Genomic DNA, 72,089 nt, shown 5'->3' with positions numbered 1-72,089 from the left:
CAGCCAGGCTTGCTTGAATCCAGTGGCAAAGTGAGCAAGGGACTCACGTCTGAGCATACCCTGCCAACTTATGGCGAACAAAGCGGTACAGAAGGGGGTGGTGATGGACGGAGCATCAGAACCAATCAAACACTCACACCCAGTCAACAGATCTGGGTTTAATCCATCACCGTTCTTTAGCCCACTCTGCCACCCCAGTTCAGACATGGCCATATGCAAATCAGTCTGACCCTGTGCCTCATGGGAACAGTCCAGCCCGAACTGCCAAGCCATGTCTTCCCTGGACCGGAAACAAGCTTCCTAGGACCGGTTTCTGGCATTTCAGCCGTCTTCAGCCAGGCTTGCTTGAATCCAGTGGCAAAGTGAGCAAGGGACTCACGTCTGAGCATACCCTGCCAACTTATGGCGAACAAAGCGGTACAGAAGGGGGTGGTGATGGACGGAGCATCAGAACCAATCAAACACTCACACCCAGTCAACAGATCTGGGTTTAATCCATCACCGTTCTTTAGCCCACTCTGCCACCCCAGTTCAGACATGGCCATATGCAAATCAGTCTGACCCTGTGCCTCATGGGAACAGTCCAGCCCGAACTGCCAAGCCATGTCTTCCCTGGACCGGAAACAAGCTTCCTAGGACCGGTTTCTGGCATTTCAGCCGTCTTCAGCCAGGCTTGCTTGAATCCAGTGGCAAAGTGAGCAAGGGACTCACGTCTGAGCATACCCTGCCAACTTATGGCGAACAAAGCGGTACAGAAGGGGGTGGTGATGGATGGAGCATCAGAACCAATCAAACACTCACACCCAGTCAACAGATCTGGGTTTAATCCATCACCGTTCTTTAGCCCACTCTGCCACCCCAGTTCAGACATGGCCATATGCAAATCAGTCTGACCCTGTGCCTCATGGGAACAGTCCAGCCCGAACTGCCAAGCCATGTCTTCCCTGGACCGGAAACAAGCTTCCTAGGACCGGTTTCTGGCATTTCAGCCGTCTTCAGCCAGGCTTGCTTGAATCCAGTGGCAAAGTGAGCAAGGGACTCACGCCTGAGCATACCCTGCCAACTTATGGCGAACAAAGCGGTACAGAAGGGGGTGGTGATGGACGGAGCATCAGAACCAATCAAACACTCACACCCAGTCAACAGATCTGGGTTTAATCCATCACCGTTCTTTAGCCCACTCTGCCACCCCAGTTCAGACATGGCCATATGCAAATCAGTCTGACCCTGTGCCTCATGGGAACAGTCCAGCCCGAACTGCCAAGCCATGTTTTCCCTGGACCGGAAACAAGCTTCCTAGGACCGGTTTCTGGCATTTCAGCCGTCTTCAGCCAGGCTTGCTTGAATCCAGTGGCAAAGTGAGCAAGGGACTCACGTCTGAGCATACCCTGCCAACTTATGGCGAACAAAGCGGTACAGAAGGGGGTGGTGATGGACGGAGCATCAGAACCAATCAAACACTCACACCCAGTCAACAGATCTGGGTTTAATCCATCACCGTTCTTTAGCCCACTCTGCCACCCCAGTTCAGACATGGCCATATGCAAATCAGTCTGACCCTGTGCCTCATGGGAACAGTCCAGCCCGAACTGCCAAGCCATGTCTTCCCTGGACCGGAAACAAGCTTCCTAGGACCGGTTTCTGGCATTTCAGCCCTTTTTCCCAAATCGATTTTATCCACACTCAGTGTGGGAGGGTATGCTCAGACGTGAGTCCCTTGCTCATTGCACCATCAGGATTCAGGCAAGCCGGGCCGATGAAGGCTGTGATGCCAGAAACCGGTCCCCGGAAGCTTGTTTCCTTCCCAGTATAAGAATTGGCTTGGTAGTTTGGTTTGCCCTGTTTCCATCATGCACTGGGACAGGTACAGACTAATTTGCATGTAGCCAGGTTCTGAGCTGGGATGGTGCAGTGAGCTAAAAAACGGTGATGGATTAAAACCATGATCTCTTGACTTGGTAAGAGTATTCTGCTTCATTCAGAAACTCTGTCCATCACCACCCCCTTTTTCCCAAATCGATTTTATCCACACTCAGTGTGGGAGGGTATGCTCAGACGTGAGTCCCTTGCTCATTGCACCATCAGGATTCAGGCAAGCCGGGCCGATGAAGGCTGTGATGCCAGAAACCGGTCCCCGGAAGCTTGTTTCCTTCCCAGTATAAGAATTGGCTTGGTAGTTTGGTTTGCCCTGTTCCCATCATGCACTGGGACAGGTACAGACTAATTTGCATGTAGCCAGGTTCTGAGCTGGGATGGTGCAGTGAGCTAAAAAACGGTGATGGATTAAAACCATGATCTCTTGACTTGGTAAGAGTATTCTGCTTCATTCAGAAACTCTGTCCATCTCCACCCCCTTTTTCCCAAATCGATTTTATCCACACTCAGTGTGGGAGGGTATGCTCAGACGTGAGTCCCTTGCTCATTGCACCATCAGGATTCAGGCAAGCCGGGCCGATGAAGGCTGTGATGCCAAAAACCGGTCCCCGGAAGCTTGTTTCCTTCCCAGTATAAGAATTGGCTTGGTAGTTTGGTTTGCCCTGTTCCCATCATGCACTGGGACAGGTACAGACTAATTTGCATGTAGCCAGGTTCTGAGCTGGGATGGTGCAGTGAGCTAAAAAACGGTGATGGATTAAAACCATGATCTCTTGACTTGGTAAGAGTATTCTGCTTCATTCAGAAACTCTGTCCATCACCACCCCCTTTTTCCCAAATCGATTTTATCCACACTCAGTGTGGGAGGGTATGCTCAGACGTGAGTCCCTTGCTCATTGCACCATCAGGATTCAGGCAAGCCGGGCCGATGAAGGCTGTGATGCCAGAAACCGGTCCCCGGAAGCTTGTTTCCTTCCCAGTATAAGAATTGGCTTGGTAGTTTGGTTTGCCCTGTTCCCATCATGCACTGGGACAGGTACAGACTAATTTGCATGTAGCCAGGTTCTGAGCTGGGATGGTGCAGTGAGCTAAAAAACGGTGATGGATTAAAACCATGATCTCTTGACTTGGTAAGAGTATTCTGCTTCATTCAGAAACTCTGTCCATCACCACCCCCTTTTTCCCAAATCGATTTTATCCACACTCAGTGTGGGAGGGTATGCTCAGACGTGAGTCCCTTGCTCATTGCACCATCAGGATTCAGGCAAGCCGGGCCGATGAAGGCTGTGATGCCAGAAACCGGTCCCCGGAAGCTTGTTTCCTTCCCAGTATAAGAATTGGCTTGGTAGTTTGGTTTGCCCTGTTCCCATCATGCACTGGGACAGGTACAGACTAATTTGCATGTAGCCAGGTTCTGAGCTTGGATGGTGCAGTGAGCTAAAAAACGGTGATGGATTAAAACCATGATCTCTTGACTTGGTAAGAGTATTCTGCTTCATTCAGAAACTCTGTCCATCACCACCCCCTTTTTCCCAAATCGATTTTATCCACACTCAGTGTGGGAGGGTATGCTCAGACGTGAGTCCCTTGCTCATTGCACCATCAGGATTCAGGCAAGCCGGGCCGATGAAGGCTGTGATGCCAGAAACCGGTCCCCGGAAGCTTGTTTCCTTCCCAGTATAAGAATTGGCTTGGTAGTTTGGTTTGCCCTGTTCCCATCATGCACTGGGACAGGTACAGACTAATTTGCATGTAGCCAGGTTCTGAGCTGGGATGGTGCAGTGAGCTAAAAAACGGTGATGGATTAAAACCATGATCTCTTGACTTGGTAAGAGTATTCTGCTTCATTCAGAAACTCTGTCCATCACCACCCCCTTTTTCCCAAATCGATTTTATCCACACTCAGTGTGGGAGGGTATGCTCAGACGTGAGTCCCTTGCTCATTGCACCATCAGGATTCAGGCAAGCCGGGCCGATGAAGGCTGTGATGCCAGAAACCGGTCCCCGGAAGCTTGTTTCCTTCCCAGTATAAGAATTGGCTTGGTAGTTTGGTTTGCCCTGTTCCCATCATGCACTGGGACAGGTACAGACTAATTTGCATGTAGCCAGGTTCTGAGCTGGGATGGTGCAGTGAGCTAAAAAACGGTGATGGATTAAAACCATGATCTCTTGACTTGGTAAGAGTATTCTGCTTCATTCAGAAACTCTGTCCATCACCACCCCCTTTTTCCCAAATCGATTTTATCCACACTCAGTGTGGGAGGGTATGCTCAGACGTGAGTCCCTTGCTCATTGCACCATCAGGATTCAGGCAAGCCGGGCCGATGAAGGCTGTGATGCCAGAAACCGGTCCCCGGAAGCTTGTTTCCTTCCCAGTATAAGAATTGGCTTGGTAGTTTGGTTTGCCCTGTTCCCATCATGCACTGGGACAGGTACAGACTAATTTGCATGTAGCCAGGTTCTGAGCTGGGATGGTGCAGTGAGCTAAAAAACGGTGATGGATTAAAACCATGATCTCTTGACTTGGTAAGAGTATTCTGCTTCATTCAGAAACTCTGTCCATCACCACCCCCTTTTTCCCAAATCGATTTTATCCACACTCAGTGTGGGAGGGTATGCTCAGACGTGAGTCCCTTGCTCATTGCACCATCAGGATTCAGGCAAGCCGGGCCGATGAAGGCTGTGATGCCAGAAACCGGTCCCCGGAAGCTTGTTTCCTTCCCAGTATAAGAATTGGCTTGGTAGTTTGGTTTGCCCTGTTCCCATCATGCACTGGGACAGGTACAGACTAATTTGCATGTAGCCAGGTTCTGAGCTGGGATGGTGCAGTGAGCTAAAAAACGGTGATGGATTAAAACCATGATCTCTTGACTTGGTAAGAGTATTCTGCTTCATTCAGAAACTCTGTCCATCACCACCCCCTTTTTCCCAAATCGATTTTATCCACACTCAGTGTGGGAGGGTATGCTCAGACGTGAGTCCCTTGCTCATTGCACCATCAGGATTCAGGCAAGCCGGGCCGATGAAGGCTGTGATGCCAGAAACCGGTCCCCGGAAGCTTGTTTCCTTCCCAGTATAAGAATTGGCTTGGTAGTTTGGTTTGCCCTGTTCCCATCATGCACTGGGACAGGTACAGACTAATTTGCATGTAGCCAGGTTCTGAGCTGGGATGGTGCAGTGAGCTAAAAAACGGTGATGGATTAAAACCATGATCTCTTGACTTGGTAAGAGTATTCTGCTTCATTCAGAAACTCTGTCCATCACCACCCCCTTTTTCCCAAATCGATTTTATCCACACTCAGTGTGGGAGGGTATGCTCAGACATGAGTCCCTTGCTCATTGCACCATCAGGATTCAGGCAAGCCGGGCCGATGAAGGCTGTGATGCCAGAAACCGGTCCCCGGAAGCTTGTTTCCTTCCCAGTATAAGAATTGGCTTGGTAGTTTGGTTTGCCCTGTTCCCATCATGCACTGGGACAGGTACAGACTAATTTGCATGTAGCCAGGTTCTGAGCTGGGATGGTGCAGTGAGCTAAAAAACGGTGATGGATTAAAACCATGATCTCTTGACTTGGTAAGAGTATTCTGCTTCATTCAGAAACTCTGTCCATCACCACCCCCTTTTTCCCAAATCGCGACAGGAAACGGCACAAAACGCAACGTGGTCACACCTCAATTTTGCAGGGAAAAATGACCCTTTTTTGGCAAAATGTCTAGCTGTAGTTTTTGAACCCTAGCTCTGCAGGCACCTTGGGAAACTGAGCAAACCTATACATTTTTGAAAACTAGACACCCAGGGAAATCCAGGATGGGGTGATTTGACTGCCTCCCACCAGGGTCTGTTACCCAGAATCCATTGCAAACCTAAAAAATTGTCCAAAAAAACACATTTTCCCCACATTTCTGTGGTGGAAAGTTCCGGAATCTGCGTGGATCCACAAATTTCCACCCACCCCGCATTCCCCAAAGTCTTACGAGAAAAACGGTACATCACTTGTGTGGATCAGCCTAGTGCCCGCCACAGGAAACGGCGCAAAACGCAACGTGGTCACACCTCAATTTCGCAGTGAAAAATGACCCTTTTTTGGCAAAATGTCTAGCTGTAGTTTTTTATCCCTGGCTCTGCGAGCCCCGTGGGAAACCTAGCAAACCTATACATTTTTGAAAACTAGACACCCATGGGAATCCACGATGGGGTGACTTGACTGCCTCCCACCAGGGTCCGTTACCCAGAATCCCTTGCAAACCTAAAAAATTGTCAAAAAAAACACATTTTTCCCACATTTCCGTGGTGGAAAGGGCCGGAATCTGCGTGGATCCACAAATTTCCACCCTTCCCGCGTTCCCCAAAGTCTTACAAGAAAAACTGTACCTCACTAGTGTGGGAGTCCCAAGTGCCTGTCGCGGGTACTTGGGCCTCCCACACAAGTGAGGCACCATTTTTACCGGGAGATCCAGGGGAACGCTGGGCGGTGGGAAATTTGAGTGAGCCCGGTGATGCCACAACTTTCCCACACAAAAATGTTTGAAAAAAGTGATTTTTTCAGCTAAAATTGAGGTTTGCAGGGGATTCTGGGGAAGGAAACGTTGGGGGATCCACGCAAGCCATACCTCCCTGGAAGCCCCCGGGTGTCTAGTTTTCAGAAATGTATGGGTTTGGTAGGTTTCCCTAGATGGCCGCCGAGCACAGGCCAAAAAGACAGTTGACCCCGTTGCAAAACCAGGTCGTTTTGACATAATTAGTTGTTTGTTTCTACAGCGTGAGAATTTCGGCACAATATTGCAAGGAAAATGTGACAGACATTTTGAGGTTTGCAGGACATTGTGGATAAAATAACTTTTTGGAATTCACAAGAGAGACATCACCATGAACTCCTGTGGGTTTATGACAATATCTACAGTTGGTGGGTTATTCTTACATGGAACATACACCTTGGCAGAGAAACTAAAAAGTAGGCCTGTGCTAAATTTCCGTTCCGCTCATGGAAATTGCGATAATTTGACATTTTCCCGTTCCGCGGAGAGCGCGAAAATTTCAAAATTTCCGCATTCCGCAGCTTAGCGATAATTTGTTTCTTGCTCGCGCTGTAAAATAATACATTCTCGCGCGTGCACGATCGCCTTACCTGAATCCACGCATTCGCCGACAAGTTTTCCCGATCCGGTCGCGTTCTCCACAAGATGTTCGATTGTTGGTAGCCATTTGCGCTGTCTCGCGACAGTTCGCGCCCGCAGTAATGTCATTGGTCGCGCAATCACGTCTTTCTTCTCGCGATCATGCACCGCGAGAAGAGTGAAAACAAGATGGCCGCGCCCGCGAGCAACTGCATGGGTAAGTTGGCGAACCGCGACCATGCAGAAAATACAGCGAACGGGCGGGAAAAAACTTCCGCATCTTCGCGATATTTCTGCGTGTTTGCGGAGATTTGTAACATTTTTGCGATAATTTGCAAAAGTCATTTTCGCAAATTCCACCCACCCCTACTAAAAAGACAAAGATTCCTGGACAGCCATCTATTCCTCAAATGCACACACATACTGGTTGGATTTGGCACGAGGGCGAGTGATGGTTCAGTATATTAAATTTTATTAACAAGAGATTTCACAAAAATGAAATGCACTGTCAATAATTAAATGGAGAAAAAACTGAACCAATGACTCGCAGCTCGTGAGCTGTAAAGCCACGGCAAGGCACCAACCGCTTTACAGGCCATTCACACACCTTTCATACGTGATACACACAAGACCATTCGCACCACCAGGCACAAAAACAACACATTACAAAATTCACAAAAAGGGACAAGGTACACCCTGCTTCAGAAAGGCATATATTACTGCACAGCCATCTAATCCTCAAGCACACACACATACTGGTTGGATTTGGCACGAGGGTGAGTGATGGTTCAGTATATACAATTGTATTAGCAAGTGATTTCACAAAAATGAAATGCACTGTTAATAATTGAAAGGGCGAGAAACTGAACCATTGACTCACAGCTCGTGAGCTGTAAAGCCACGACAAGGCACCAACCTCTTTACAGGCCATTCATACACCTTTCATACATGTGAGACATACAAAACCATTCACAACGCCAGCCGCAGGCCCATCACATAACAAAACTCACACCAGCACACAGCCCCATTCAAGGGCCCATCACTTTCACATGCCCACATTCCTGACACAGCAACTACACAAGCTGATGGATTGCATGGAGTTGCACTCAGCTAGCAGTGTGTGTAGTGACCAGCAGCAAGTCACTACTCACACACAGCCAGCCGAGTGCCAGTCCACGCACACCGCTAGCCGTGCACCAGTCCACGCACACCGCTAGCCAAACACCAGTCCACGCACACCGCTAGCCAAGCACCAGTCCAGGCACACCGCCAGCCAATCGCCAGTCCGGGCACACCGCCAGCCAATCGCCAATCCACGCACACCGCCAGCCAAGCGCCAGTCCACGCACACCGCCAACCAAGTGCCAGTCCACACACACCGCCAACACATTTAGGATTTTTTTAGACAAAAAAAAACCACAAACAAATCGCAAATAGATACAAATCTACAAACACAAAATAAGAAACTAAATACATTGCACTAACGCCAACCTTGAAACAGAATCAAATTTTTCAAAGAATACAGACCAGGCAGTTCACTTTACCACTCATGAATGCTCCCAAAAATTCTTTTGCGTGTGGTACGCTCTAAAAAAAGCAGAGACACACAGCCCAGGTTTAGAAGGACAGTCGGGGCAGTACATACGAATCTCCTTCCGCGTACCTCTTCGCCAACAGACTCTGCATCTCCTAGTGGGAAGATCTTTTGACGGTGTGGGAGGGATGAAATCAGGAAAGTGGCGATCTTTCAATCGAACCACATCCTGCACCACTCCAAATCTAGGAACACTTGCCTGTTCCACAACAACAAGGCTAGCTATCACAGAGTGCTGAAACTGAAGAAATGTTGACTTTGACACAGGAGAACACTCCTTGAACACAATAAAAGTATCGAAATTTGCTAATTCGAAGAAATGGATGGCCAACTTCTTATACCAAACATAAGCCTTCTGAATAACAGAGTAAGGTTCCAACCTCTGATCTACTCTGTCCACACCACCCAGGTGCTTATTGTAGTCTAGAATGCACACAGGTTTGCGCACTTCAGCAACCTGACCCCAAACAGCCACAGGTGAAGTACTGTCATCATGGATGGTAGTCAGCATGTACACATCCCTCCTGTCCACAAATTTTACAGCTAGTAGTTTATCACTATGCAAGGAACTGCACTGCCCCCTCTGAAGTTTTTTGAAAACAAGCTCTTTCGGATAACCTTTATGGTTAGAGCGGATTGCGCCACATGCAAAAGTGTCCACTTAATACAATTCCTTAAATATTTGCACAGCAGTATAGAAGCTATCAAGGTACAAATGGTGGCCTCTGTTAAACAGTCTTCTAGCAAGATCCCACACAATTTTCTCTGAAACTCCAAAAGTGGACGGACAACCTGGGGGGTCAATAGTAGAATCTCTACCAGTGTACACACGAAAATTAAAAACATATCCTATCCTACTCTCAGACAACATATACAGCGTAATTCCATAGCGTGACCTCTTGCTAGGGATGTACTGCCTAAAAACCAAACGGCCCTTGAACAAGACCAAAGACTCATCAATAGATATTTCTTTCCCTGGAGTATAGATCTCAGAAAATCGATCTACAAAGTGATCAAGAACGGGCCGAATCTTAAAAAGACGGTCACAGTCAGGGTGATCTCGTGGCAACGCCTTAGAATTATCAACAAAATGCAGCATACGTAGCAAAAGTAAATACCGATTACGAGTCATCACTGCAGGAAATATGGCAGTTGCCAACAAGGAGCTAGTAGACCAATATGAAGCCAAGGTTGGCTTCCTTACCACACCCATCTATAAAGTAAAACCTAAAAACTTCTTAATCTCTTCCAGATATGTGGGAGTCCACCGGGTAGCTCTAGACTGGGGCCTAAGTTTGTCACTGTTGTCCCTCAAAAACTGTTCAGCATACAAATTCGTCTGCTCAACAATCTCACCCAAAAATACATCATCCATAAACAACTGAAAAAACTGTATAGGCAAAAAGTGTTCACAATCCACTGTACACCCTGCATCACCGCTAAAGGCAGGCAACACCGGCTGCACCATGTTTGGATCAACCCAAAGTCCAGCACTTCCAGTAGGAAGCCTAGCAGCCTCAGACTACAATCCAGATGCCTCTTGCACCATCGGCACAGTAGTTTCCTCCTCTAAGACAGGCACTTCATCCGCACTGAGAGTTGCTTCATCCACACCAAGAGTACCTTCATCTGCACTGAGAGTACCTTCATCATCCAATGATTCTATGTTGAGAGAAAACTCACTGCCAGAATCTTCCCCTCCCTCCTCTCCCTCAGACGCACTGTCAGTCTCATAATCATGCTCAGAGGAAGATTCAAGAAGCATACCAACCACCTGTTGAGCAGTCATTTTACGGCTAGCCATAATGCTTACTAATAAAGGTAACTTGTCAAACAAGACAACAACAAACACTTTGTAAAATAAGTAATAAACAAAAAGCACCTTTATCAAAAACATATATATACTCAAAAACAATACCACTCACTTGCCAGAGGCAGCCAAACTACTCACCACCACCTACTCTGTACAGACACAATATGGATCAACAATAGCCCACTAAAAAAGAAAGAGAAAAGAAATTACACATAAGACTATGCAAAACACATCGCAAAGAATTTCATGCTCAGACCACTAACTAAATATGGCGCCATTATGACATCACTTAAAAAAAAAAATTCATTCAAACATTACAATATTACTCATTTGGAGTAAATACAACAAACCGGAAACAGGAATCAAAAGCTTTAGACTAGAATAAAAAGGAGAAAAAAAAATTAATGTCACATATGCATATAATGCTCTAGACCATCACGTACTGCGCAAAATTTATTGCTTGAATCTCCCACTTTCAAGAAGGAAAAGATCGATGCTTCCTTTCCAGGAGTCAACCCTTCCACAAGACAAAACTCCATATCTCTCTAGGAAGAACATTAATCACCAAAGTTATCATGACATTTTTATTGTTTCTGAAAATTGCTGAAGGCCAGGAAGGAGGAAGCAAGTTTTTTTCAAACCATAATATACATGCAAACACTACGCACCCACCCAAAATAGGTACCCAGTGAGGTCACACAGTTCGCATCACCCTAATCTGCTCAAGGTTCATGTGACCTCAGTGACAGAGTCACAGCGACTGGATCACTGTTGCTCTAGAGTGTGCTGCTTTGTAGGCCTGCCCGCAAGACTGGAGATGGATTGTGGTGGACAGGCCTTCAAGGTTAACCCACAATAGACACCACTAGGGTACACCTGCTTGTGCTAAAACATCAAGCCTTCTAAGGTCTAGTGGGGCCTTCTACGGTCTAGCATGGGAATGTGCTCCCTCAGTAGAGTGGTCTGGTGGACTGGTCATGAAGGTGGCCATAGTGCCACATCCTCTCCCCCACTGAACACCATACTTCCCCACTGAGAGAAACTTGCACTACCTTCAGCTACAACCTAATTGTGCCCGCTATAATCACTTGGGTGTGGCTCAACACAAATTATGCTCTTTATAAGAGTAATATGCTGCTTAAAAAAAAAGTAAAAGCAACCACTCATAAGGAATGCAAGATTAAGTAAAGCATGTGAAATGTAAGCAGAAACAACATGGTTACCTTAACGATCTCTCACTAACTATTCAGAAATCAGCGAGGGGTTTCACCTGAAAAGTTATGGACATGACTAGAGGGCCCTGAAGGGAACCGTTTCAATGTCCATTGCTTATATCCTTACAAAAAAGTAAGAAGTATGGTATAAAAAGACCACATTCATAAACACAGCCATGGTACACATTGTGTTTTCCAATCCACCCATCAACCACCTGGGAACAACAATGCTGTTCAAAGAAAGACGAGAAACGAAAGTAGCGCTTCACTAGCAAACTCTAACGTGATGCTGATGTATTTGGATGTAAATAAAAAACAATCTGGCCACTTTTCAACCCCCCTGTCTTGCTTTATTAAGTGATGTATTTATTTACCTTTTATTTCTCTCCATCCTGCTGCACTTTGGCTTTTATATAAGGTGCACAGTCAAAGAGTGCACACGAATGTGTAATGTAAATACGGTGCTATGTAAAGCGCTCCAATACCTTCGGGTCGAGTTCGCGCTATATAAATAGACAACCAAAAATACATTCACAGCTATTGCATTCCGAGTCCCCGGGCTTAGTTACTGAGACTGTCCAAGGTATTCGAAGCAGTGAATTGTTCATTGGGGCTGCGGCAGATATGTGATCATATCTCCGGCAGTGAAGGGTTTAAAGTAAAAGTTCCTGGCCCATTCACAAACGCAGACATAAAGAATAGGCAGGTATTTAGTTCTGAGAAAAGTGTACCTTTAGTCCCCTCTTTTAATGGCTGAACAGCTATGGCTGCAGCTCCCAGCATGCAAACCAGAAACACTGAATGAAGGAGGTACTCAAGCATGGACCCGGAGCCTTGAGTGTTCATTGAGGTAGCAATGTTTACTCCTGATTCTCTCCACTAGATTTGAGGCAAAGGACTGGGCCACAGGCCTCGACGCTCTGCGCTCAGAGTTTCGTATTTCCTTGCTGTCTTCCTGTGACCTTCGTGGCAGCGGACTCCGGCAGTGGGGTGGCGAACGTGATTGTTGCCTTAAATGGATTTGAAACCAACAAGGACGGATATTAAGGTCCATGTTTTAATCAAGATGTAAATTCCCTTCTTAAAACTAAACTATGGCACATTTGGAGCCCACTTATGTGACTTTAACTTCACAAAGATAACTTAATTTAGACGTGTCACAAACAATTTGTCATCATTATCTACAGTATCATCGAGATTGCACAGAAAAACTTTTTCTGCCTGGTCTTGTTAAATAATAAATGCTTTCTTTGCAGGCTAAGAATACGTTCCTATCTCATCTTTCTGTATTTACCGTGCATTAATCGTCCATAGAAAATATTACTTAACCCAGTGTTTATAACTCAAATACCCCTCCCCAGCCCCAAAACTCACCTCTTTCTTCTCCGTGGCGCAGGAAGCAAATGGCGCCCTGCGCCACGGAGAACAAAGGGGAAACCTCCATGACGTCAGCGCAGCTCGCGCACACCGTCATTGATGACGCGGGGTGGGGGGCGGGGGGAGGCAGGGGAAGGTCTTCCCCTGCCTTCCCAGTAAAAAAAACAGAGATCGACCACTCACGGGGGGAGCGCCAGCGCTTCCCCAGTGGTTGGGTGTTATGATGAGCTGGACTCGTCATGGGCACAGCATGACTGTGCTCCATGACGAGTCCAGCTCGTCATGGGCACAGAAGGGGTTAAGTGTAGACAGTGCTTTGGTGCACATTGGAAGTACTGTGTTTAAAGAGGGTATGGCATATGTTGCTTTGTCGCGAGTCAGAAGTTTATCTGGTTTGTTTTGATTGATTTTGATGAGTCAAAGACTACTGCAGATGCAAACTGTGTAAAAGAGTATAATAGGTTAAGCAGAGCGTATGCTCCCCATTTAGGGCAATATCCTGTGTTTGAAAAGTGTGTGGTAGGTCAAAAAAGAAGATATGAGAATATCTGTAGTGAGTTATATAGAAGGAAAAAAATCATAATAATGTTGAGATTGCAAGCAAAAAGAAAAAGGATACTGTAGAAGAGATTGTTGGTTATCAGTTTGAAAATACTTCTGGTATCAACTGCTATGCAAATGTAGTGGTCAATGTTACTTTTTTTCTTGAAAGATTGCAACAGCAAATTGAGGAGGATCAGGAAAAAAGATTTTGTTCCTTGTTGCATTCTGTTTATGAAAGATTGAGAACAGATAAAACTAAAATGCAGAGCGTTTATGATATTTGTGATCTTTTGGATATATGTTCTGGTTGTACACAATTTACGCAGAATATCCAGCAAGATGCTCAGGAATTTCTAATGTATATGCTTACCGTATTGGAAAATGAAGGCACAGAAATTGAAAATCTTTTTGGCCTTCGTTATAAATGGGAACATCAATGTAATAATTGTATTTTCACATGTAGCACTGACATAGACACTGAAAGATTTATATATTTGACATTATCAGACTGTAAATCAATGTCTTTCAACAAACTAGTTGAAGCAACAAATCAGAACATGGAGTGTAGTCAATGCAACTCAGAAATGTTATCAACATTATTTATACAAAGATATGAACAGTATATAATATTAATGATGCAACATTGTACAGCTGATGGAAGAAAATTGTAAACTTTAATAAAAAATGTTGTAGCAGGTAAACTATCAATATCAGGAAGAACTTTTGTAGCAGTAGCAATAATTTTCCATGATGGTCCTTCTACAACATCTGCACATTACACTGCGTATTGAAAATGTGATAATGAATGGACATATTGTAATGATGCCTCGCGAATTACCAAATTTTTAGGAACATAATTCAGCGTATTAGGAATATGTTAAAATGTCTTTTTGATTACTATTGGACAATTTCAGTTTAAAGGATTTCAGCAATACCATTTGGCCCTGAGGAAAGGTATAGGTTTGAATTATGGACTTTTAGTTGCACAATCTCACAGCATATATTTTTTAAAACCTCATTTACAGTGTACAGAAATTATAAAAAGAATTCTTTATTTAATCATTATTTATGTACTTTCAGATTCAAGTAAAAAAATTTGCTTAGAAGGAACCATTTTAAATATATGTGTGATTTGAATGAAATGGTTTGTTATTGACGATGTATGAATAATAGTTCATTGTATTATTTGATTTCTTTCATATTCAAGTCAGAAATTTCTCTTAGAAGAAAGCATTTTTCATATGGGTGATTTGTATTATATGGTTTGTTCTTTAGGATGTCGTTTTTGTGGAATATTCAAAAACAGTTGGATATATGATAAATATGTTAGAGTTTTTTTTTAATCAATCTAATTGATTGGTTTTTTTTTGCCCGCTGTTATGTGATGAGTATGATTGAAATCCCTGTTTGTAGTGAAGTTCAGTTTATTCTGAGAACAGCAAAAAAGTCAAAAAAAATAATTTAACAAAATGTTTAAATTATGTTGTATTGTAAAAAATATATTATTACATATTATAACTGTATTGTTTCTTCTCTTTCACAGATACTAATTCTAACATTTGAAATGTTCTGAAATTTAAATAATAAACAACAACTGAAAAAAAGTGTTGCATTTTTTTTTCAATTAATGTGAAGGTAAGTTTAACTTAGTATTAATATGCACAATGGGCCGTGTTTCCACACTGGTGAAGAAAGGGGAGATGGATGGAGTAGATATGCGTGGAAAGATGCTCAGTGTGCGTTTTAAGTTACAGGATAAAGTTAGCATGAATACTGAGTGTCCCTGTGGACAAGTAACCCACCAGATATATGCAGAAAGTGCCAAAGACATGCATTGGAGAGAGGTATAAAATGGGACCCTCGCGACTCAGGAGCCCACCCACGGTGGCACGCAGGAGACCCAGGCACCTTGCGGGTCCTAACTACGGACTGCAACTGTTCCCTCATTAGGCCCACACATAGACAATGATCAATGCTCCCGCCTCCACCCCCTCCCCCGACCCTTCACCGCGCCTGCGAAACCCCAACACTAAGACACGCTATGGCACAGCTCTCCGACGCAAGATTCATACTGTTTATAATCCAAGATATGGTGCACTCCCCAGTTTACATACCCCCAGTTTGTTAATAGTTACCAGGTGGCTGCAATTCTATGACCTATATGATACACCACAAAGGGGATATAGATACACTTAGTAGCCCCCGCATGGCGCGGCGTCCATAGTGCACACTAGTGGGCTAGGCCCAGGCACAGGCCCCGGAAGCCTGTTTATAACTCAGAGATAGAGCGGGGATCAACACACCCTAGGCCTGCGAGTTCCGCTGACCACATAAGAAGCATCTGTGCGCTCCTGCTCACGGGCCCACATCTACTGCATTTCGAAATGTGATAATGTATGCAATGTTTTTATTACAAATGCCAATAAAAAAGAGTTTTCAAAAAAAATCACTATGTATGACGTAGACTCACTGCTGATCCTCCCTCCATCCGAGCACATTCACATGTGTGCGCTTCACAATAGCAACACTTTCAATAATACCGCACACCATTGACATGCGTGCTGGCCTGGCGTATGCAAGCCTAGCCCACTTAGTGTACATATAAATAGGATAACGATGACGCCGCATATCCCAGTTCTTCCACACTGCCTCAGGTGATATGGCCGCATCCGTCTCTCATATCACAATGTGCAATAAAAAAAGGGATCCATGAGGTGTACACCATCCTGGCAATCAAAACTCAATTTGAATTGTGAACTCTGCTGGCCGTTGTGTTTGGATACACAACAATGACAGCAGGTGAGCAGTGGGGCCTGGGTGCACAGGGGCTGCAATTGAGCACAGTGTGGCAGGAGGGCTTGGGTGCATCAGCCTGGGTGGGCAGGTGCGAACAAGCGATGTTGCCGTGCGTAATGGATGACCTCATTCGGTCACATCTCTGTCTCATTTTAAGGACCTGCTGGACCATACTGCAGGCCTGAGCCAGCGGGCAGTGCTGCCCTACAGACACGTGGCGTTGGCTTTTGGGGCACTGTAGTGAGCTGATTACTAAGTGTACATGCACACAGGCTTGCGCCACTGCATTACACACGCACATTATGCTTCTAGCATGCGCTCTGTTCCTTTGTATGTGAACGTTGGCATAACATATTATTATTTAACCTTGTGTATTCTTGTGCACTCCAACTCCTCTTTGAACCACGATTACCACTAACAGTTGGCAGATCGTACATCAAGAAGGAAGGATGCACTGAACTGGTATTCTCCATTAAGCTTGAATTAAACCTTAATTTAACTCACGGCGTTTCCAGCATTATATTATTTCATCCTTTTCAGACACTGAGTTAGTTGCACCAAAATGGGCAGAACGGGTGCTCAGCCTGTGATGATGCCCTGGGCATTCTGCCACCTACCATCATGCTATCAAGACACAGTCCCCGACCGGAGACCTGCTGTGCCACCCTGAGAGAGGCACCTCGTAGCTCGAACCGGCACGTTGTTGGACACACCGGTAGTGGCATGTGAGCAGTGTAGCCTCAGTGTGCAGGAGCTGCAATTGAGCACAGTGCGGGGGAAGGGGCTGGGGTGCAGCAGCCTGGGTGCACAGGTGCAGGCAAGCGATGTTGCCGTAGATAATAATGTAATCTCTGGCCTCATTCATATCTCTGTTTCATTTTAAGGACTTGCTGGACCACACTCTTTCTCGTGGACCCCAGTGACCCAGACACACGGGTGACGGGAGGTGAACAGTGAGGGCTGGGTGCAGTAGGCCGAAGCTCTGTCTCCTCCTCCCTCTGTTCTTTTGACTCTCCCTCCCCTTCTCCCTTCCACCCACTTGCTCTCTGTCCCATTCTCACTTTCTTACTTTCATTCTGACTACCTTTCTTTTTCTCTTGGACATTGCACACATACTTATGTTTCTTTTTTGTCTTGCAGGTTTTGTACGCTGCTTCCGGAGGAGTCCCACCCACTTATTTCATGTTATACTTTTGTTTGTTCGAATAAAGTTGCGTTTCCATTTATTTATGTTGTTTTAATAAAGGTAATTTTTTTTACCAATAAATAAGTGAGTGAATGGGTCTTCTTCTTCTGACAATACTTGTCTGTAGTTTATTGTGAAAATCGGCAGTTGATAGAAGGTTATGAGGGAAAACATTTGTAATTTTGTGGTGCACCTACCAAATATAAACCAACAGACTATTACATAAATGATGCCTGGGTAATTCTACAACTGCAAGGGTTCTATGAGTGTATCTCTTTATAACACCATGAGTACTGCCCGTGTGATTACAGAACCAATAAGGCACAGCCTAGGGCCACCGAGGCTTCAGGGACTGGCGAGGCCCATCCTGATTTTTAAGTAAAGGCCCGGAGGGTGGCAATCCCCGGACTTGAGTTGGCTTAAAAGCCCCCCGAACAATTAGTAAACAATACCCGGGGAGATGGCGATCCCCTAGGCTGCGAAACTCCTCTGTGCCCTCCCGCGCCTAATTTACATGTGAGATTAAGGTTCCCAGTGCTGCAGAGACCCTGCATTATTATAATAGAATTGGCCCTGGAACATTACCCACCAGGGGGCTCATTTAAATGAATGGGTGAGACGCCGCTTTATTTTTTTTTCTCAGTTTCTACCATCCTGATCCGCTTTATTGAAGCGATACAAGGTTTTCCTCCTCTTGCTTCAACGAGGCAAATAAGGATTTGGAAGCCATGCACCCGCCCTGTAATAGCAAACATAAATGTCCAGCGGATGCACACCCCGGGACATTGTATGAGCTGCGCCTGGGAGGTGGCGCTCCATAGGGCCATGATGCAATGGTTACTGCATAACTACAGAATTAGTATAAATGCATACTAACACTACTTGCACACGTTTAGTACAGCGACCAGAGTGTAGTGAAGAGGCAGAGAGGAAGCCCAAAATCAAAAAATATAATTCCTACCAGAGGTCGGATGACATAGTTCGATGAGCTGACGACCCTGGGATGAGCAGAAACAGCTTCACGAAGAAAACAGGTCTTCAGCAGAACGCAAAGAAGTTCCAAATATTGGTGAGTGCTGCCTTCTTTTTACCTTCTCCCGCTCGTCGCCAAATTTATGTAGTGAAGAGGCAGACAGCAGTGGATCCGATAAGTAGATTTATTGCAGGAAAAGAAGACAGCTTAAACAGCCACCAACAGGAGCAGACAGCAAGGCAACCGAATTCTCCAGCACTGTGCACAAACTCCCCAAGATTCCCCTCATGACAGCCCTACATTCTAACATTACATACTTACATTCTAGTAGCATTACATACTACCATTCTACTATGACTTACATAGGAACTACTCAGAGCACATGACTTTACAGCAATGAGCTCTTGGTTTCATCCATGAGTCTTGAGACCAGTAAGGGTGAGTAGTTCGCTTCCCACTCCCTGTATTGTATAAATGCAAATGAACACTACTTCCGCAGGTGTGCTACAGTGCCCAGAGCACATCACTTTACAGCAATGAGCTCATAGTTTAATCCACGAGTCTTCAGACCTGTAGGGGTGAGTAGTTTGCTTCCCACTCCCTGTATAGTATAAATGCATACTAACACTACTTACACAGTTATACTCCAGCAGCCAGTATGCTACAGCGCCCAGAGCCCATCACTTTACAGCAATGATCTCGGTTTGATCCCCGTGTCTTCACACCGGTAGGCATGAGTACTTCGCTTCTCACTTCTGGTATAGTATACACGCACGGTAGAGGTCAGTAGTTCGCTTCCCACTCCCTGTATGGTATAAACGCCTACTAACACTTCTTGCACAGGTATGCTACAAAGACCAGAGCACATCACTTTACAGCAATGAGCTCACGGTTTAGGCTCTCGGTTCCATACCCGAGTGTAGCAGCATCTCATCTCAGCACCATGTCACTCTGAGCAACACCGCACTTTCAGACCGGTAGGAGTGGCTACTTCGCTTGACACTCCCCCACAGAGGTTACAGTGCTCCTATCATCCTGTTTCCTTCTCTTTTCACCCTTTTTTCCCCTTCCTCATTTCAACGGAATCACAAAATGGCTGCCAACACTTCCTAGTTGCAACAGCTCGCAGCCAATAAGCAGCAAGCTCGTGCTCGTAACGCCTCAATCAGATGGCAGAATTCCCAAATATCGATTTCTGCAAATTTCAATATTTCTCCAAAACTACTAAATGGATTTACACCAAATAAACAAAGGGTGCTTTTTAGACCAAGACCCTTCTCCCTGCCAAATTTGGGGTAATTCCATTCACCCGTTCGACCTGTAGCTTCCTTTGGCAATTAACAAGGAGAAAACACATTTTGAGACCCCTCTTTTTTCTCGGCCCCCCCATGACGTATCACCCCCAAACTTTCAACATAGCAGCTGACATGAACAGAGAATTAGTTTGGAAAATTTCATGAAGAGTCATCAAACGACACCAAAGTTATAAGCAAAACAATAAATGCTCTTTCTATGGAAACTTGGTCCTAACTATAACTACCTACTGGCGACCAGCAGTAGGTAAAGTATATATATATATATATATATATATATATATATACATATAGAGAGAGAGAGAGAGAGAGAGAGAGAGAGAGAGAGAGAGAGAGAGAGAGAGAGAGAGAGAGAGAGAGAGAGAGAGAGAGAGAGAGAGAGAGAGAGAGAGAGAGAGAGAGAGAGATAGAGAGATAGAGAGATAGAGAGATAGATAGATAGATAGATAGATAGATAGATAGATAGATAGATAGATAGATAGATAGATAGATAGATAGATAGATAGATAGATGGATGGATGGATGGATGGATGGATGGATGGATGGATGGATGGATGGATGGATGGATGGATGGATGGATGGATGGATGGATGGATGGATGGATGGATGGATGGATGGATGGATGGATGGATGGATGGATAGATAGATATAAATGTGGGTTACATGCTCAGATTTCACTCATTCAAAACCAGTGAAGTTTGGCAGTTATAGTTAACTGAGTGAACTATAACTTATGCCCCCACAATGCACTGTTTATGACCTCACATATAACATCACTCATGACATGGTCAGTGAAATCTATAACTATAACATATGCCCCCGCAATGCACTGTTTATGACCTCACATATAACATCACTTATGACATGGTCAGTGACATCACTCATAACATCACTGATGACATCTCAAACCACAAAAAAACTCAGGGCCAATATTATTTATAAAGGGAAGGGATGCCGCATGCCCCCTCCCAAGCCTCCAAGATGCCTTAGGGCCCCTATTCCCTGGGATAATAATTTTTTATGGGGGTGGGGGCCGTGCAGCCCCTCTCCGTGAACCATACTGGCAATAGGGACCCCATACCCATGAATTGGCTCAATAATGGTGTCCCGGAGTCCTGAACCCACAGAACACTGTATATTTCCCTGCCCATGAGGACAGGCAGAGAAAATGTAAAGGTACCTGATGGGAGCACAAAGCAAATAAAGTGGGCTTCCGGGAGGTGGTGGTCCCTGGGGCAGTGTGGGGGGGTCAGGAGACCCCCCCACACTTTCTCTTACTATTTGAAGCCCCGGTGAGGTGGCGATCCTTGGGCTTGGGGGGCCCATTAGGCCTCCCAATAACTGAATGCCCAGGGGATGTGGCGGTCCCCCATGCATTTTATTAAAAGCCCCAGGAAAGTGGTAGACCCCAGGGCTGCGGGACCCCTGCAGGTCCCGTGACCTAAATCAGGATTTCCCCGGGACCTGGCCCACCCGGGGGCTTTAAAAAAATAAAGCACGGGAGACCGCGCTTCGTTTAGAAAAAAAATTGCCCAGATTTGTGCATCTGGCGCAACGCCGGCCGAAAATTTTAAATAAAAATGCTGACCAGGCTTATGGGGTCAGGGTGTTTTTACCCTGCCCCCTTTTCTTTTTACAATCCTTTTTCTCACCTTTTTTCGCCTGACTCGGTACAAAGTCACAAGATGGCTGCCAACACTTCCTGGTTTGAAGTGTTGGCAGCCAATCAGAGGCAAGCTGGTGCTCGGGAGGGCTCAGCCAATCAGATCTCACATTTCTCAAATATTGATATATGTAAATCTTTAAGTATCACAAAATCTACTCAACAGATTTACACCATTTAAAGAAAAACATGCTTTCTGGTCCAAGAGCTATCTCTCTGCCAAATTTGGTGTAACTTAGTTCAGCAGTTCAGGCTGTAGCCGTGTCTAAAGTTTCCTATGGAAATTAACATGGAGAAAAGATGTTTTGGGACCCCTTTTTTCTCATCTCACGCTTGAGAAATCACCCTGAAACTTTTAAGACTCCAGCTGACTTTAGAGGGCCAAAAGATTTGAAACTTTTGTGAAGATTCGTCAAACAGCGCCAAAGTTATTGACAAATCAAAAAACACTTTTCCTATGGAATCTAGATGCTAACTATAACTACCTACTGGCTACCGCTAGAAGTTTTTAATTATATTTATATTATATATTTAAAATATATATGAAGATATTATTACAGAAAATATTACAAATTCAATTCCAATACAATAAAAAATTGATTATTATTAAACTAATGAAATAAACAGAACAAAACTTTTACAAAAAATATTATGAAGATTTAAAAACACATAAAAATATAAACAAATACTATAAAATTAGAATTATAAACAAATATTTTAATTTTTTTTAACCAATATTAGTAATGTATTGAAGTTCAGAGGGGTCAAATATGTTATGACCACTCCAAACAAGCCAACAGTGTGCGCAACAGTAGGGAAAGAGTTGGACTTTGGAGGGGAAAGATTTACTTTTACAAGTCCAGTCAAAGCAACAGTAGGTAAATTACTTCACTTTGAACACAATGCCTACTAAGATAACCCTAATAACTTAGAAACAATATAAAATTATAAATATGAACATTGTTAATAACATGAGATATTTATACAAATTATAAAACAATTATCAAATTTACAAAATTAAAAAAAATGTAATTATTAAATTTCAAGGACAAAATAATGCTCATTAAATTATTACTTAATTATCATTCAAACTTATACCCCTAAAAACCTGGCAACCTACACCTTAAATATAAATAAAATAGATAATTCTAACAAAAACTAAGTAATTGATAAAAAGTTACATAATTTATTAGCAATTCGTAGTTCATTGTTAATAGTTATTACTTAATTTACTTCCTATCCTATAACCTTGTAACCCCCACCTAAAATATAACTAAAATATATATTTATGAATTAATTACAATTGTATTTATACATTAATAATTATTAATTTTTCATTATCATTTAATTATCTCCCCACCATATACTCCTACATACCTAGCAACCAACAAATGAAATATACCAAAAAAAATCAATATTACATAATGTGCATAGTTAATATTGAATTCTATATTTAATAATGCATTAATTGCTAATTAATTATTACTTCATTAAGTTCCTACTCTATACCCCTACAAACTCTTTTTGATGAATTATTTTCTGATTAATTCACCCCATAACAATCCGCACTGAAAAATATAAATATTGTAATTTACTATCACATACCATACATAAATCACATACTTACTTAAAATTATTAATTAATAATTATGTATTACTTAATTAACTGCCCACCCTATCCCACTACAAACCCAAAAACCAACCACAACACTTTAAATGAGCTTTTATCAATCACATTTAAGAATTTCAAATCACTTAACATTCTAATATTTAAAACAATTAATAACAATTATACAAACAATATCAACTAATATATTTAATATGTAAACTAAAACACAATATATTCATTAACAAACAATATTCTTTACAACTATAATATTGATATTCTTAACAATTATATTACTTGTCTGAAAAAATGATATTCTTGATAACTATATTTCAGCATCACAATTTTTTCCCCAATGTTTCTGTCTCCTAATATTTACAACTCAATATTTTGTCTGAATACATTGAGAATCCATGCCTATTAGTGAAAGAAAAAATCTCTTGCTTCTGAGGTCTAACTTTGAAATGATGCATGTATGCGGATTGGTAAAAGGCACAAATATGGCAATCATTAGTTAACTTCTGTTCTGCAAACAGCTTTCTTTCACGCCACATGATGCTGTTTTTCCCCGTCTCTGAAGGAAGGAGGTCAGCAGATCTGCTTCTCTCATTCCATCAATCAAGGACCTTTTTTGACAGTGGCACACACAACATTGGTTTTCCCAGAAGGTGATGTCTCTCAATTTCTGCACTTTATCCCCCCTAGGCTTTACCATTATCATGGAGAATATAAAAGGACTTATAGTTCTTATTTTCGTAGTGTCACTGCCACAATCACTAATATATATTTCGCTGGTGGATTTCATGTAATGCAACAAGACTGACAGGTTGATGTTATTTTATGTTATGTTAAAGACACTTATAAAGCACAAGTTACAAAAGGTTGTCTCAAGTGTGTCCTGTTCTAATCACAAAGACCTGAAGGAATCCTCCTTGTATTTTTGACATAAAGTAGAAACCTGGAATGCACATTTTGCACTCCCTTTTTATATGTTTTATTACGAAGTTTATGTAGCTCCTAGTGATAAGTGGCTATATTATACAAAGTTTCTCAGGAGTGCAACAGGTGTGTGTGTCTGTTTTATTTTACCCCTGGAGCACATACTTATTACTGAAGGGGCTGCCAAGGCTTGCACATCCCTACCTGTAATATAGATACTGCCAGCGCACATGTAGTGCCGGTGCAATCCTTGGGGAGGGAGTGTCACCTCATTTGCATGGGGATGTGGCCCTTTGTAAATGAATGATAAGTTTGCCTTTGATCCTGAGGCATTTTATAGGCATGGGTTTAGAGGCACAGAGGCCATCATGAGGCTCATTGATAGTATGCCAAAAAGAGGACGGTCACAGTTCCTCTGCCCCTGGAGGTCACGCCTCTGGAGGTGAAAAGGTGGTGGTGACATGGACCCACCAGAGACACACCTTGCACCTACCTACAAGGAGATCTCTGCCCCCTTTCAAAAGCAGAGATGGTGCCTTCTGCAATGTGTATATTGTATTAGGGCATCCTGACCAGGTCGGTATGGTGTAGATCATGGTAGTGCACCATTTTCATAATAAAGCCCCAGATTTTAGACTATTAGAATAATTGATTTGCACAAAATTTTCACTTCTACACAAGAATGCTTGGAGTACACATTGATACCTCATGTCTCTCACTGCACCCAAATTTAACCCGTGAGCTGAAATTTTAACTTTACTGAGAAAAATCTATGCTTTTTGAATTTCTTCCTCAATGCTTCTATATTCATGTTTTCTTCTCGTTTCAATTTTCACACGCACCCCTCGACACCCCCCCCCCAACAAACCTCTCTTCACTTTTTGATTTTCAATCTCTCTGAACTTGATTTTCACCACCCCTAAAACACTGCATGGTCACCTGCAGCAAACAGATTGGCACAACAAAGTGGCCCTATTATCATGCAGCACTCACCACCACGATGGAATTCCTCACACACAGTTCTGCCATATACAATGATCTTTAACTGTGCTTACGTGATACACTTAGGCCCATTCACAGCTCTGCGAGTGCACCTCAGTATTGACCAAAAGTCTCCTCTGCTATTACAGAACAAGTGTGTACACAGCTGTTGCATTACAGCTAATCTAGACCCATAGTGCATCTCTCATTGTTTTTTATAAACACACAATAGCATGGTAAAATGAGATGCGTTTTGGACTGCAGCTGTTTTTCTTCCCCCTCTTCGCAAAAAAGAGATAGTAACAAAATTACATAGGATCCACATTTGTGGATAAAGACAGTAAGGACAACTCTTTTTCCACATGTGGAAGGCCTGGCAGTCATTATTAGTCATTACAATTCCATCTCTGTTGTGAATAAATGACGCCTGGTCCATGTAGGTTGGCTTTTTTAAGATGGATGTTATCATCTAGAGCCCCACCAGGAACAGCTTTCTTGCTCCTCAGCCCATCCTCCAACTGACTCTCTCACTCACCAACATTTTACAGCATTCTCACACACCAACATTCCACCACCACAGTCGTCACACTGACTGAGCAGCAGATATAACACATCTCCTTTCTTTACACAAAATACCATTGAAACCCTTGAATGCATGTTTACAATGTAACAGTAAGAGCTAATGTGAATGTATGAAAATAATAGGTGGAAAACATTTCACGTACAACATGTCATAACACACTAAATGTAAATGTGCATACAAAGACAGATGGTACAACACTGGATGCAAATTTGCACAACATACCATAAGGGAATACTTGCAAAGAAAAAACAGATAGATAGTCATAAGAATACACTCACATACATCATCTCCCTTTCTAACCAAACAAAACACACACTCCACCACACCACAAAACCACAATTCAAACCCAGATACCACAAAACATGCTAGCTGGCCAGGCTAACATGAAAGTAGTACGTAGGTCATCGACCAAAGGGCACGGTAGGGAACTATCCAAACAACTGCAAAAATAAATGTAGTAAGTGTGGAACACCACTTCACACCAACCATATGGCATAACACTGCCCTTCACCAGAACCTGCATTAAGGGAGGTAAGTGTTGAACACCACTCCACCCTAACCGTATGGCATTTACACTGCCCTTTACCCAAACCCGCAGTGAGGGTGGAATCTGCAAACACAAGTAAAATTGCTTCATTAACACTTCAAAATTTGGCTTCCTCTCTGCCCTTCACCCTTAACCTGTAGGAAGGGTGCAGAAAAAAAAAACTTCAAATTTGACACTCCAAACACTCCTACCAGGCCCTTCACCCAAGCCTGTAGTAAGGGTGGAATAAATTTCTAATAACACATCACCTTCAAACCCAAATAATCACAAACATGACATCAAAGTGGGTGATATTAATGCATCATCCCATGAACTTCACAGGAGGTGGTATTACTGCACCATCTGAAAAACACCACAGTGGGTAGTATTACTGCACCATCCCACAACCACATGAAGGTGGTAGACAACAACACAACTGCAACAGTGGGTGGTATTACTGCACGATCCCACAAACCCAAAATAGAGGTAGAGCTCAATGGCTTCTACTGTTGACGTCATTTCAAGCAAAATCCCAGTAACACATAAGATCAACTCCTGGTAACACTAGTCTCCAGTAACTCACAAAATCAGCTCTAGAACTCAACCCTTGATGCACTCAACATACTCTCCATATAAACAGTGTCTCCAGACACCTATACACTGTATACACCTATTTAAAATAATAAAAGAAACACATCTACTTGCGCAACATCAGCCCTAAAACAGAGTACAGTCGCACAACCACTTTTTACAACCCTGAACAGGAAGGTGAGGCGCAAAATCAGAATGGCAATCCGAACAGCCTGCAGCAGAGCGGGTACTCCTCCAAATGAAAGCAGCAAATGACAGCAGCAGGAATGTGGCTTCGCCCACATACCCCCAAGTCAAGTCACTGCCTTACTGAAATTAAAAATCCAATGTAATTGGAAAACATGCTTGAAGGATTTGCCACTTTGACAGTGTCACTTTCAAATGTTTCATTGTAAATGCAAACATCAATGCAGAGGAATAAATTAACTCATGTTTTTTTTCAGAAGGAAAAACTATTTGATCCCTCTTGCTGAGCATAAATTCCGTACACTTATTTTATTTGACTCTAATACCAACACCAGCAGTAGTAGTCAAGAAGTATATTTATTTATTAAATAACACACTACACAGATCATGTACACAAGTGAATACATATATATACAATTCCTTCCTACCCGTTCCTGTGTTACAGATGCTAAACAATAAACAAACAATGCAATTCAAATAGCAATCCAAAAGGAGGGAAGATAATCCAATACACACTCAAGGGGATACTTCAACCCTCTACTTAAAAAGGAGCGTGTAGCAATTTCTTATGCATATCAGTTGTAATCTGTCAGACTACTCAAAATGTTGGGGTCGATGCGTTTCAGTCCATTCTTTTGGGCCTCATCAGGACAAGGGCAAAAGGAATGCAACACCTACAACATAATGTATACAAATAAATATCATCTCTATTATAGCTACAAAATGTATTTTACACAAAGTTATGCTATATGACAGTTAATCACCTCTCTTGGACAATCATTGTATGGTGTAGGACAGCGAAAAGGACAACCAAAATGAAATAGTACAGTAGAAAAAATAAATAAAAAGTGCGTGAGAAAGGTCACGATTCGATAGACTCCCGAAGTACTGCGTCTCAACCATCATTTTAAATAACTACCAAGAACAGTAAATAGATTTACATCACCAGTGTCTTGTCAAAGCAACATATGTGCACTAATAATGGGCATGATAGGCAAAAGGCGGAATTCTGCCATTTAAAATAAGAAGTAGAAGAATGTGAGAAGCCACCCAATGAAGGACTTCTCATCGTCTTAATAAACTAGAACCCAAGAATCTAAGTAAGCCAATCAATCAATCAGGGAATTGTAAGCACGCTACTCACCGTGAGGGTCTCAAGGCGCTGAGGAGGGGTTTGCAGATCTGTTAAGCTGAAGAACAAGGTCTTGAGGGTCTTCCTGAAGGTGTTCAGGGAAGGGACGCGACTGATGTCTGCCGGTAGCTCATTCCAGGTCTTGGCTGCAATGTGAGAAAAGGATCTTCCCCCTGCTCTGGCTTGTGGATGCGTGGGGTTTCGGCCAGTGCGAGGTTGAAAGATCAGAGGTTTCTTTTGGGTATGTGGAAGTTGATTCTGTCATTTGGGTATTTGGGTCCGTTGTTGTGTAGGCATTGGTAGGCGTGAGTGAGGATTTTGAACGTGACTCTGTTTTCCACGAGGAGCCAGTGGAGACTCTGTAGGTGTTGGCTGCTGTGTTCGTGTTTCTGATGATGAGGATGAGTCTGGCGGCGGTGTTCTGTATTGTCTGGAGTTTGCGGAGTAGGGACTTGTTGATTCCAGCGTAGAGTGCATTTCCATAGTCCAGTCTGCTTGTGATGAATGCATGGGTGACTGTCTTCCTTGACTCAGGGGTGATCCACATGAAGGTCTTGCAGAGGATGCGGAGGATGTTGAAGCAGCTGGAGGTGATGGCGTTAACCTGTCGGTTCATGGTGAGTGATGAGTTGAGTACGATGCCGAGGTTCTTGGTGTGGTCTGAGGGGGTAGGTGGGCTTCCGAGGACAGTCAGCCACCAGGTGCTGTCCCATGCAGAAGGGGTGGTACAGAGGATGAGGACTTCTGTCTTCTCGGCGTTGAGCTTCAGGCAGCTGTTAGTCATCCAGACTGCGACATCTTGCATTCCTTTCTGGAAGTTGAGTTTGGCAGTGGTGGGGTCATTTGGTGAGGGAGAGGATGAGCTGGGTGTCATCTGCATAGGATATGATGTTGAGGCCGTGTTGTCGGACAATGGCTGCGAGGGGAGCCATGTAGATGTTGAAGAGGGTGGGGCTCAGTGATGAACCCTGTGGGACTCTGCAGGTAATTTTCGTGGGGTTTGAGATGAAGGGTGGGAATCTGATCCCTTGGCTTCTTCCGGTGTGGAATGATCAGATCCAGTCCAGGGCGGTTCCTTGTATGCCTGCGTTGTGTAGTTTGGGGACTAGTGTGTGGTGGGAGACGGTGTCGAAGGCCGCTGATAGGTCGAGTAGGATGAGGGCTGCAGAGTGGCCTTGGTCGAGGAGGGGGTGGATGTCATCGGTGACAGTGAGTAGGGTGGTCTCAATGCTGTGGTTGCTTCGGAATCCGGATTGGTTCGGGTCAAGGAAGGCATTCTCTTGAATCGTGTCAGTTTCCCGTTGACTGTTTTCTCTGCAACTTTGGCTGTGAAGAGGAGGAGCAAAATGGGCCGATAGTTCTTGAGGTCAATGGGGTCAGCTGTGGACTTCTTGAGTAGGCGTCTGACTTCTGCGTGCTTCCACTCATCTGGAAAGGTGCCTGTTTTGAAGGTGGTGTTGATGGTGCATTGTAGTTCGGGTTTGATGGCGGCCGCTGCTCTTTGGTAGATGTGAGGAGGAGAGGGGTCGGTGGGGGCTCCCGAGTGGATGCTTTTCATAGTCGAGGCGGTGTCTTCGGCCGTGATTGGTGTCCAGTTGGACATGGTGGACTGGCTGGTGTTTCTGGGAGGTGTGGGCCGTCTGTGGCGCCTGGTGGATGGTCGATGAAGTTGTCGTTGAGGTTTTTGATCTTGAGGTGGAAATAGGTTCCAAGCTTGTCACAGAGATCTTGGGATGGGGTGATGTCTGTGGCTTCGCTGCGTAGGTTGGTGATTTCTTGAATGACACTGAAAAGTTCCTTGGAGCTGGTAGAGTTGGCCATGATTTTGTTGTGGATGAAGTTCCTCTTGGTGGCTCTGATCTGGTTGTGGTAGTCCGTCATGGTGCCCTTGTGGGTGGTGTGGTTTTCAGTTGTCTTGGTGTTTCTCCAGTTCTTCTCCAGGCATCTGCAGGTGTGTCTGGCTTCTTGGAGAGCAGTGGTGAAGCAGGCAGCTTTCCTGGGGTGTTGTCTGTCAGGGTTTCGTAGCAGGGCGTGCTCGTCTGCGCAGTTGGCGATCCAGGTGTGGAGTTCTCTGGCTTCGTCGTTTGTGTTGGGTGCAGGTGTTTGGCAGAGGGGAAGGTATTGCTGGACGTCGTGAGACAGAAGGTGCTCTTGTGGGCGATTGGGAGACCCCTCCTGGGTGGTTAGGGCAGTCTATCCTCTGGATCTTGTATCCGTCTGGGATAGAGGTGCTGATGTCGGGGGCAGAGGATGCGTTAGTCCAGGTCTCTGTGAAGAAGGCGATGTCGGGCGAGAGAGAGTCGAGTAGGCTCCAGATTTCCATGGCATGTTTTTGTACAGAGCATACGTTGAGGATCTTAGGGTGTTGCCAGTGCTGGTGTTGGCGGTTTTGAAGGCCGGGGTGGCGGTGAGGGTCTGGCAGCAGTGGAGGCTGGAGAACTGGCATGGGTCTTGTTCGGCGAGGCCTGTTGGCATTCTCTAAGTCTTCTAGGGTTGAGTGCGAGGAGGTTGGTGGTGTCGTAGCGATCAATCAATCAATCAATCAAAGCATTTATATAGCGCACTACTCACCCAGAGGGTCTCAAGGCGCTAGGGGAGGGGGGTCGGCTACTGCTCGAACAGCCAGGTCTTGAGTTGCTTCCTGAAGGCGAGGTGGTCCTGGGTCAGGCGGAGGTGGGTCGGGAGGGAGTTCCACGTCCTGGCGGCGAGGAAGGAGAAGGACCGTCCCCCTGTGGTGGCTCTTCAGATGCGGGGGACGGTGGCGAGGGCGTGGCCGGTCGATCGAAGCTGGCGTTTGGGAGCGTAGAAGTTGAGGCGGCTGTTGAGGTATCCTGGGCCTTGGTTGTGTAGGGCTTTGTGTGCATGGGTGAGGAGACGGAAGGTGATTCTCTTGGTGACCGGGAGCCAGTGCAGGTCTCTCAGGTGTCCGGAGATGTGGCTGCGACGGGGGATGTCCAGGATGAGTCATGCTGAGGCGTTCTGGATCCGCTGAAGTCTTTTCTGGAGTTTGGCGGTGGTTCCGGCATAGAGGGAGTTGCCGTAGTCCAGACGGCTGGTGACGAGGGCCTGGGAGACCGTCTTCCTGGTCTCGTGGGAATCCACCGGAAGATCTTTCGTAGCATGCGCAGGATGTTGAAGCACGACGAGGAGACTGCGTTGACTTGTCTGGTCATGGAGAGGGTGGAGTCCAGGATGAAGCCCAGGTTGCGTGCGTGGTCTGTTGGTTTGGGTGCGCTGCCTAGGGCGGGGGGCCACCAGGAGTCGTCCCAGGTGGAGGGTGAGGATCCCAGGATGAGGACTTCCGTCTTGTCCGAGTTCAGTTTCAGGCGGCTGTTCTTCATCCATTCGGCTACCTCTTTCATCCCTTCGTGGAGGTTGGCTCTGGCGGTGGCGGGGTCGTTGCTGAGGGAGAGAATCAGCTGGGTGTCATCGGCGTAGGAGATGATGTTGAGGTTGTGCTGGCGTGCGATGTCTGCGAGGGGGCTCATGTACACGTTGAAGAGGGTTGGACTGAGCGCGGAGCCTTGAGGAACGCCGCAGATGACTTCGATGGCTTCAGATCTGAACGGGGGGAGGCGGACTCTCTGTGTCCTTCCGGCGAGGAAGGAGATGATCCACTCCAGTGCCTTCTCCTGGATTCCGACGTTGCTGAGTCGCTGCACTAGTGTACGGTGGCAGACAGTGTCGAAGGCCGCGCAGAGGTCTAGGAGGATGAGGGCCGCTGTTTCTCCGTTGTCAAGCAGAGCTCGGATGTCATCGGTGGCTGCGATCAGGGCGGTCTCGGTGCTATGGTTGGCCCGGAAGCCAGACTGCGAGAGGTCGAGGGATCCGTTCGTCTCGAGGAAGGCGGCCAGCTGCTTGTTGACAGTCTTGTCGATGACTTTTGCAGGAAACGGGAGCAGCGAGATGGGGCGGTAGTTCTTGAGGTCGGTGGGGTCGGCTTATGGCTTCTTTAGTAGAGCGCTGAGTTCGGCGTGCTTCCAGCTCTCCGGGAAGGTAGCGGTGTCAAAGGAGGTGTTGATGATGTCCCGCAGGTGGGGTGCGATGACAGTGTCGGCCTTGTTGAAGACGTGGTGAGGGCAGGGGTCGGTAGGAGATCCGGAGTGGATGGAGTTCATCGTGCGGACGGTGTCTTCGGTGCTGATCAGGGTCCAGGCGCGGAGGGTGGTGGTGGGGGGCAGTGGTTCGGTCGTGGCGTGCGTCGGTTGAGTGCTGAAGCTGTTGTGTATGTCCGCGATCTTGTTGTGGAAGTAGGAGGTGAGGGAGTTGCAGAGGTCTTGTGAAGGGGTGATGTCGTTGTTACCGGCATTGGGGTTGGAGAGCTCTTTGACGATGTTGAAGAGTTCCTTGCTGTTGTGTGCGTTGTTGTCCAGTCGTTCCTTGAATGCGGTTTTCTTGGTGGCGTGGATGAGTTGGTGGTGTTTTCGGGTGGCGAGCTTGAGGGCAGTCATGTTGTCCGGTGTTGGGTCTCTGCACCAGGTTCTCTCGAGGGCTCGGCAGTTCTTCTTGGAGCTCTTGAGTTCGTCGGTGAACGATGGGGCTTTCTTGCTACCGGGTCTGCTACTCGGGGTCGTCAGAGGGGCGAGGTCATCTGATGAGTAGTGGGAGGTCCAGGATTCCTGGTGCTGGCCACGATCGGGTCGAGGACGGGTGCAGATGGGCTTGCCTTTGGCGAGCCTTCGGGACACCGGCAGCACGACCGTGCAGCGGCTGCCATTAAGTAGAGGAGGTGGGAGGGAGGAGAGGCTGGGAGGCGGGAGCAGGGGAATTCCGGGGGGAAGGGGGTAGGGGTAGCAACGGCGAAAGGCGAAAGGAACAGGCAGGCACGAGAAAATGAAAACAGTGGTGGAATTAGAGCAAGACACAGATGGGCACAATAACAGTGGCACAACAGGGAATAATGAAGAAAGAAAATGGCTGAAAAAGGTTATGGTGGTTGCAGGCAGTCTTGTCCCAGTTGGAGCAGGCAGCAGGACATAGTGCTCATACATGGAACGACCTTTTCAAGGCACCCATATTTTCTTTCAAGACAGGCAGCCATGTGTTAAGTTATAGGTTAGTCTCCATTTTTGTACTGCACCAGATTGTGTGCTCTATAGGCAAAACAAAGGCTACAGCCAGTAAAGGATCCTAAATGGCTGCCAATTAAAACGTTGTAAAAAATACTGCACAACTGGACATACATTGAAATTCAACCATAAAATGCAGTGGGGTTATATTTCACCCTCCATTGCGGCTTAGTAAGGCTTCGCAGGGAAATATAAGAACTCGTCTCCGCGGTGGAAGGAAATCAAGTTCCTAGCAAAAAAGGCAAGCAGTGAGGGCCGTTAAATCACAAACCACTTTTGCTTGGTAAATAAATTCCATAGGGTAAACTGCAGCAAACTGCTTACTTGTAGTAGACGCTGGAAATAAAGTCTATGCTCAGACACTCTCCGGTGCGGCGTCTTCAGTCCTGGCTCGCAGCAGGACAGCAGCGTTCTCCGTGTCAGAAAGGACCACATGACACGCAGAAACGTCCGCCTATGTTTTTGGATGTGTCTGGGGACTCAACAATTCCGACAGACTCTGGATAGGTAAAAAAGTCACGGGACACAAGTGTGGCCTGGCCCACATTCAGGAGCGGAGGCATCGCGGTCCTTAACACAGAAAAAGGGCTCCAAGTAGTTTAAAAGCCCATTACCTAAACATGAAAGTATATGCAAAAGAGTGGGGGAGTACACTATATGAAGCACTAACGTCTGAAGGGCTAGAATTACGGCAAAATGAATAAAAAGAAAGAAAAGTAGAGAAAAATAAAATAGAGCAAAATAAAACAAATAGAACCATCACCCATAGCACCACCTAAAACTGCTCATCCTCACAATATACATTCACAAAAAGATCAGCAAATTATGTCCATAATTACATCCCATAAAGTATAACAAGGCATACATTGCAATGCATATGAAGGCACCACTAAGACTCTTACAAAGCAAACTCAAGGCAGCATATCCAAAATAATTAAATTTCGGAATTCAAAATATATATATGTACTTCTTTTTAAACCTTCATACCTATTTTAGTAGTGCCCACATTTCGTCACGGTCATTCAGGCCTTGAGTGGCAGTATGATATTTTTGAATTATTCTGGCTTCTAATCTGTTCAACACTGCCTGCACATTGTCTTTATTAACCCTTTGAGTGCCCCGCCCTTTCCCCGCCCTGTGCCGGCCCTTTCATTAGCGGGCGGGGTTCATGACGAGATAGTCTCGTCATGGGCACAGCGCAACCGCGGCCCATGACGAGACCATCTCGTCATGGGCACTCAAGAGGTTAATGTTTTGTAATACAATCAAAACAGACCAATGAATCTCGCTCTCATTGTGATCTAGATTTAGGTAATGGTGTACCAATGTGGCTCGCTGTGTATTAAATTTCACTCTCGATGTATTTTGCTAAATTCGGGTCTTAACTGGCTGTGTTGTTTGTCCTATGCAAAATATATTACTGGGGCACCTGAGGCAGTATATCACATTTTTAGCGCTGCAGTTCGAAAAATATTTTGCACATGTTGTTGGCCATTAACTGTAATGTATTTGGAGTCACTGGTCATTTGGCAGGCCACACAGTTGTTACATCTAAAATGACCCACCATTCCTCTCAAGTCTTTTTTAATCGTTTGGCAGGGTCGTGCTGCTTTGAACAGTTGTTGGCGTAGATTTCTTGCCTTAAGCAAGGAAAATAAGGTCTTAGGAATTCCCAAGTGACTCACCATTCTCCAATTACGCTAGATAATCTTTTTTATTTTGTTGGCCTTCGGATTGTATGTGAGAACACAGGTCAGAGAACTAGACACTGACCGCTTTTTAGGAGTCAATAATTCCTCCCTGGGTGTATACCATGCCCTTTGCAGAGCAGTTTTCACTAGTTTCAGTGGGTACCCTTGTGTTACAAGTTTATTTTTAAGTGTTTCAGCGTTTGAAAAGTTGTCCTTTTTGTTTGTGTAATTTCTTCTAATTCTGAGAAATTGCCCATAAGGCTAGTTCTCTTTCAAGCTCCTTGGATGTCCACTGGTGAAATGTAACAACGTGTTAAGGTCTGTTGGTTTGATATATAAGCTCACTTCCAACACACCATTTTTATGTTGGATCCATACATCCAGAAAGCTGATATTTTTGTTATTACTGGACACTGTAAATTTCAAATCTCGCACCCTCATGTTTAATCAGTTATGGAAAAGTACTAAGGTAGGCTCGTCTCCTTCCTAGACCAGCAAGATTTCATCTATATAGCGATACCAATGGGGGATATGTGAATTAAAAGGATTGGTGTAGCTATCGATCCATTGGTTTTCATAATAGTCTATTACAAGGTTCACTATCTCTGGGGCAAAACAACACCCCATGGCTATTCGGTTCACTTGTAGGTATAAGGAGTCTTTGAAATTGAAGAAATTACTCTTAAGGCATATAGTTGCTAATGACACTATAAATTCTGTGGGTACCTGGTGAGGTTGTTCTCTCTGATCAATGACATTTTTTAAGAAAACTAGTGCTTCATCCTGGGGGATATTAGTATATAATGAGTCGATATCAAAAGAGATCAGTAGTTGTTTGTCTGTCTCAAAAGGAATATTTTCTATTTTTGATATCAAATCCATGGTGTCTCTTACATATGATTTTGTAGTTTTGACAAAAGTTATGAGAAAGGTGTCTATATAGTTTTCCACAGCTTCTACGAGGGAGCCGCAAGCTGAAATAATCGGTCTCCCTGGCGGGTTATCAGTACTCTCATGTATTTTTGGCAAACACATATGTTGGGTGTTTTATTTGAACTGGAGTTCAAAAATTCAAACTCTTTTTTACAAATCCACCGTTCTTCTAAAGCTTCCGTTGTCAGATCTAATATCTGGGCTTTCAAATGTGTGGTGGGGTTGGTGTCAATAAGTCTGTAATGCAAGATATTATTAAGCTGTTTCATGACTTCTCGATCATAATCTTCATTATCCAAAAGGACATTCCCACCCCCTTTATCTGCCGGCTTGATAACTATGGCCAGGTTATCGGCCAAGTTTTTGGAACCTGCCAATTCAACTTTAGTGCAATTAGCATTGTAAATGATTTTCTTATCATTGAGTGAATCTATTTCTCTCAAGATTTGGTCCTCAAATGCCAGAATTTCTATCGGAGTAGTGGAGCTTTCAGGACAAAAAGATGACTATTTTCTCAATCCACTCATGTTAATTTCTTCTTCATCATTAGTCTCCAAAAAAAAAGGATTTTAACCTAATTTTCCATAGGAACTGTAACACTTCCGTCTTAGTGTCCACTGGATTTTTTAATGTAAGTCAGACAAAAGACAAACCTTTCTGTAATAGATTAGTTTTGGTGTCTGTGGGTGTATATTTAGACAGGTTGTAGATCGGGATGAGCTCTCTTCTATCTAATGTAAAATTTTCTGACATTATCGTCTGTATATTCTCCTCCGTGTCCTGAAAAATACTTGTTCTTGGTTTCGGTTTTGGCATCTCCTACGTCCCCTCTTCTCCTGTTCCTGACTCTGCCTAAAAAACATTGAGCTCTGGGGTATGGGAAGTAAGACTCGTAGTTATTAAAAGATCCCTGATCCGAGTCCGACGAAGTGTCAGAAAAAGTTATGAATTTTCTTCAGGAACGACCTCCGTACTGCAAATTCAATGAGCTAGGGTTAGTAATCGCCCTTTAAAAAAGGATAAACCTGCTTAGTAATAAAGTTTTTTTATATCTCTCTTTGCTGTTTTTTGATTGGTGGTGTGAATTTTAAATTCAGCAATCTTTTTCTCGACTGACTCAAGTAATGCCTTTGCTTCTGTGATAGTTGAATCACCACCAATTTCTTCCTCTAGCGCTTTGATCTCTTTCAGTTCTTCTTCATTAATTTTCAGTGCAGCTTTGATTGATAATGCTATCCAGTCCCTAGAGCATTTTGTACCTACATCACTAAACTTTAACAAGTATATTTTGTCAAATACAAAGGTGTTCTTTACTTTTAACCCTGGCGGGATTGTGTTACTTTTTAGATGTTCTAAAAGTACCTGGGCATGCAATTGAGTTCTAATATTTCTTTTCTTCATTTGTTTCAGTCTTTCTACCTTGTCAGCATTGGAATTTTTGTGGCTGGATGATCTCCACTTAAGATGGAATTTGTAATAATTTCTTGATTTTATCATTTGTGTAGCTAACTATCTGAGCCTCTGTCATAGCTGTAAAAAGTCACTTAAGTAACAGAAACAATTAACTTTTTTCAAAAGAATACTACTGGAGTGGTAAAGAAAACTGATAATTACAGACTAATCATCTTGCAATGATCATAATATGTTTCAGCATGAGTACTTCCAAATGGTACAGCATACAAACTCGTGATGAACAGTGAAACAACGTCTCACAGAAATTCTTGGCAAACTGTTTAAAGCGCACCCTCGAAGACCTCCACGGTAACTCTGAGGGTGAAAGGGGATGCCAATGTCTCTACACACCAGCCCTCTCCCACTAAGGGAGAGCATCACTCGGGTGAAAGTGCAAAGTGCAAAGCATTTCCGATCGAAGACGGCGACTCGCAGACGACGCTGCGCTGGGTGGCTCATGACGCGTCTGTGCTTCAAAGCGCCCTAAAGCTACTCAAGGAGCTGCATAGCAACCAAGATGTCAACGAAGAGACTGCGCACAGCAAAAGACAAAGGTAAGAATGCACGTGCATTAATTGACTCATGCCTCTGTTTGAAAATAAACAACATCGGTTGAACTGTCGTTATAGCCTCACATGGCTGGTTTACCATAGTTTTTCTAAGCTTTACTAGCAGAAGTCACATGCCGCCAGCAGTAATGGCTTGTATTGTCTCACAATTACCTTGCTTGCCCTTTCAAATGCCACATATCGTATCAGCACAGATGTCTCATTTTCTGTGGTCTCAACTTCCCATTCTTTACACTCTTCTTCACAGAAATTCCGTGCCCGAAATTGAACACCCTCCATCTGCACTTTAGATTCCTTATGAAACCTCAGCACTTCGATCTGCTTCTAGTGTGCTAACGACATTTCCAGCACAATCAAAATGACCCAGCAGCCCATATCCTCATACACTTCTGGCAGGGAGGTACGTAAGTGAAAGTTAGGAATATCCCTGCTGTAAAGCGGCCGGATGGTGTATAAGGTTCCAGCATGCAATGTGTGTTAGGCTGTCCGATGAATTGGAACACTGGTGAGGCTAGAAGGCAAACTGTATTTCTGTGCACTTTAAGTTTGCAAGGGTCCTTAAAATGTTCCCTTTAAGTAGTTTTCTCAGCTTTGTTTCATGTAGGTTCAAATCTGATTATTTCCTCTCTCAGTCCACTTGCACACATAGGGGCATATCAACAACAACCGGCGATAATTATCGCTCAGCGCTCTTAGCGTGAGGATAATTATCGCCGGCTAGCGTGAATTTTTATCGCTGAGCTAGCGTGCTATTAGCAACGCTTATCTCAATAGCGATAAAAATCTACACGCTAACAGGCTAACGTGAGATTATCCCTGGAAACCCAGCGATAATCTCTCGTTACCTTGTTGATAGGGACAGGCAAATTTAGCCATGATATCCTCCTTCCATAGGATATCATGGCTAAGTCAGAAAATTAGCAGACGTAAAAAAGCAGCGTTAACCGCGGTTAGCGCTGCTTTTTTTGTCTCTAACAGGGTTAGCGACATTCTTGATAATAGGAGAAATGTCGCTTAGCGACATTTCTCCTATTATTTTACTCTGGAACGCCCCCTTTGCATCTCATTAGAGATGCAAGGGGAAGCGTAGAGTAAAAGGGTGCTAACATGCAAATTTGCGTGTTAGCACCCTGTTGTTGATAGGGTGCTAGTTTTATCTCTGCTTTTTTGGCTTTTAAAGCCAAAAAAGCAGAGATAAAGCCCTTGTTGATATGCCCAATAGTTCTTCTTCAAATCGTCGCCAAATTTTTGTGAATAAATCGCACCTGGTCCATGTAGATTTTAGGCTGGTTTATTTAAGATGGATTTTATCATCGATAATCCCACCAGTAGGCGGGCTTCCTGCTGCTCAGCTTATCCTCCAACTGACTCTCTCACTCACCAACATTCTACAGCATCCTCACACACCTACATTCCACCACCACAGTCACACTGGCTAAGCAGCTAGTATAACAACCTCCTAGGGTTTATTTCTTTTGCTTACACTTCACAAGCCACAAAACACACCACAATCAATTTACAAATTGCATTAGCAGTATGCAAAGTAGTGCTACTCATGTACGAGAAAGTGCAATCCACAAACCTCCTCCTCCGCTACCTTTTCTGCCCAGAGAGCTCCGCCATGGTGTGGTGTTGGAGGTCTCTGCACACATAAGTATATTGCTTAGTAGTAAATGTGGGCGATCACAGGAGTAAACCTAAACTTTGCATTGTCCATTGATGTCATCAAAACGTACATAATCAAATGTGGCTGCTCAGGTCCATGCAGACTGTAGCAGTTTTATTGCTATTATTTTACTTGGTTAGCTGTTCCTTCTTACTCACTCACTTGGATTCTCATTGTGTCTACTTGATGTCAATCTTCTTAATTCCAAACAGTCTGTGTCTACACAATTGTTTGGTGCACCTAATATCGTTTTATTTTGTTTTATTGTTTGGATTTGCTTCTCATATCATATACATTTTGAAATACTTCCTTAAGTGCCTTTTTAGAATCAATGGGTTTTTAAATAATTCAAGGGAAATTGGTGATGTAATATTGACTATGTAACCTCATTTTTCAATCTTTTTTTGGGACATTCTGCTTGATCCCTTTTAGAAGAGATAGGCTCCCTGCTTTTTCTCACTCACTGCCATCCAGTTCTTGTAATTCACCTGGCTTTCAGCTTTGTCTATTTAGGCAGTGGACTGCTCCGGTACTGTATCTTGGGGGTCACTGGCCCTAATACAAGCAATGAAACTCGGCCCGTCAACCAGGATTAAAATACTGCTATGAATGAGGTTCAGCATGTCAATCACCCCACTGCACTGCACCTGCTACACTCATTTAATTTACAGGTCTCTAAGTTCCTCATTCTACTCGTCTTTCCTTCTCGCCTCCTTATCGCCACCCACTCTACTCTCTCGGCTTCAGTCATTTATTTCTTCTCCTCTCCATCCCCTTCCTTGGTCTCGATCTTCCTCTCTTCTGTCTCTCACTCCTCCTGGTCTCCTTCCTGACTGCTCTTCTTATAGCCAGTTCCTTTTCTTTCACTTTCCCATGCGCCTTTGTTAATCCTTAAATCCATTATCACTCAACCCCCTATTTCCTTCTCTCTTTCTGTCCCATTATGTCTTCCTACCCATTATTTCACCTCCCCTCCATTTTTACCATTTCTTTCCCCTCTCTTCTTTACCTTTCCTTCATGCTTTACTCCCTCTATACCACTCTCCCTAAAAAAAAGAACACACAGCCAATCCACAGGCATGCACTGATAAAAAAAAAACATCAGAACACACAGTCTCTTAAATGACATCAGCTGTTGTAGGGCAGATGGGGCTCCTTCCCACATCGGTGCCCGGAGCATTGCACCGGCTGCATCAGTGGTGGTTACGCCCTTGGTCTGCTCCCATGATGGAAGTTGGTGGGGCCTCTTAAGAACAGTTATGGGCACCTGTGCCTACTATTATTATTATTTACAAATTAAGAGTTGTAGGCTACTTGTAACAGTGCTAGATCTCTTCTGTGTTTTTAGGGTAATGGAATGTGCCGAGAATAAGTACTTTATTTTTTATTTTTTATTGAGGAGAGCATCAAGAACATGACATTCACAAAGGAAGTGCAAAACAGGGAAACAGCAATAGATCAGCATATAACTAAAAGCATAGAGTATGTGCAGGAAGCATTTTTTCATCAAAGGTTCGAGAACAAATCCATTCACACTAATAACAATAGTGAAGCAGATTTAGAAATATATTACATTCATTCTTACAGAAGTACTTAAAGTGCTAGAGTATGAAAGTGCTAAAGTGCCAGAGGGCTAAAGTGCTAAAACACCCAGAGAGTAAACCTCCGAACCCCTAAACAAATACCCCCTATTCCGCCAACCTAATACATTCAGAAGGACCTAAATTCCTTGTCGGGATAAGACTACTAATCTATCTGATTTTCCAGACTCCTTAAATACTTCCAGGTTTCATTGAACTTTTTGGAAGCACCCACCCGCCTTGCATAAGCTTCCTCAAAAGCCCTAGTCTATTTCATTTTGTTTAACCACTTCTCGTAAGTGGGTGCTTCAGTTGACCTCCAGTTCTGAAGAATTAAAGAGCAGGCAACCAGGTAGGAGATAGAAAGAAAAGTCTTCTCTGCTTTTGTCAGATTTGCTCTATCATTACTAATTCCAAAAAGGGCAACCTCTGCCTCTAACTGTACCCTCTTCCTAATTGCCCAATCAAAAGCCGAGAAAATCTCACCCCAAAAAGGCCCTAGTCTAGGACATGTTAAAAAGGTATGGAGGTAGGCCCCTTCACCTTCTGCCTGGCAGCGGAAGCATCTGTTTTCAATTTCTGGGTATTTTTTATTAAGTATTTTGGGTGTAAAGTATGCCAGCCACCGGGATAAAAAGGCCATTCTTTTAAAATAAGCTGCTCTCAAGGCCTTGCTCCCTAACTGGCATATGAGTTGCCATTCTTGGCTAGAGAGGGTACATTGCATTTCCCAGGTTACCCTTTCTAGATGTTTCTAAAGCCGATAGGGGTTGACCATCCTTGTGCAGTAGACGATACCAGTTCCCACCCCTCTTAGCTTTGCTCCAAAAAGGGCTGTCACCAATTTAGTCAGCGTACTAAAAGAGAGATTTTGTCTATTTAGAAAATATAAGATCTCTACATATTTGAAAAAATCTGGCTTCCTCCGGCCCCTTCTCGTCAACAGCACCTCTTGCCAGGTGATTACCTTGTTCTGAATTAAGAAATGCCTTATCTCTTCTAACCCACAGTCCTTGCAATTTCTAAGGTGGCTAGATTGGATTTAGAGGTCGAAATTTTTGCATTCTCCTAATTTTAAATAGTGGAACCCGGAAGAACCAGCATGTTTAAAAAAGGATTGAAGTCTAGTAGAATAATCCTTCAACGTCTTATACCTCGTCCTTTTGGGAAGTTTAGAGCTTTTTAAAAATATCAGAATCTTAGAACCAGCTTCCTGCACCATTGTATCCACAAAAAAATTGTCTTTTAAACCATTTGAAACCAATAGATGAGCTGTTAAATCTAAAAAGGCTGCTTCATAGTATAAACAAACATGAGGTAAGGCCAATCGACCCTGGCCGATGGCTAATTGTAACGAAGAAAGCTTAACCCTTGAGGTCTTCTTCCCCCAGACAAACTGACTAAACATAGTTTCAAGCTCCTTAAAGTAATTAATGTTGATTTTGATGGGTATATTTATAAAGAGAAAAACAAGTATGGTCATTTTGATAAGGGATACTCAGCCTCTCAAGGTTAAAGGGAATAGCAGCCAATTATCCAGCAGTTTCTTAATGTTGCCCTGCATAGCTACGGAATTCAGCGTGTATAGCTGTTGATGTTGATCGGAAACGTAGATCCCCAAATAGTTTATTGGGTCAGGCTTAGCAGCTTGGTACTTAAGATTGACTGGAAGAAAATTTGTGTCAGAATTCAGAACAAGGATTTCTGTTTTGTTTTATTTTATATCCCTCTGTTAATTCAAATTTAATGAATTCCATTATGGCCAATTCCAAATTCTGGCTATCGGGCCTGAGATATAGAATAATATCATCCACGAATATCTTTTGCTTGGACATGCCCAGAATTGGAGTATTAATTGCAACATTTTCTCGAATTTGCATGGCTAATGGTTCAATGAAAAATGGGAATTGTAAAGGGGAAAGCTGGCACCCATGTCTTGTCCCCCGATTTATTTTTACTGTGCCCACGCGATTCGCATTAATTACCACCTCAACCTGAGCCCCGTGATAAATGTTCTGAAGCATTAAAATAACCTGGGGAGGTATTCCAAACCTGCCAAGGCCAAAAAAAAGGGTATTCCAATTTACCAGGTAGAAACGCCTTTTCAACGTCGACCATCGTGATACAAGCCAGGTTAAGTTAGTATTGCAGTAGTAAAGAGCTTGTATTAAAAATTCAGTGTTTGATGACATAGATCTCCCTGCTATAAACCCAGACTGATCCTTATCGATTCTTTCCTGTGCAACGGGTGTAAAATGCTGCCCCCAAGTCTTCATTAAGATCTTATTATCAGCATTGAGGAGACTGATGGGTCTATATGAATTGACGTCCTTTGGATTCTTGCCCGTTTTTACGAAGCTGACAATGATTGCCTCTTTGAAAGGCGAGGACACCACACCGCCATTTTTTATATGATTGAATATCTTAGTCAAGGGTGGGTTCAATTCCTTTGCAAATACCTTATAAAATTCTATGGGAGCCCATTCATCCCCACAAGCTTTAGCTCCAGCAGTTGATTTTAAGGCTGCCAGAATTTCTACACTTGATATGTCTAGTTTTAGCTGTTCCACAAGGAAATCAGACAGTTTAGGGAGATTTACGCCATCAAAATAATTCTGTATAGCATCTTGCCCAGCTGGATATTCCGTTGAGCTGTTGGTAATGCTCCATGAAAGCCAGAGCAATCTCGTCGCTATTTGACACTACAGCTCCAGTCTTGGGATCAACCACCTCTTAGATTAGGACTGCTTCCAGTCTTGTTTTTATGGAGCCGGCTAACAACTTACCCACCATTTGGCTTTCCTCATATACCAGTTGTTGGTAAGTTCGGGAAATACTAATTTCTTCTAATAAGAAGAATTCCCTCAGCGCCTTTTTGGCGTTTTCAAGCTGATGCAATTGAGACACTTTTCTCAGATCTTGTGCCCTTTCCACGGCCTGCTGGAGATCAGCTATTTTAGCCCACTGTGTTTTCGACTGAGCGGACGAGAAGGTGATAATTTGTCCTCGCACAGCAGCCTTGTACCCCCCCCATACTGTGGAGGGTTCTGCCATCCCCTCGTTAAACCTAAAATATTCAAGAATCCATACTCTTAAACCTTCGACCCATTGTTGATCTTGAAGAAGAAGACGATCCATCTGCCACCTGGATCTCTCCCTCCTCTCCTCATCAATTTCTAGGTTGAGCTTAACATAAGAGTGGTCGGAGTAGGGATTAGCCCCGATATCTTTAAGATATTTAGTGACCTGGATGTTGAAAAAAAATCAATACTGGACGCTTCTGGTATTGACGAGAGTGGCATTTATAACTATTTGTAACCGGGTTGGCATTACGCCATGGGTCTATCAGCTGATAGTCGTGCTTTATAGCCTCAAAAGTTATTTTTGTGTTTGCTTTCAATTGTTTTTTATTTTTTATTAGAGGTATCTTTTTTTAGCTCCTGGATATGGTTAAAATCCCCCCAATAATGATCTGACCAGGGGCACCCCATAGCAGCTCGTTGATCTTTGCCAACTTAGAAGCATCACCATAATCAGACCATAATAGTTCACAAAATTCAAAATCCTCCCATTTAATTTCACCACTACCCATAACCATCTACCCTGGGGATCTCTGCGAACTTGCTCAAATTCCCAAGACAAGTTTCTTGAAAAGTAAATGGCTACACCTCTCATTGCTAGCCCAGCTGACGCAAAAAAGGCATCAGAAAATGTTCTTGGCAGAAAGAGCTTGGATGAATTTGACTTGAGGCGTGTTTCTTGGAGATAAAGAACTAGGGGGATAAAGGAGGCCAGCCATCCTGTAAGTCCACCACTTTTCTGTTTCTTAAGCATACCATTCACGTTTACTGACAAAATACTACATTTACTAGCCATGTCTATTGCTTAAATAGGTGTGGTATTTAATCAGATGCAAAATCCTGTTTTCTCCTCTCTTTGCTCCCTTTGCCACTGCTCTTTTTACTGCTAAGAAACCCTCCATCGCACTCAACCACCTACCCTCCGGGAATGTGGACCCCCCCCTGAAATGTAGAAAACCCCACTAGCCACACTAGCCACATCTCAGCCCCCCTACGTTCCTGATGGGTGTCATGGAACTACACCCTAGGTGACCCCCCCCCCCCCCAGCAATGGCAAACATTAACATTGTGTTATATACATGGATGGTTTCAAATTTTGGAAGAGATCTCTTTCAATAGGCCCTGGGCATCTTCTAAATTTGAAAATAGATGAAACGTCCTCCTCCCTAGAACACAAAGCTTAGATTGCTGTGCTATTGAGGCCTGGGCCCCCTGAGCTTTAAAAAGATATAACAGCTTAAGAAATGTATTTTGCCTGCGCACAGCTACAGCTGACATGTCCGAAAATATGTGCCACTTGGTAACTTCATTAATAGAAAATTGTCTTTGCTGTATCGCCTTCGCCAAGATTCTCTCCTTAATAAAAAAATCAGCAAAGTTAATCAAGATGGTATGTGGTATCTTAGAATTGGGCAACGAGTGTGAGGGAACTCGATGTGCCCTTGTAATTGTTAGATCTCCACCAAATTCATGCAGAACCTTTTGCTTGATAAACGCATCGGCCCAATGAAGAGTTTTTGATCCCTCACTCCCTTCAGAAACCCCCACTATTCGTAGATTCGACTGTCTGGAATGATTCTCAAGTTCCTCCAGTTTGTTCTCCAAGAAGGTTTTATTTTTCGCCGCTTCGTTCAACTTCCAAAGCATATCACTCATCTGATCTTCTAACTGAGCGATCCTTGATTCAGCTTCCTGCAATTTTGCTGGAAAACAGGCACCTGCCTCTTCAATTTTCCCTAAACGCAAATGGAGGGAGGCGATCTCATGCTTTTGTGATCTTTTCATCTCCCTTATCTCCTCCAAGGTAAGGTTCAGCATGTCCTATATATCAATCTGTTGCATGGTAGATGCTAATATCGAGGAGTTTGGGTCGTCTTGTGATGTCATCCCGTCTGGCTTATGGTTCCCAGCAGACTGTCCCACAGATTCCAAGCCAGTTCTACCAAACATCTGCGACTGCAACTGATACTGAGACTGCGACTGCCTTTGAGCCTCTGATAGCGGCGTTATAATATCTTCGGGAGATGACAACGCTGGCTGAGTCTTATTCTATGTCATTAATGGTATTGGGGTTGGGGATATAGCCTGTCCATCCAAGGATTTGCCGGGCTCTTGTACTGCAAGAGCAGTCAAAGAAGGAGGAGAAAGAACCTGCCCCTGTGTCCGGGCTCCTGGTGATGAAGACGACACCTGCAAAGGACCAATTAGTGCTTCTTCCGGCACTACCTGTGGTTTTGCTATTGGTTTTGGGGGGGCCAGCAGAGATGCTTTTTTTAAAAATAAAGGAAAATCCTTGGAGCTTCTCATCTCGTCCTTGTTCCTTAGCTATGCTCAGCGACCCATACGTTAACTTTTGTGTGGCAGGTGACGACCCTTCTAGCTGTACCAGCGACTCGGGCTGCTCTTCTTCTGAACTCTCAAAGCTGAGGTTGAGGCCAGGGCGATTAGATGTGAGTTCAGTTCTGGTCGCTGAAGAAATTGCCTTTACCTGGGCTAAGCGGGTTGTAGCTTTTAGCCCGGCCGCTGAATCAACCTTGGCAAAAGCATTTGTCCGTTTTAAATGCTTTCCCATTTTATTATATACATATTTTTTCCCTCCTCCTTTATTTTTTTTCCCTTTACCCGAGTTAGGGAAGGTTTTGCAGAGTTTCACGTAAAGCACCCAAAAAAGACACCAGAGTTACGCGTTTTCAAACCAGTTCTTTAGCACTCGCTCACCCTCCAATGGTTTTTAGAGCAATCTATTTTATTTTCTAATGAAACAATTTCAGTCTCAGGGGCCTAATAGGATGTCCGCCCGCCATCCTAGTGGGAACAGGATGGCCCACCTGCCATGCGGCGGTCCCGCACCACTGATCAGGATGTGACCGCCACCGCTGTGGTCGCATCTAGCATTTTAACATTGCGGCAGGTGCTGCTGGCTGCAGCACCCGCCGCAATGGTAAAATGGCATGTTGTGCATTTCCATGCACAACGTGGCAGGCACCATAGGTACTCCCCAAGTGCACCCCCCACTCCCCCACCCCACCCGGGGTCCCCAAAGCAAATCCCCGCCAGTCTTTCCATGGCGGTATTGCCGCCATGGATAGGCCCTGAAATCTCAACATCCTAATATGGATGGCGGTGCCTGCTAGGAGCCCCGTGGCAATTAATTATGCGGCTGCACTGGGTGCCGTGGTCACTGCTGGAGAGTGTGGTTCTGCACTCCCCAGGTCCCGGTGTCGGTCCTCAGGCTTTGTGGGTCAGGCCCCCACCATAGGGCGAAACAGGCAGTAGACGGGTTTAGTTGCATTTGAAAGCCGTGGAGAAAAATCCTCCTACCTCCTGCTCTGGACTCTGAGCCCCCTCTGCTAAGCAGCTTCCGTTGTTTTTCCCGGTGTCTTCAGCAGGAGTCGCCTCAGTGCCACGAACGCAACTTCACGCCAGCTAAGTGAATAGAAGAGGCCGCCACAAACGCTAGCCGCTGAACGGGCTTTAGTATAATAGTTACTACCTTGTTTATTTTTGGCATCAGAGATGACAAAGGCTGTGACAGAAACAAAAAGTAATCATGGATCATATAGACCTATTTACTTTCTTTAACTTCAATTATTTGTATTTTACCTTGGCCTCAGCAGCCAATAAATGGCTGCTGAGTGAATGAGAGCACGCAACAGGTCAACCCTGTGATACCGTCAGAGGTCATAGGGCACATGATGCTGTTTCTGGTACCCCTGGCATTCTAGTGCATTGACATCCATGAATCCATAAGAACTGATTGGCCCTAACCCACCTGGAACACCTTCATTTGAGGGATTTTTCCCAACACCACTTTGCGTGCTACAACTTCTTGTTTATTTTTGTAATTTTAAGCAGGAGGTTAAAAATACGAACATAAAAAATGAAAGCCGTGGGTGGCTGAAAGTGACCCTCATAATACTTTTCAACTTTCCAGACGTGAACATTGCAATTTGCAAGCAACTGCTTATCTCGTTTAATAGCTTGACCATCCAGTTCGCTAAATTTGATGTAACGGACATGAATTTGACTTGTGGTGTCTGAATGCCGTTATAGTCTTTTTCTATTTGGGCATACATAACTGCATCCCGATGCCCTTTGAAACAGCCACGGTGGTCTGCTGACAATATATATAGCACTCTCAAAAGATGAAAAAAAATCCTAAGAGTGGACACAATCTCACAAGCATGAATTTGTGACGTATGAGGTCACAAAGTTCTAAAGGCGGGTCTGTGCCAAGCGTGAATTTCGAACGCAGCTCTGATTTTATCTCTGCACTCTAGTAATTCTAGTCCTGCCTTTTTTTATGCAAAAACAAAACTAAAATTCCAGTATCCAACTTAAAACCCAAATGTGAACGAGGAACTCGGACCCAACAGAGAAAAACTTGAGAACTCTGGGTTTACAAGAGGGACAGCCATAAGGAACTCAAATGTGAACTCCCCTAGTAAAAGAGTACCCAAGTCAAAAAGGAAGATCATCCTGGACTCATTCTAGCGTCATCCGATGACTTCAGCCAGGCTATTCCTGTAATTATCTGGGGAAGTCATCCCAAGCCATCCTGAAGTCTGCCCACAGAGCAAAATATTTAAATGAGATGACTCTTACTGTAATCACAAAAACTACTCCAGGATGGTGTCCTGATTACTTCAATTAAAAATGCGTGATGATCATTTACAACTCCAAGAATACTAATTGACAACTGCAGGATGAGTGTGAATTACTCCAGGATGGTGTCCTGATTACTTCAATTAAAAATGCGTGATGATCCTTTACAACTCCAAGAATACTAATTGACAACTGCAGGATGAGTGTGAATTACTCCAGGATGGTGTACTGATTACTTCAATTAAAAATGCGTGATGATCTTGTACCTCAAGGAATACTAACTGACAAGTGCAGGATGAGGTTGAAATACTACCGGATGATTTCAGGACAACCTCATGGTTAGTTTACAACCACTGGATGATTTGCTAACATCTACAGAATTATTATGCATTACTGTAGTATGATTTTATGACAACTTCAAATTGGAGTTAATGTACACAAGGGTATTGGGAAAACACTACAGTACATCCCCTCATCACTGCCTAACAACCAAGAGTACTCAGTGGAATTATTTAGAAGTAATCCCAATTCGTAACATCCAAGAGTATCCACTGGATGGGCACTCTTGGCTATTGCAAATGGGGATTACTTCAGAATGGTTTAATAAAATGTTCTCGATGCTTGTAGATCACTCCTAAATGTTTAAATACAGACTTTCCAAATGTCCTTTCCTTCATCCTGGATTACTCAAGTCTAATTTAAAAACAAATTTGAAATGAAATACTTGGGTGAAACATGGTGTCCCTTTAAAAAAGAAAACTGTATGGGTTTAAAACAGGATCCTTCTTTAAACAAGGACAATGATATAAATTGAATTTGTGAGGAGCGTTGGTAAGAATACCATTTGCATTGAGTAGCAGCCTTGCAACGTATGACCTTTCCCCATACTAACTGTGACAGGTCTTCATTTGAGCTAAACGAAGTCACTCGTAAGTTTTGATATGGTGACCTGTGGCACTACACCGAACAAAGAATTGGTTCAAATAAATGGATCTGAAATTACTTCTCACTGTGTGCTTTTATTTCGCCAAAGCATGTACATGACCTCAAAGAGAGATAGTATACTGTTCAGGATAACATTAAAAGTAAGAAAAGAGAATTTTAAAAAGTCAACAAAAGAAGCAGCTCTATTGCTGCAGCCACTGTGGTGCCGATAAAACATTAAAAAATAAAATGCAAGACCCTATAACTAATCGCCACTTTGCAGACATTAGGCCATGTGCAGTGTGGGTTTGCTACAGGGTCAACCCACTGATACACATGACTGTTCGGCTGTGCACAGCATGGGGTGGGTGCTTGTGAGGTGGTTGGCAGCTACAGGGTGTTGGGTGCAGTGTGTGTGTGGCCATAGGCCAGGCCCTGTGGCCAACCCCTACAGCACAAAGCCAAAGGCAATGTGCAGCAGGCAGTTGGCTACCCGCTCAAAGTTGGGCACCCAACCTCACACTGCCAAAGGCCATGGGCAGCGTGATTTTGGGGGCCCACAGGGTTTGGATGCAAGTCCTGGCCAGAATTTATCAAACTACGAAGGGTTGTCCAAAGGGCCTGGCAGAAGGTGTCTTATCAGTGACAAATGCATACCTGTCAATCTCTTAACTTAAAATTGCAGGTCATGTGAAATCTAAGCCATTGTTGGGAATCACTGTGCAAACTATTCCAATCATAAGCTAAGAATTACCACCTTATTTCCAGGAATGCCATTATGCTATGTGTGGGCACCACTATGTAACAAAGGGGCACAATATGTCAAGAATGACAACTATTCAGTCAGACCCAGAATTATGCCAAAGACAGGCACCGTCATGTAGAAGCCTCTACTCCAGTGGCTGCTTTCAATAGAAAGTGATGGGGCAGCGGGGAGTTTGTATTAAAAAAAAAATATTAATAATAAATTTACTTACCTGCCACGGCCGGGGTCCAGCTTCTTCCAGAAGCGCAGTCCAGCTTCGAGACTTCCCACCAAATCCCAAAGCTACTATCATGCTATTACCCAGCATGACAGCAGTGCCGGGATTGGCTGAGCAGGCTGGTTTAACGCTCACTCAGGCACTGGGAGCCTGTGGCCTTTCTCCACCCGGAGATACAACACAGGATGGTTGTAGAAATGTAAGTGCGCATGTTGGTTTGGCCGCCCTAAGACGGCCTTCCAAACCAACATGCAAACTAACTGCTCCCACCGCTCCTCCCCCCTGCTACTGTCCCTTGAGGATTGCCCCGTCCTAGACTGGGCCACTTAGCGGACTCTGCCTATCCAGGAAAAAATTAAAGGATAATACATAGTTTTGTTATGTTTTATTGTTAATCAGCTGGCTTTTAGCAGTGGGGAAACGCTCCTCTGCCATTACGGAGGAGCCGCTGCTGCTCTACTCTCTCTACCTTCTCAACCCCACCACCTTCAAACCTTACCAGGAGAAAAGATAGAGGTGAAGACCATCATTCCCTGTAACATGCGCGCACAGTGCATTTCACCAGCGCGCACAGACTCTTGCATAGTGCGCATGTAGTTGATTAACGTGCACCGGCCACGGCCTTTAAATTTGAGCACCGTGAAAGGGGTGGTTGTTTCTTAACTTTGAAGCGCAGTGGTATTACGGCACAAGAAACACATACACACACCCCAAGTATTTACCTTATAAGGCAATGTGCGATTTTAAGACCTAAAGTATTTTTGCTTTTAGACAATTATTGTTTTAGATTCATGTGTGCCTGACGTGTCCTCTAACAATGTTTTTCAAAAAACATAATAAAACAAACGGTGACAAAGCCAAATGGCTGGTAATCAATGGCAGAACTTTTGGCTTTGCCATTGCTTGTTTAATATTTTAAATTGTTCAAACCCAGTTGTGTCACTTTGTGGCATAGAAAAGACCATTGTAAGGGAGTAGCGTCACCGTAGGAGAGTGATTCCAAGTTTTGTGACTATGCAAGGGGTGGCCTACAATTTAGTGATCGAGTGGCCCAAGGGAAGCGATTTGGGGTAGTGGGCCAATTTGGGGTCACTTTTAGTTGCTATCTGCACTGTCTGGAGAAGAGTGCGAGTGAGTGTTGGGCTGGATAGTGAGTCCTGAACAAACAGTTCTGATGATAGTAGTATATAAAATGTTGAAGTTACCCCCACAGTGCACGGACTGTCGTCGTAATAACGTACCAGACCTGGATTACAATGTGCAAACACTTTCTAAGGTATAGGAGTAGGGAAAAATAGTGACGAAGAAGAAAGGAATCAGAGAGGTGGAAACCATGAAAGATATAAGCAAGAAGGAAAAATAAGTATGGAGAAGTACGAAGGAAAAGATAAATACGTTAGAAAAAGTATGTTAAGAGAACTGGGAAAGCTGAGATTAGGAGTGCAAAAACGGGCTACAACATGGTGAGAATAAAAAGTGAAAAGAGGAGCGAAGAAAGAAGACAGAGGGAAAAACGATAAAGGAGAGCGGAAGGGAAACCCGGGAAGGAGAATAATGAAATGCAGCGAGTGTGAAGGTAAAGCGAAGCAAAATAAAAATTGCAGACAGAGCAGAGAGTGAAGGGAGAATAGAGAGAATGGTAGAAAAGCTCAATAGTGAGACAGATGTACCATGCAGTCACGCAGAGTGCTTAAACAAGAAGAAAAATTAAAACTGGGAAAGGTGAGCAGTGCGAGGGCACAGAAATACTTCCGTGCTCCAGGAGGGGCAAATACAAAAAGCGGGGAGAAAGCCAAAAAAACACTAACGAAAAAGAAGTAAGCAATTCAGAGTGGCAATGAAGCCAACTGGCAAACCAACATACTGGCTCTAAGCCAACAGAAGCTAACAATACGTCTCTTATGCACTGCCTAACAGACCTAAAAATGGAGCAAATGTGTTGCCCTATATTTTGAACTGCTTGTGTAGTAGGTCATTGAACATGGATTACTACTGCCCCCACTTCATAAAGATGTTTGCGCCAGGTCAATAACAAGCATAGACAAAGCCAATAGGTCTTGCCTATGCAAGAGTTATTGGCTTTGCCATATGCTTCAGCCATGTTGTACACCAGCGTGGCTGCTGTTCAGCCTGGCTAAAGTTACTGGGGAAAAGGAGAGTGGAGAGTCAGAGTGGAGTGTTATGGGGGCTGTCAAGACTATCATGAAGGGTAGAAATCAAATCATAAAGCAGCGTTTGTATACTTACAACATTATGCAGAAGTTTCAAACATAAGATTTGGCACATTTATGAAGCTCTCTCTTCAAACAGCATATTGTCGAGGTTTTGACAGGTCCTGCATTTATGTAACTTATATACAGGGCTACTCGAATTATAATATTCTACAACTGCTGCGTTTTCCACGTAATTTGCCACATAATCCATCATATGCTGCATAAACTGCAGATTTTTTTTTAAAAGTTGATTCTAGCTCAAAAGGATCAAAGTTACCAAAAGGAGAGTAGTGCGTATTGTGGCACAGTGGAAAGCCTGTAACAAATACTGTCCAGTCACCTTTATTTTACTTATTGCTGTATTTGAGTGTTAATTTGAAAAGTAATGAGGCGAAACATTTGCACAGACAGTGTTAACATATGCACAGATGTCAAAATAACGAAGTAATACTATCAAAAAAATGCGACCCATTATGCTACATAATTCTTGTTTTGTGACCGCCTAAGTTAGTCACCATGCTGCATAATGTGGACCGTCCCTACCGCTTAATTCCCGTGTCTCTGCTTATTAAGCACAATAAATCACCAGGGCACGGTGGGGGCGGTTCATAGGGGCATATTAACAAGCCAGGCGAAAAAATTATCGCCGCTTTAGCGGCAGAAAACTGCAGCTAAAACAGCGATAATGGGCTTGATAATATGCTCTATGGAATTCCAATTGAAGCCCATGTTAGATGTCCTTCACATTTAACATGGGTTTCAATTGGAATTCCACGGAGCATATTATCAAGCCCATTATCTTCGTTTTAGCGGCAGTTTTCTGCCGCTAAAGCCGCGATAATTTTATCGCCTGACTTGTTAATATGCCCCAATGTAAGCACAGTAGATGAGAAGTGCAACCTACTAAAGGTATGGGCTAACAGGAACGAACAAAAATGTTGAGAATATTCTGTTTCTTGATATGATTACGGCTGTAAAATGGAGGCTTTTCATCTGCCACAGTGAGAAAATCGAAAGAGAAAATGTGGCCACCGCTTAAGAAGCCGTGGAGCGAGTGATATATATGAGATAAGAAGGGCTTTAAGTGGAATGAAAAACCTAGGGTTTTCTCATTGGGGCGTGACCGAAGTAGAGGGTGGCTTGAAATCCCTTAAGCTTAGCAAAGTGTGTCACCCAACTGGTATGTTTCTTCTTCTGTCATTGCAGCCAGATATATGATACAACAAGTAACATTACACCTACAACATGCGAGGACTATCGGCTTTGGCAATGTTTGTTATTTGCATAAGATGTATAAGCAACAACTACGGCTTCGTTTTACCGAATATTGAAAATGGGTTAGTCCTCGTGGTAGAAGTTGTAGACTAACGGCTAGAGATACCGACTTTGGTGCTGGGAAAAAGCAGGTTCGAGTTTTGGCGTATGCTCACCATTCCGTGATTCTAGGCATATCACTAAACTCTGTGCCTACCAAAAATAATATGGAGTGATGTATTTGTGTCATGTAACTATTACCCATGTGAAGCGCTCCAATACCTTTGGGTCAAGTTCGCGCAATATACAATTGCAAGAAAATCAAAAGTGTATACTGCCGCAGAATTGGCTTTTTTTCACCCCGAGGGCAAAAAAATGTAGAGTCCGATAGGGACCAATCTCAGCACCTGCTTCTTCAGAGCTGCCGGTGCCACTTAAAGCCCTGGACAGAAGAAAAAGGCGCGACTGTGGCGGAGGGTACTGGGAACGGAGACCTTGTTTGTGGCCAAAATGTTTGTGGACATTGCTAAATTTCAGACGCATAGCATGGCCCTAATTTTGGCTAAAAGTGTGAATAATACGCTGCACAGAGCATGATCTGATTCACGACTATACTGACTGCCAGCCGCATAATGCAGGCTTTTCTTGTATTCAAATTAACCTTGATTTATGTAACCCTAGAAAGAGGGTGCTCGTTTTCAAAATATTCCTATTAACATTGCACACATATTTCTTAGCAGCCTCCCATGTGCTTAAAGTAGGATCGTTTTATCCTTAACCTGAATGCGAACTCGTCCATAAAAGCAGAGGGGAAAGGTCAACTTTGTTTTAACCCACGAACGACTCAAACGCTGCACTGGTACCAAGGATACAATGCATACAAGACTGGTCTTGCACTAATACCCCATCCCGCTTCGCACCATAACTAGGCCTTGTAAGTTTTCAGCAGCTGGGAGGCTTGGACTCCCGTGTTTACTCCACTGGCAGCCCAAACATCTTACCGGACATCTTGGGTTCTCCCACGTCTGCTGCAGTGACACGGAGAGCATGGAAAGTAGTCAGGTTAGTAGTACATTTCGCCAATACTACCTGGTGTATACTTGCCCACTCTCTGTTTCACTGCAGTGATGTGATGCTGAACGAGAGTCCGCTCGGTCTCGCATCACCTTTGGCGCCTCATTCTTCAGCCGGCATGATTACAGATTCCCGCCTTTGAAAGCGCAGTTGAGGAAGAAGCCCATAAGTGTAAAGGTGGCAAGCCATAAACCACTCTACTAAAAACAAATACCGACGACATTCAGCAATGCATATCCCTTCCATTCTCCTGCAAACACGCACAGAAGGCATCGGTAATCAATAGTCGGTGGTTTGGCACACCAGCACTTAATCTCCCCTCGCCTCGCTGGTCTTGCTTGAGACCCACTTCCGGCTGAGTACAACTTCCGGTATGAAGAACTTGAAATTGAAGAAGGACAAAAGTAGTCCCCCGGGCTAATGTTTAGCTCAGAATTGATACCTCCAAATTGTGCCAATGCACAAGTGGCCGATCCCATGAACACACAATATTCAATGGTATCCAGAATTAAGTTGGCTCTTTTTTATGCTTGTAAATTTGTTTTTAACTCTCCAACTTTATTAGAATTTGTCTCTCACAAATAGTCAAGAGTTAGTCACCAAAATTGACTAGATCGTGCTGGCAGCATCGAGGAAGGCAGTACAGAAAAAGAGAGCAAAACGAGCGGCACAGAGAGCAGAACGGCACAAAAACGAGTTGCACAGAGGGCAGAAGGGCACCAAAAACGACAGGGGCAGAGGGCAGAAAGGCGCAGAAAAAGAGAGAAAAACGAGTGGCGCAGAGAGGCACAAAAAACGAGGGAAAAACGAGAGGGACAGAGGGCAGGACACAAAAACAAGTGGCAGAGGGCAGAAGGGCACCAAAAACGACAGGAGCAGAGGGCATAAAGGCACAGAAAAAGAGACAAAAACGAGTGGCACAGAGGGCAGAGAGGCACCAAAAAGACAGGAGCAGAGGGCAGGAATGCACAGAAAAAGAGAGCAAAACGAGTGGCACAGAGGGCTAAAGGCACAAAAACGAGTTTCACAGAGGGCAGAAGGGCACCAAAAACGACAGGGGCAGAGGGCAGAAAGGCGCAGAAAAAGAGAGAAAAACGAGTGGCGCAGAGAGGCACAAAAAACGAGGGAAAAACGAGAGGGACAGAGGGCAGGACACAAAAACAAGTGGCAGAGGGCAGAAGGGCACCAAAAACGACAGGAGCAGATCGGGCAGAAAGGCACAGAAAAAGAGAGAAAAACGAGTGGCACAGAGGCACCAAAAAGACAGGAGCAGAGGGCAGGAATGCACAGAAAAAGAGAGCAAAACGAGTGGCACAGAGGGCAGAAAAGCACAAAAACGAGTTGCACAGAGGGCAGAAGGGCACCAAAAACGACAGGGGCAGAGGGCAGAAAGGCGCAGAAAAAGAGAGAAAAACGAGTGGCGCAGAGAGGCACAAAAAACGAGGGAAAAACGAGAGGGACAGAGGGCAGGACACAAAAACAAGTGGCAGAGGGCAGAAGGGCACCAAAAAAGACAGGAGCAGAGGGCAGAAAGGCACAGAAAAAGAGAGAAGAACGAGTGGCACAGAGGGCAGAGAGGCACCAAAAAGACAGGAGCAGAGGGCAGGAATGCACAGAAAAAGAGAGCAAAACGAGTGGCACAGAGGGCAGAAAGGCACAAAAACGAGTTGCACAGAGGGCAGAAGGGCACCAAAAACGACAGGGGCAGAGGGCAGAAAGGCGCAGAAAAAGAGAGAAAAACGAGTGGCGCAGAGAGGCACAAAAAAAGAGGGAAAAACGAAAGGGACAGAGGACAGAAAGGCACAAAAACGAGTGCCACTGGTATTGTTGTGAGTACGGAAGATGAGACTTGCTACTAGTAACAAGTGGCCTGCTTAGTGCCAGAGCGCCCTGTGTTTCATGTTGCTTAGTGCCCTTCCATTTCTAGTGCTTTGCAGCTTTATTAAGACTTTTTTTTAGTGTTTCTGGTTGCTCAAATGGATCTAATTTCTGTTATTTATATATTTCCCTCATCTTCATTGTTTGATTTTTGTTCCCAGGAAAGTGTCACTCATAGTCGTTGAATGTCACTCCTAATTACAGTGAAATATGAAAATGTCACACATACGCAGTCTGAAACCTTGGCAGCTATGATAGAGGCATCATAGTCTTTCCACTTTTAGGTGCGTGAAATTCTATTTCCAACCTTTAACGCTGCATACATTTTGCTATTCATGCACAGCACCATTTCTGCCCTTTTTGTTTATTAAAAATTGCAAAGCAATTTTTCACCTTTGTATAAAAATGCACAACCACGCGATATAATCACCCCGCAAACTTTTACTCCGCATATGCCTTTACCACGCATGCCATGACAACGCAAAGGCGTGCACGGTGAGTGCATAACATTTGTAAAAGTGTTTATGGTAAATATATATATATTTTTTAATATGATATGTATATATATATTTAATTTTAATTATTTTTTAAAAACAACTAAAAACAAAAAAAGGCCTTTTTTATCCCAATAACTAAACACCCCTAACATTGTTAAATTACCCATACCACCCCAATACCCATGCCCACTAAAATCTTAAATTACCCTTGGCACCCCAAATCCACCCTGAACCCTAAAACACACCCTGACCACTAACAATACCCCTGCACCCCCAATCCCACCCTGAACCCTTAAACTACCCTAGCACCCCAAAACCTAAACGGAACCCTGTACACTAAAATTACCCTGAGCACCGCAAAAACAGAACACACCCTGATCCCTAAATTTTCTACTACACCCCAAACCTAAAGCCACTCTGAACCCTAAAAATCCCCCAGCACCTCTAAACCCAAACACACCCTGAACCCTAAAAATCCCCCTACACCCCAAAACCCTAACCCACCATGCCACTTAAAAATACCCCAGCACCCCAAAAACTAAACCCACCCTGAACCCTAAAAATACCCCAGCACCCCAAAACCCAAACATACCCTTACCCCTAAAATTACCCATAACCACTAAAAATAAACCTGCACCACAAAACTTAAAATGACCCTGAACCCTAAAAATACCCCTGCACCCCAAAACCTAAACCCACCCTGAACCCCAAAAATACCCTGGGCACCCCAAAACCCAAACATGTCCTTAACCCTAAAACTACCCCGGACCACTAAAAATAAACCTGCACCCCAAAACCTAAACCTTAAAAATACCCCTGCACCCCAAAAACTAAACCCACCCTGAACCCTAAAAATACCCCAGCACTCCAAAACCCAAACATACCCTTAACCCTAAAATTAGCCATGACCACTAAAAATAAACCTGCACCCCAAAACCTACAACGACCCTGAACCCTAAAAATACCCCTGCACCCCAAAACCTAAACCCACCCTGAATCCCAAAAATACCCTGGGCAGCCCAAAACCCAAACATGCCCTTAACCCTAAAACTACCCCTGACAACTAAAAATAAACCCGCACCCCAAAACCTAAACCCTAAAAATACCCCTGCACCCTAAAACCTAAACCCACCCTGAACCCTAAAAATACCCCAGCATCCCAAAACCCAAACATGCCCTTAACCCTAAAATTACTCCTGACCACTAAAAATAAACCTGCACCCCAAAACCTAAACCCACCCTGAACCCTAAAAATACCCCTGCACCCCAAAATCTAAACCCACCCTGAACCCTAAAAATACCCAGACACCCCAAAACCTAAACCCACCCTGAACCCTATAAATACCCCAGCACCCCAAACTCCTTAACCCTAAAATTACCCCTGAACCCCAAAACATATAACCCTACACTCCAAAACCCAAACCCTATACATACCTTATACTTACATATAAATCACATATGCTTCTACCATTCATGCATTTACAACAAATTTCGTTGTAAAAGCATGTGTGGTAAATGCATATGCATTGTAATGCCATGCGTTGTAATGGCATTGCCGCGTAATGGTAGTTGCATTGTGATGATATGCGGGGTGATGGTAGTAGTGGTAAAAGATTAGTTGTGTTTACCTCTTGCACTAGAAGTATAATCATTCTCAAAACATAAGGAGCAATTTCATCATGTTAAGAAGAAATGATGCTTGTGGAGATTTCAAATCATCAAGCACAATTAGATCTTATGAAGAAATCACATACTCATTCTTAAATCCTCCTGAAGTCATCAGGAATAGTCACACCTTGTGAAGTCATCGCATACTCATTCTTAAGTCTTCCCGAAGTCATCAGGAATAGTCACACCTTGTGAAGTCATCGCATACTCATTCTCAAATCCTCCTGAAGTCATCAGGAATAGTCACACCTTGTGAAGTCATCAGATGCTCATTTTCAAGTCATCCACAAGTCATCGAGCTCAAGTTTCTAAACTCTGCTGATGACTTCAAGAGCTTGATGATGTCTGATGATGTGAAAATGACTTCTAGAGTAGTTGGATGATCATCCAATGACTCTGGGATTGCTTCTAAAGTAATCCTGTTTGACCTGGGTGTTCTAAAGATAAACATTCAAGAGGGGTAATGGTGAAACAACACTTACCTGACATGAAGTGGGCTGCTAATAGGTGCCACCTTCTGGTGATGGAGTCATGTTGGATGGGTTACTTTTGAAATGCAGGTAGCAATTCAGGCCTCATTCACAAATACATTGAATATTAACATGGACTCTTTAATATATAAGGGCAATTTGCTAATACTACTGCAAAAGGGACGGGTATTTCCATGTCATGTGCGACAACGTTTGCCAGTTCCTGTTGTGTTTTACAACTGCCACTTGCTTTCTGGGAATTTAGTGCCATCGTTATTATCATCATACAATTGGGTTGAAAACTGTAGCATGCAAAGTAGTACGCAGCTAGCAAGTGGTTCCACGTAATGTTTCACTTCTTCAGCTAGCTCAGGTTTTTGTTTCAACACCACTTTTCTGGCCGAGATGGCTAATCCTGTACTGAAGCGTGTAACTCAGCACTACAAGTCCCAGAATCCAAAGTGCTGTTAGCTTTAAAAACACTGCTATGTAACACATGGCTTATATAAAATTTGGCAGCAATGCATCTGCACATAGTTAACTGCTTATTGTTTACATGCAAAATCTCCACGAATGGTATTTTCCCTGAGCCGATTTCGGATTCATGCGCAGCCCAAAAGGAAGGATAGCCCATGGGCGACATCATGACCCCATAGGACCCGAAATTGTTGCATGCCACTTGATGTACTTATCCACTCAGTTACTCACTAACTGAACCAATCGCTCACTGACCTTGAGAGTAGTGTTCAATGCCTGAAGGTTACGGAAAATCCTGAAAGAAACAGCAGGGAGGTGCATAACGATTTCAAAAGTTCTTCAGCTAACAAGCTCCTCCACGTGAGTGACTAGCACCCTGGCCAAAGAAAAACCTATGTCTATGGTGCCCGAGATGATAATGACAAACACCACTAACAGCAAGGACGGATATGGTCCCTGACACTGTGTCCGAATTCACAACTATTGTGATACCACTGACTAATAACGCGCAGGTAATGTACAGGCTGAAATGTGTCTTATCTGATCTTCCATTCAGAGTTGCAATGTGTGAGCAATTTAGTCTGAATTTTTCCTGTTGAAGTAGGACTAATGGTGTTTTTTTTAAATATATATTAGGTCCTCTTCTATAATGTAAAGAAATGCCAAAAATAAGGGTGGGGAATACACAAGTACAGAATAACTGGTGGTTCAGATTAATTCGAGAATCTCCCTCCATCATTTTTTTGCGGTCGAATCCAAGTTACAACTGTTGAACTACAGGCCCTTTCTCAGTGCGCAGTTCAGTATAGCTGCATATCATTGCTAATGCAATGTGCATGAAAAGTAACTTCAACAGTGATACACCTCCTATCATAGCGTGATAGGCAGCTCATTTCATACTGATGTAAAACCAGGCACATTTTCTAGGTTCTACAAGCCGGCAGCTATCTGCAGATCGGATTGAGAAAGACGTTCTTGCTACATCTCTCTACAAGTCATTACAGGCACACTTGTGACTCCAAATACAAGAGGGTGCGTGAATACAGTATGGCAGGGTGACAGGTATATGTTACATTCCCAAGATCCTGAGGGCAGCACCAATGGGGGCACAGGAAGAATAGGGCCCTTTTCTTGTTTAATTTGAAATCATGGCACCCTTGCCACACCAAGGTCATATTCTATTTCTAGACACAGGTATCATTAAACACACTTACTTACCCCGAAAGGGAGCAAGTATTGACAAACCCAATAGGTCTGGTGTTGGCTGGCAGACTTTTGTCTTCATCAATGCTTGTTTTGTTTTGTCATGGGTTTTGTAAAGCTTTATTTCTGAGAAAGCTGTGGGGCCCTCAAAGAAAGAAAATGGCCCAAATCAAAAATATTTTTGGTCTTAAAAGCACAGGCTGCCATAGTCGTCCCTGGCATTGTGTGGAGGTGCACCCTGAGCAACAGCAGAATGCCATCATTCATAGTGAGCTTAGCCAACATCTGAGGTAGGGCTGGCCGTTTGCCTCATGCCATATGCTGTTGTGGGCCTAATAACAATTGAATGACAGCACAACAGACCAATGGGTGAAGAGGGTTGGCTGAAAACCCCCATTTATAAGTATATTTTATATATAATTGTAGTAAATTTAAAAGGTATTGACTAACAACAGGCTTAAAAGGTGGAAAAGGAAAAATGCAATCAGAAATATACAGATGTTGATATATTTAAAGGAGCAGCGAATCTTACCCCTCGCCTCCACACAGGTTATTTATTTGCGTGTCACATTACTTAGCAGAAAGGAAACAGAGCTGCAGCAGAGGAGCACGAGAATAGCCATGGCCAGGATATCAGGAAGCCAACAGCATTAATACCTTTGTACTTGCAAGACCATAAAGGATTCAGCTAGGGTACCACTGGCAGGCTCACTAATATTAAAGTTCCCTTGGGGGTGTAGATATGAATAGTGCAGCAGGTGCATAGGCCCCACTCACGTGTTTGAAGGGCTCAGCTTCATCCCAAATAGAGGCCAGTTTTTACTAACAAGCACAGGTATGGGAAGCTTAACTTGTTTATTCAAATTGAGTCACATGTCTTCTCTGCGAAGGCACTGATTTCAAATGTGTGGGGGTTGTTGCAGGTAGTAGACACCTGCACTCACTTTTGGTGACTGGGACATACTTTTCATCATCAGACTTTGACCCAGAGCAAGAGTAAGAAAGAAAGACAGGTGAGAAAGGAGAAGAAAGAAGAAAGATAAATATACCAAAATAATGACAAATACTGAAAGCAAGGCTGAAAACAGCAAGAGTATGAGAGAGAAAGGAAGTGCAGGTGGTGGACGAAAAAAGCGGCATGAGATGCAAACAAGAAGTCACAGCCGGTGCAGATAAGAGCAGTGGGGATAGGCGAGAGATATGAGGGGTGAAGTCGACAGATGACGAGAGAAAATAAAATTTGATTGATTGATTGATTGATGTGAAACTTATATAGCGCGGCTGTCGCCCTACGGGCATCCTGGCGCTTATGACTAAAGATCAGCGATAGAAAAGGTGACTGAAGAGAATCATGGGGCCAACCTGGGTCAAACTGTAGGATATAGCCATGTCTTAAGTCCCTTGCGGAATTCCAATAAGGAATTGCAGTGTCTCAAGTTTGCAGGGAGCTTGTTCCACATGCCAGGTACTACTATGCTGAAGTCTCTTCCTCCTACCCTGGCGCGCCTGAATCTCGGAACCATTAGTAGACCAGCCGTTGAAGAGCGGAGTTGCCTGCTTGGTAGGTGGCGTGCAAACTTATCCTGCAAGGGGACAGGTCCCAGTCCATGTACTGCTCTGAAAGTTATGCAGAGGGACTTGAAGACGACCCTTTCCCTCATTGGAAGCCAGTGCAGATCCCGCAGTGCTTTGGTGGCCGAGGCACATCGCCGCCTGTCAAGCACTAATTTGGCTGCGGCTGACTGAATCCTCTGCAATCCTTGGAGGATATACTGCGGGGCCCCTAGATAAAGGGAATTGCAGTAGTCGAGCCTGCTTAATACCGTGTTGCGTACCACTGTAGCTCGTGACTCCCTAGGGAGTAGAGGTAGAATACCACGAAGCAGTCGCAACAGGGCAAAGCAGACATTGGCGGTCTTACTAGCCTGAGATACCATCTGGAGGTCATCATCGATAATCACCCCAAGATTGCGAACCTTCCTGACCGGTGCAATTGGTGCTTCCTCCGGTGCAAGGCAGAATTCGGAGGGCAGATGTTTGAGAATCCTAAATGGTGAACAGAAGACCACCTCAGTTTTACCACTGTTAAACTGGAGGGAGTTCCTTCTAAGCCACTCCGAAGTCTGACGCATGCATTGATGGAAGCGGTCCATGGAGAGTGCTTCATCCCCTTCTAGAGAGAAGGCCAGCTGCGTGTCGTCAGCATAGTTCACCAAGCTGACGCCGAAAGATTTAATTAACGGGAACAGGGGGCGCAGGTAGATATTAAAAAGAATAGGGCTTATTGCAGATCCCTGTGGCACCCCGTGCGCAACTTGGGACCTGCAGGAGGAGAAGGGCGCCATAGTGACTACCTGTTGCCTACCTTCAAGGTAGGATTGAAACCACTGCAGCACTATACCTTTAACTCCTATTTGCCTCAGCCTTTCTAACAGGACCGGGTGGCTCACCGTGTCAAAAGCTGCCGACATATCGAGAAGCACTAAAATCATGGCATTCCCGTTGTCTGCTCGCCGACGAAGGTGGTCCAGCATGGTAGTAAGAGCTGTTTCAGTTCCGTGGCCAGGACGGAATCTGAACTGGTCCCTATCAAGCAAGGAGTTCTCCTCCAAAAACTGGGATAGAGTCTTGCTGACAGTTTTTTCAAGTATTTTCACCGGGTAAGGCAGAAGAGAGATGGGCCTGAAGTTAGCTGGCACCGAAGGGTTCAAATTCGGCTTTTTTATCAGAGGGGTGACAACTGCCAATTTCCAGCAGTCTGGGACAGATCCCGTCGTCAGGGACTGGTTGCAGATCATCCTTAACAAAGGAAAGGTGTCTCGGCCATAGCGCTTCCATATTCTGTGGGGAAAAGGGTCTAGGGGGGAGCCAGACGACACACTTTCCGTCAGATTGTCAAAAGCTTCCTGGGAAAGTGGCTGAAAGCTGTCCAACACAGCAGTCGTTTGCAGATCCCCGTCATTCGGGCTAATTATTTCCTCCAGACCCTCCTGGATACTAACCTGCAGATTATTTACAATGTTAGAAATTTTCTCCTGAAAAAAGGAGGCGATTTCATTACATAGAGTTTGTGACGGGGCTACTCTATTGCTCATGCACTCCGGGTTAGAGAGGTCACGGACGATCTTAAAAAGAGCTTTGGAGCCATTGGGAGCCTGCGCAATAGAGTTAGCATAGAAATCTGCCTTGGATCTCAAAATGAGGGTTTTGTATTCCAGTTGTATCTGTCTTAGTACTTCTTTGTCTTCCTCAGAGTAGTGTCTCCTCCATTTCCTCTCCGCCTGTCTGCGAGAGAGTTTAAGTTGATGCAACTTCTCGTTGTACCATGGCGCTGATCTTTTGCTGATCTTCTTTAGTGGCTTTATGGGGATGGTGCAATCCAGTTGCTTAGTTATATGTTCCGTAAGGGACCTATAATTTTCCTCCACTGACTTGTTAGGAGAGAAAGAACTAGTAACAGAATAAGTAATTGGAAGGTCGGCATTTGCCAGTTTGGCCCATTCTCTATCCAACCTGTAGAGGCTCTGCTGACTAGGCAGACTTTTCTGATAAGGCAACGCCATACTCAGGTGGATTAAAAAATGATCAGTCCAATTCAGGGGCATTATATTAAATACTTCTGTTGTAGCTGGATTGGCAAAGACCAGATCTAGAATGTGTCCCTTCTGATGGGTGGGGCTAGCCACCAATTGATGGAGGTTCAAGTTGGAGCAGGTGTACAGGAGGTCCCTCAGTTGACTGCAAAATAAAATTTAAGAAAAGAAAAACACTTATCTTGTGCTGGCCGCATCGCTGAGCACAAAGTAAGTGGTTTTCTTTTTTTAATTATCTTACTTTCCCTCGTCGTCATCTGTGGACTTCACCCCCTGCCCCGACCCCGCCACAAACCACCGCTCTTACCTGCACGGGCCCCAAATGCAATCAAGAAGTGGAAGCCTTAGAATTTGGCAACCCTGACATTTGGCAGTGCTGGCGACAGTCTCCTAAGAAAAAAACTTGGGCTACAGCACTTATCTAAATTTTTTTCTTGTAAATTAATCAATTTTATTTTTTTAATGTGCTACACAGTTGTGACATTATAAAAAATCTTGCCAGATACTAAGGAAATTATTCCCAGCATGAAAACCAGTGCCTGGCCGACTTAAACAAACCATGCTGTTAATGTGAAATATTTGATCGTATCAGAAACAAAGAAGAGCTAGAAATGTTTGAGTTGACAGTGATTTACAGTCGAACAGAAAGAAGTGTAATCCTAGAAGATGAGCATCTTTCAGCCACACATTAAAGGCAAGCAAGTGATAGACAGCCTCTAAGGGAATCTGGAAGATATGCATGGGCTGAGATTATTGAATTCCAAAACCATTCAACCATTCAGAATTGGTACTGCCTTGACAAGTGTTTGCAATGATCGGAATTTGTTGTTATTGTACTGTACGGTAATTGCATATGTCTATTCTCTGAGACTTGATCAAGTGACATTTAACTACGTCTGTTTGGTTAGGCTGTGAAATGCAAGGCTGAATGGTGAAATCGGAGCTTCAAATTCGCATTTTATGTGCTGACGTGAACTAAACAGAATGTATTGCTCCCTGTCTTCATCATTTGTTTTTAGATTTCTTCAGGCACATGCATTTAAATATGGTATGAAATCCCTTTCTTTACAGTACAATAAATCAAAGTAGGCAAGCCTTACAAATTAGCACTTTTGCAAGGTGGAATATTATGTGGCATGGCCTGGACCCCTTACCATGCAATATTCTCACAATACACACTGATGGAGCTTGGATTCACCCTAAAAAGCCTTAGCCCAGGCCTGATAGTGTGGCACAGAGCAGTCAGGCTTATTGGCGGCAAACGGCGCAGGGAAGACTACCAAGCTACTGGAGCACTAAACCTTAGGTGGGCACCAACTGAGGGTGGCACTTACGTTTATGCCAGCTCACCCGCAACATGATCATCATGTTGGGGGTAAAAAAGCATGGGGTTTGACAAAAAATAAGACACAATTTAGTTATTCCATAATGGAGCTGGCTATCTCGAGTTTTCTTGGTAGCCAACCCATATTACTCTGTGGTCCACTGGTCACTGTAAAACCTTGATTTACAGGGTTACTGTAGGGATTTCTATGTATATAAAAAAAAAATATATATATATATATATATATATATATATATATATATATATATATATATATATATATATATATATCCTACTGGCGGTCGCCAGTAGGTAGAAATAGTTAGGACCTATTTTCCATAGGAAATCCGCAACATTCTATTTGGAATAACGTTGGCGCCGATTGACGAATCTTCACCAAATTTTCCAAACTTTTGGCCAGCTCCAGTCCGCTCCTTTCCTTAAAATTTCACAGTGATTCGTCAAGCGGGGGCCGAGAAAAAAGGGGGGTCCCAAAACAAGTTTTCCCTGTGCATTTTCCCATAGGACCTGTTGACGCAGCCACAGCCTGAACTGCTGAACGGAATTACACCAAATTTGGCAAAGAGGTAGTCATCAGTTCAGACTCGTGCCTTTTGCTTAAATGGTGTAAATCCGTTCAGTAGTTCTTGAGAAAATCAAAAGTAAAATCATAGATATATCTATGGCCTCGGAGGATCCGTGCGCCCTCCCTGCACCCAGCGCGCACCCAGCCGTGCACAAGCTGTATTCTAATTGGCTGTCAACACTCCAGATCAGGAAGTGTTGGCTGCCATCTTGTGCCCCGGTAGAACCGAGGCACAAGAAACCTAAAAAACAAACGTGAAAAACGCAAAAAGGTGGCAGGGTAGAAACACCCTGACCTCCTAGGCCTGCTCAGGTGGTCCCACAAGGACCCCCAGGGCCAAAAAAAGAATCTGGAAGATTTTCGCACCCAGCGCGAATTTCGGCCGCGCTGAATATTCTAATTTGCCCCGGGGGCCAAATCCCGGGGGCATAATTTAAAAAAAGTGTGGGGGGGTCCCAATCCCCTCCACACTGCCCCGGGGACCGCCACCCCTGGGGCTCGAAGTTTGTATATGCGGGGGTCTCACAGCCCCCCGCAGCCCCGGGGACCGCCACCCCCGCTGCTTTGTTAACATAGGTGGGGGGCTCGCAGCACCCCCAGCCCCAGGGACCGCCACCCCAGGGCTTAAAACAATTTGAAGTGGGGGGGCTCTCAGGCCCCCCCAGCCCCGGGGACCCCCACCCCCAGGGCAATTTGTACATGTGGGAAGGGGGCCATGCAGCTCCCCTCCTGGAGCCTTGTATTGGCCCTGGGAACTGCCACCCCCCAGGGCCGGCTCCTGCAGTGTCCCGGGGTGCCCACCCTCGGGACACTGCTGTTTGCAATGGCAGAGCGGGAGCCTCGCGGCTCCCACCCTGCCATTGCAAACTGCTTTGCTTCATTGAAGCGAGAGCAGGGAAACCTGCTCTCGCTTCAATGAAGCAAAGCAGATTGCTTTTCCACATGGGGAGCAGCATGTTAGCTGCTCCCCATTTGGAAAAGCAATGCAGGCTCCTGCAGGAGGTGGGGAGCCGGCTGGGACCGTGGGGGGATTGGGGACCCCCCCGACGGTCTCCAATGAGAGGCCAGGCCCCGGGGGATGGGGTCCCCGGGGGTCAGAAGTGGCCCGGGAGGGGGGCCACGCACCCCCCCTCCCCCATTAAATTAAAAAAAAAACAATGGCTGGCCCCGGGGGATGGGGGTCTTAAAGTGGCCAGAGGAGGGGGGCTACGCAGCCCACTCCATACATTTTTTTAAAAAAGGCCCATGCCCCGGGCATGGGGTCCCTGAGGCAAATTATGGCCTCAGGAGTCAGGCCCTGGGGGATGGGGTCCCCAGGGCCAAAAAAATAGAAAAAGAAGGGGCAAAAAACGGGATTGGGCCGGAGGCCACGCCCCCTCCTTACACCACTCTGCAAACGCGCCCCCTGGCGCGTTTGCAGAGGGGGAACTAATTCCCCTTGAATACTGGGGGTCCCTGGGGGCCAACTAGACCACCAGGAACCTCCAGTATGCGCCAGGGGGCTGTGTTGCAGAGAGGTGCAATGAGGCCACGCCCCTTTTTACACCTCTCTGCAACGCAGCTCCGTGGCGAGTAATTCTAAGCGTACTTACCAGTAACTTGTATTTCCTTCCATAGGAATCCATTGTGTGGTTTTCAGCAGAAACATTTCTAAGTGTCCATTTTTGAAGCGTACAAATATTCCTCTAAAATCAGCCAAAGTACAAATTCCAATTTACCCACCTGTTATCAGGAGAGAACCCAGGGCTGCATCTTTTAGCCTAGCACTGATCCTGAAAAATAATTTTACGCGTAGTTACCAGTAACTTGTATTTCCTTCCATAGGAATCCATTGTGTGGTTTTCGGCAGAAAAGTTTTGAAGTGTCCATTTTTGAAACGTACAAATATTCCTCTAAAATCAGCCGAACTACGAATTCCAATTTACTCACCTGTTATCAGGAGAGAGCCCAGGGCTGCATCTTTTAGCCCAGCACTGACCCTGAAAAATAATTCTAAGCATACTTACCAGTAACTTGTATTTCCTTCCATAGGAATCCATTGTGTGGTTTTCACCAGAAAAGTTTCTAAGTGTCCATTTTTGAAACGTACAAATATTCCTGTAAAATCAGCCGAACTACGAATTCCAATTTACTCACCTGTTATCAGGAGAGAGCCCAGGGCTGCATCTTTTAGCCCAGCACTAACCCTGAAAAGTAATTATAAGCGCACTTACTAGTAACTTGTATTTCCTTCCATATTAATCCATTGTGTGGTTGTGAGAAGATGGCCTGGCATATGCTGGTCACTAGTTATAGTGGCCACCTTGCACCAGTCCAATTCGACTCTTATGGTAGATAGGTTTAAGACAACCTTTTAAAGAAAGCTATCCTAGTGGTAGCTGTGGAGAGCAGCCTTCATGCTAAGTCTCAGAGGAATGTAAAGCTTCTTGTTTTACCTTATAATCTCTTGAATTACCAAATGAAAGGACACCACACAGGTATATATATCAAATATATATGTATTTATTTTTCTAGACACACTCTACTAATCTCTTTATGAGATTAGAAGTCTGGAACACATTCAAATATCAACGTTTCACAATAAGTTAAGCACAAATATGGCTGGGGCCCTAGGTGCGTACAAGAACATATAACAAAAAAATGGGTTAGAAAAGTCGACTTGCAAAATGACGAGGCCTAGGGCCTGGAGAATCGCTGGGGCTTCACTACTGCAGTGAAAGCAGGTAAGTAACAGACCAATGGGAGACGCATGCAGTGTGTGAACACAGCCGCGGGTTCCCTATTGATTACAATTGAGCAAGTCGCAGTTTGATTTTTAAAGTTTTAGGGTACTTCGAGGAAGTTTACAAGCAAGCCACTTACAAGGTAAGTAATTCAAGGGCCAACACACACTAGGGCACTGGAGTGCACGAGTTACCTCACCCAGGGAAGCCGGGTGCCTAGGTGTCTTTTGGTGTCGGGTCGCGTCGCTGTTTTCTATGGAGACCAAAGAAGATTTGCTGCTTGCGTCGACTGAAGAAGTGTCCGGTGGAATCCAAGGGTGGATTCGAGATGCAGATGACCTGAAAATTGAAGGGACAGTGTTCACAGTCACTTGCCAGTGACCGGGGGCCAGGAAGCTGGTTGCCCACGGAAGTCGGGTGATGTCAGGTGATCAAGGGTGGATTGGAGCCAACAAGCCTTGGCAACAGCAAGTCTTGTGGAAATCAAAGAAGGTCAGCGTTGCAGACCAGCAAGGTCTGATGGACTCACCCAGTGAGGGTGAGTGAGGGCAGGCCTGGAGCAACTACGGGAGCCCTTAGTGTCAATTAGAAAGTCTTCGGGGGACCCACAAGCCAACGGGCAATGGATCGCGAAGACACCTCTTGAGGAAATGCTTCACAGGAGCCCACGGTCACTTGGGACAGGGTAGGCCTCTGATTTCCACTGCAAAACTTGCTGGAGGCTTGGGCCACAAATGGTTCAATGCACAAGTTCATAGAATGTCGTGAAGGGGTTGCACTCGACAATAGTGCACGGTACCCGGTTATTGCTGTTCCTCGCCACTCATGGGGTCCACTCGCCTCAGCTTTGCTGGGGACTCACAATGGCCGTCGAGAAGTCAGGAAATCTACTTCCAGGGCTGCAGGGACTTCGAACTCCAGCGGGAGTGGGAAAGTTTGCGACCGTTGATTAGAGTTTCTGGTGCCTGCCGAGCAGGGGAGTCACTCCTTGACTCCAAGGGAGATTCTTCTGTCTTCCAAAGGTAGTGGAACGTCGAAGGGCCAGGATTCTCCTTTGTAGTGCGTCATCCAGGGTTATCTGTTTTGCAATGGCAAAGTTTGCTATCTTATACTGAAGTTAGGGGAGGGACTAGCTCTATGACCACTCCTCTGGGAGGGTCAGGGTAGGGGGTGGTTACACCCACTTTCCTTTTTCCAGTTTCAAGCCAGAGCAGGGACAGGTAGCTCCTGAACTGGTTTGAGCTGGCATATGTACAGAGGAGCCTACTGCTCCCCCAGTGCAGGACTTCAAAGCACTCTAGAAGTGCACCCCCCAGCTCCAATACACTAAATCCTGTCTGGAAGGTAGTGACACCTCCCTGTGACAGGATGGCTATTGTTGGGCCTCCTCCACTGCGAGTTTCAGTCAGCAGCAGGAGGGCAGCCCAGTGTCTGTGCTGGTAGCATCCATTTTGTGATGACAGGGCTCTTTCAGATTTCTACCGTGTTACCACAGTAGGTACATGTCGTCCCCTCTAGAAGGGTGGGATCATGCTCCCATATCATGGACTGATGTGGGGGTATGATTCCAAGTTGCTTGACACCAAACACGACATGTTTTGATGCAGTCATTTCAAAGTTAGCATTATAATGCACTTAAGAGTATATGGTTTAACCGCATCCACAAACAGCCATAGAGAATAGACGCTGGTAGCTGCAGAGGGGCCCTGCTCATGCAGAGGCACCCCCTCACATTGTAAACCAAGCACCCTGCCCTCATGATCGATAGGGCCTGCCATAGGGGTGGCTGATAGGTTTATATGTGTGGGTATGGTGAGATATAGAAACCTATACCTCAGTGAGGAGTGCTAACATTACCTCACTCAGGCTGAAGTAGCAGGCCTGTAGTGTCAGATTGAGTCTGCTTCCCAGGGGTGGCATAATACATGCTGCAGCCCCTGGTAGGCCTGTGAACTGCCTATGCCCTAGGTACCTAAGGTACCATATACTAGGGGCTCATAACGTACCACAGTATCAAATCACTAGTGCTTCTAATATGCACACCAAGTCGTTTAGAGAGAACAGAGAGACTGGGGCCCTGACTAGCATGGACCCAGCCAGACTATAGCCAGAAACCAGTGCATACATCAGAACAAAAGTGGGGGCAACATAAGTGCAGATCCTACTCTACTGCAGTGGTTTTCAGCAGAAAAGTTTCTAAGTGTCCAGTTTTGAAACTTACAAATATTCCTCTAAAATCAGCCGAACTACGAATTCCGATTTACTCACCTGTTATCAGGAGAGAACCCAGTGCTACATCTTTTAGAATGGTACAAAAGGGGGTGGTGATATACGGAGCATCAGAACCAACCAAACACTCACACCCAGTCAACAGATCTGGGTTTAATTTATCACCGTTCTTTAGCCCACTCTGCCACCCCAGTTCAGACATGGCCATATGCAAATCAGTCTGACCCTGTGCCTCACGGGAACAGTCCAGCCCGAACTGCCAAAGCCATGCCTTCCCTGGACCGGAAACAAGCTTCCTAGGACCGGTTTCTGGCATTTCAGCCGTCTTCAGCCAGGCTTGCTT

Source organism: Triturus cristatus, chromosome 2_2 (genome assembly GCF_964204655.1).
Source record: "Triturus cristatus chromosome 2_2, aTriCri1.1, whole genome shotgun sequence".
NCBI classification, from domain to species: domain Eukaryota; kingdom Metazoa; phylum Chordata; class Amphibia; order Caudata; family Salamandridae; genus Triturus; species Triturus cristatus.
The sequence above is the reverse complement of the archived record's forward strand: the minus strand, read 5'-3'. Positions refer to the sequence as shown.